Raw genomic sequence first — 72,089 nt, 5'->3', positions numbered from 1 at the left:
ATTCCGTGTAACGTGCACGATTTCCGCATGCATGTCACGCCTCTATACAAATTGAAATACTTCCTTTCCTGCGTCATTTTGCGTTCTCCGTCAAGAACAGTGCGCTCGCCATGCAAAATAGCTCTCACTAAATAAGTTTCGCATTGTCGCTGTAACAAGTTATATCCTGTATGCCGAATATTAGATCCAAAAACTAAAAACTAATAACACAGCGTTCATAGGCAATGTTCGCTACCTTGTGTTCTCTTCCGTTCCCTACAGTATAAACGATTCTTCTCATGTACAAGCGAATAGGAGTGAAATTTCTGCAAATGCTCATTCGCACCTGTTCACATCCATTCGCTCCATTGAAAAAATAAACCAGGTTTGAGATGCTTAAAATTAGTGCCTGTGAACTCTGGATAATTCCGATACACGGCGCTGCGTGAGTGATTCGCCGAGTCGCGCGCTAGGCGGGCAGGGCTTTACAAACCGCTGTTCAAAATGGCTCTGAGCACTATGGGACTTAAAAGCTGAGGTCATCAGTCCCCTAGAACTTAGAACTACTTAAACCTAACTAACCTAAGGACATCACACACATCCATGCCCGAGGCAGGATTCGAACCTGCGACCGTAGCGATCGCGCGGTTCCAGACTAAAGCGCCTAGAACCGCTCGGCCACCCCGGCCGGCACAAACCGCTGTTATAAACTTTTCTTAGCGGTAAAAATGTGTAACTTGAAATTTTTTTACAAAGTACTTGCAATGTCTGTTAGCAGCTAAAATTTTGGCAGTGCATTTCTTTCGTTGTCTTCTTCCTGTGAAAAAAAAATTCAGGGTAGGTTTCGACATGTCTTATTGGACCATTCCCTTGTGAGACGTAATCTCAGGATGGCTAGCCATGAAGGTCAACAAAATGGGGAGTTGAATATCGCGATCAACCGCTGCATTGTAAGTGTGCCGCGGATGACAACGGAATGGGTCCTATATGAAGTCTACACTGATTGTCAGCCGAGTAGCGTCGTCGTCTCGTAGCAACGTTTCGATGGAATGCGTCTCCATCATCTTCAGGCGAAGATGGGTCCTGAAATGGGTCCTGCTACGAAATGAAAACGCATCAGACCATAACTCCTGGCTATCGGACCGTATGGCGGATGACAGTCAATTTGGTGTCCAAGGCGTCACCAGACACCTCTTCGCTGGTCATCGTGGCTCAGTTCGTAGCGGGACTTATTACTGAAGACAGTTCTACCCCAGTTAGTGAAATTTCAGGTGGCAGACGTGTCTGGAGACGCCCTGGACCGCGTTGGGATACCAACATGCATCCAGGATTGATAGTCTGGGGTGCCATTTCATTTCACGGCAGGAGCCCTTCCGTTGTCGTCCGCGACACCGTTACAGCACAGCGGTACGTCGACGACATTCTACGTCCATTTTTGTTGCCCTTCATGACAAACCACGCTGGGGCATATTACAGCAAGATAATTCCCGCCCGCACATGGCGAGAGTTTCTACTGATTTCTTCGTACTTGTCAAAACCTACGTCGGCCAGCAAGGTCGCCCGATGTCTCGACAGTTGAGAACGTTTGAAGCATACTGTACAGGGCCCTGGAACCAGCTCGGGATTTCGACGATAACGCGCCAGTCGGACAGAATTTGGCACGATGGCTCTCAGGAAGACGTGCAACAACTCAATCAATGCCAAGTCGAATAACTGCTTCCATAAGGACCGGAGGTGGACCAACGCGTTATTCAGTTGCTCAACATACGAAGCTCTGTCTCTGGACTAGTTCATGCAATTTCTCTGAAATGGTACTCATAAGTTCGTCTGTACATTTGCGTCACATCTACCGATTTCCGACTTATTCGGGTGGTGCGTCTTTTTTTTGTCTTAGAATGTAATTCGGGAAGACATTCTACAGGGTATCCATACAAAATACTCCCTGATTCCCTCAAGCAATTAATAAAACTGTGAGACAAAAATCGTATTGATTCTTCACTTCCTCCCATCGTATTTCTTGCTCGAACAGTGAACGGGTGTACTGCCGGTCCATGGTGTCCAACGGGCCGTTGGACACTATGGACCGGCAGTACAACCGTGATACGTATTGTTTGCGCCAACATGTAAAGCAACTCAATAAGTTTTGTGTATATTTTTTTCGAAGAAGAACTATTTTTTCGTTGTTTTAGAGACCAAATAATTACCTGGAATGATTACATCTGCATCTACATGCACATGACTAATCTGCAATTCACAACTAAGTGCCCGGTAGAGGATTCCTCGAACCACCTTTATGCTATTTTTCCACCGTTCCACTGTCGAACAGCGCTCGGGAGAAACGAACACTTAAGTCTTTCCGTGCGAGCTATGATGTCTCTTATTTTATTACGATGATCACTTCTTCCAATGTAAGCTGGCTACAATAAGATATTTTCACAGTCAGAAGAGAAAGTTTATGACTGAATTTTCGTGGAAAGATGTCGCCACAAGAAAAAACGCCATTGTTTTAATGATTGCCACCACAATTCGCGTACCATATCCGTGACACTCTGTCCCTTATTTCGGCACACAGCTGCTCTCTTTGAACACTTCCACCCTCAGTCCGATCTGGTAAGGATCCCATAGCGCACAGCAGTACTTTACCAGTGGATGGGTAAGTGTAGTGTAGGCAGTGTCTTTAGTAGACCTCTCGCATCTTCTAAGTGTTCATCACCACCATCATCATCATCATCATCTTCTTCTTCTTTTCCAGGATTAGGCTGTTGCCTGTTCCAGGATCACAAACAGAATGATTCCCATCTTTTTTGAGGTCTTCCAATATCTCTTTTCCCATTTGGCTTGTAGTTCAAGATCTTTTGGGGAATTACTGTGGTCTAGCGTTCTCATGAGATGTTGTCTCCAGTTTTCACGATATTTTTAAATTTTTCATTCATGTTGAAAATACTTAATTCTGTTCTAATTTCTTCATTTCTAATCACGTATCATCTTGCGCAGCCTTTCGTTTTTCTTTTAAGGAACTTTATCTCTGCTATTTGAATTTTATTTTCTCGTTTTGTTTGTGGTAACCCAATTTTCGCTTCCATAGGAGATAGCACAGGAACCGCCATTACTTTCATGATGGTCTCTTTTTGTATTTCATGGCCAAATGTTCTGTTATGGTACCACAGACAGCTTGAAATTTGTGAATTTTATTTTCAGTATTAGAGTCAAAATCAAAACATTTAGCACAGCATAAATAAGAGATTTGAGACTTATTTTAAAACTGATTTATACAAGACAATTTTTGATGTGCCTGGACATTTTCCTCAGAATACCATTATTTTCGTTTTATTACTGGAAATTTTAATGTTTTACTTTTTGCAAATTTCGTTCAGCTGGTATAATGATATTTTGAGGTCATCATCATTCTTTTGAATAATTCCTAATTAGTTGTCTTAATTCTTTTATTTACTTTACATTTCCATTTGCGAAGAATGAAGTCAACGTAAATACGAGGGCTGTACGTAAAGCAAGGTCCGATCGGTACCGAAATGGAAATTGCAGTGAAAACCAAAAATGTTTCAGCCTCAACAGTTTGCTACATCTTCCCGTTATTTCTCTACACAGTCGACGCTCCGACTCAGACGATTGTTGTAGCGTTGTAGGGGCCACCAGCTTTGCAACATCCTCGTCACACAGGTGCCGGTGCTTTCCACCACTTCTCGGCGCTGGTCTGCAGCTCGTCGTTTGTGCCAAAATGTTTCCACAGCCAGCGGTACATGTGGTTGGAGATGAACATCAGAGGAAGGTGCTGTATGGGGTGATCAAACACTTCCCATCGAAACTGTCGCAGGAGCGTTCTCATTGCCCCTGCGGTGTGCGGCCGAGAATTGTCATGAAGAAGGAAATGCATGACAGTACTGTATGTGGGGTTGCATGAAATCAGGCGAAACCTCGCAGTGAGCACTCTTTCTTGGTGGTAGACACTACTGTTATAGACAATTTTACACGTTCGCTGTGTGCTTAGAACTAAAAAGAGCGACGTGACGCGATCGACAGGCATAGTCGAGACACTGTCCAAAACATCTGTGCGAGGTGCATCGAATTTTCATTGTCGTTTCCATTTCACGACCCATAAAAACCTTACTTTCCGAGTAGACCTCGTATTAAAAAGGGTAAGTAATAGTCCATACCCTTGTCGAACACCTTGGTTAATAATTATTCCTACCTGTTTATCACAATGTGTGTAGTTTTGTAAAGACCTGTCTCTACCTCTGTTAGCTGATTAGGGTATCCACATTCAGACATAATCTTCCATAGGATGCCCCAGCTCACATGGCCCAAACCCTTCTCAAGGTCAATAAACGCCTTATGGAATTCTATATTACATTCTCTGTGTTTTTCTATAATGTTTTTAATTACATACACGTCGTCTGTGCATGTACGATCTTATCTAAATCCATTTTGTTCTTCAGAAATAACAGGTTCTGTGATACTCTTCATGGAGTTATTTATTATCTTTGGGCATAGTTTGTAGCCAGTGTTTAGAAGACTGATGCCACGACAATCTTTACAGTCATTATGTTTCCCTGTCTTGAAACGAGAGATTACTTCTACCGTGTACCAAGGGATTGGGATCACGCAGTTGGTCCAATATTCATTTATTAATCACGAAAGTTTGTTATCTAATGGTAACCCTCCATATTTGTTCTGTGTTTATTCCATCATGGATTAGATAGAATCTTCTAAATATTCTGTCAATAAAACACAATCTTTGATTTGCCTTTCCCCCAACATTATCTATGTGGTAGTCCCAATTGATGTTGCTCTAATTGTAATTCCTAGGTAGTTAGTTGAGTTGACAACCATTAGATATGTCTGATTTATCGTGTAGCCGAAATTTGGCAGATTTCTTTTCGTACTCATGTGGATGATCTCACATTGCTCCTTATCCAGAGACAATTGACAATTTCCGCACAGAGCAGATAGCGTGTATAAGTCATTTTGCAATTTCATTTTGATCTTTTGATGAGTTTACTAGACGGTAAATGACAGCATCATGCCTAGAATGGCTGATCATCTTGTCTCCTAAATAGTTTATATAGTATAGAAACAGTGGGGGACCTATAATACTTCCTTGGGGAACGCCAGATATCACTCCTATTTTACTTGACGATTTTCCGTCGATTATTAAGCACTTTTGTGACCTTTCCGACAGGAAATCATGAATGCAGTCGCACAACTGAAGCGATACTTCATAGGCACGCAATTTGATTAGAAGTCTCTTGCGAAGAATGGTGTCAAAAGCTTTCTAGAAACATGGAATTAATTTGAGATCACCTGTCGATAACACTCATTATTTATGAGAATAAAGAGCTAGTCGTGTTTCAGAAAAACGATATTTTCTGAAATTGTGGTGACTTTGTGTCAACAGACCATTATCTTAGAGGTAATTCATAATGTTCGAAAAGAGAGTTCAGTGAGCAGTGTGGTATGCGGAAACGGAATGATCCGTTGGTGTCCAAAGAAATTTCTGATGTGAATTTCAAAGGGACGATTAATGCTGGCTATGGCAGGTTTCTGGTCGCTGGGAGTACAAACAGACAGCTTATGGCACAGTTGGTAAAATGCTAGAGGAGTTCAGAGAGACCTCCCTAAAAATACCGTAAAAGAAAGTTTGCCGAGCTTCACGAGAGTTAAACATCCCTCGCACAACATTTCACAAGGTGCTGTAAGAACGACTTCGCTTGGACTCCTACAAAGTTCAAATTGTGCAAGAATTCATGCGAGACGACTTGAAGCTTCGCCACGAATTCGCTATAGGGATGTTAGAGCGAATCGGGAAAACCCCAACTATCAAGAAAAATTTGAAATGATAAGACAGCTTTAGTTGTTAAGTCCTTTTTTTATAGATACTATCACTTTCGCAGTATTTTAGCTCCATCATCACGTGCAATAAAATCAAGTCATGTTCATAGGGAAAAAAGAGGCAGGGATGACACAGCGTTCATAATAGCCAAATTTTCGATAAGTAGTGAAGGTCAAAAAGAAAATCACATAGAACACACCCGTGATGCCATGAGTAACAGTATATGCTAAGCTAGTGGAGTCCTCACATGGCGAACTGGCGATCAAAGGACAGACCGCATATCATCGTCTACGAAATAACGTAAAAACTGCACAGCTAACGATCACCCACTTGCCAACAGTAAGGGCGGGAACGAGATTGTGTACTAGACAGGGCCGGATTTACAAACGACGGAGCCCAAGGCCAGGGACTTTTCGGCCCCCTCCCAGCTCTCATTTGTTTTTAGTTCCATTCATTTCTCGTTTCCCTACTAAATTAAGATTCCACATTATAAATATTTAATCAATAATGAAGTTACTTAAAAGAAACGCTTCATGAACTCCGCGCTTAAAAAGTTCCCTTTCTACTTACACCAATCCTTCGGCTACAATATTCCTGCTTACTGTTACGTATCTGCTATGAAAAGGAAAATCACAGCAGAACGACGGAAAGGAACAAGTACGACCTACGTGCGACGCATTTTAACCTGGAAGGGTGTACGTTGAAGGGAAACTTAATAGCCAACACACTGAATAACAACGATGCAAATTCGGCCGATACGACTTATTCACAGAAAACAAGGAAAAGTTGTAAATGTATGTTAACCTAGGAATTTTACTTTAAACCTAAAAATCTTTTCACCGAGATTGCTTTCCGGAAAAATTATAAATTATGTCATCACAATTAATTCACTTTACAGTTTCACTTTAAATTTCTAATATATGAGTTATTTATGAGTTAAATCTTCCTTGCGAAGCAGTAAACCAGAGACAATTTTTACTCCTTTTTAAAACATAAAACGAACCTCGAACTGAAAAATTAGCACCCTGAGCACAACCATGACGTTCGGACGTAACTTGTCACATTCTTTTTCTTGCGGGAGCAACAAAAAGCCTAAATGGAGCTGCCACAAATTTCACTGCTACCAACGCTTTCATTGACTTGTGTTAAAATTTCATTTTGTAAATGTTACTACAACCGATCGGGCGGTCCAAATATACTTTTTATGCGTTTTCACGCTTAGAGAAGCGTTCACCGAATCTTTTAGCCTGAACTGCATCTTCCTTTTTTCATTCACTAGTTGGTATCCCATTTAACAACCGCCCATCGTGATGGATAGGCTACTTTTTAAAACAGAATAGTAGTCTCGGAAAGGATGAAAAAATCATCCATGCAGTTACGTAACATAGGTTGACTTATGTTTCGATAGTTATAAAAATATATGTTCAGAAGGAAATTCTAGAACCTAGAAATTTCTTGGTTATAAAAGGTTCAAGTAAAGCAAATAGTAAATATAGATAAAATACTGTAAGGCAAGTGCACATACGTACTTGAAAAATAGCAAGTCATGGTAATCAGATAACATCGGTGTGAACTTCAAGGGTAAAGTTTGTCAACTGACTAGGCTCTTAAATGAAGGCAACTAACTATAGATACTTGTGTGTGCGTAGGAAATGCGGAAGTGAACATGCAAAGTTGTTTACATAAAATCAACTGACGAATAAAATTTGTGTGTGATTAGGCGCGCATAATTAAAGCTCTAATGGTGTAAAATGAAAACTTGAAGTCTCAAAATAATTGTGAAAATTGAATTTTCTTTCTTCCAGATGTCATATCGCAAGAAAGGAATTCAGTTTTCGCAACTGTTTTAGGACGTCACTTTCTTTTTACACCATCAGAGATTTAATTATGCGCTCCTAATCACGCACAGTTTTTATTCGTCAGTTGATTTTATTTAAGCAACTTAGCACGCTCATTTCCGCATTTCTTACGCACACACACTTAGCGCCCTTTATACGTAAGTTAGCTTAACTTAAGAACATGGCATGTTATTTCCCTTTTTGTTTTTTTACTCTTTTGACTCTCCACTCCTAGGAGTAGAGCAGGGTGTTCGAGATCCGACCCATTAAGAGTGGCGGCTCTATTCAGCCAGCTCGAGACAAGCTGATAGTGGGGCAAATGGGGATCCCAATTGGGAATAAATGGCAGTGGCTTACCAGTTCTGGCATATGCCTTACAACCGAAGGAAACCTCCAGAATACCTTGGTCGGAACCGGGGGACTGGCACAACATTACTTGCTTTCTGGGATGTTATCCTTCGTTGAGGATATTGTCCCAGCCAAAAATTAAAATGATATGTAGGCCTGTATGGGAGGACTGTAAGTGTTGGATAGCGTGCATGTGTTATTGAACAGAGTGAAGTGTTCACCCAATGCTTTAGTCAGTTGTCAAGTTTTATACGTGAAGTTCCCACTGATGTTACCTGATTACCATGACTTATTATTTTGTTGTTTCTCAGGTGAATTGTTACTTGACAAGAACGAAACGGCTACGAGGAACGTTTGAAAAGTCCGTGCAGAGTCCGAGAGATGGCACCACCGGTGCGTATCGAGGTCATGTTTAGTTTTAGTTCTTTGGAAAGAAGGCACACCAAGTTTCAGCCATATTGGTCTAGTTCTTTGTGTTTGGCATTCGTGTGAATCAAGGAAGTGGAGTGATTGTCAAAAAATGGACGAAAAAGAATTTAGTGTGGTAATTAAACATTACTCCATGAAAGGCAAAACGCCTCAGGAGACTAAAGACAAGCTTGATAAACATTACGATGATTCTGTACCTTCGATTAGAACAGTTTATAAATGGTTTCAATTTTCGGAGTAGGAATATGGGACCAAGTGATGATGAACGTTTTGGACGTCCTGTGGAGGTTACGACTCCAGAAATCATTGATAAAATCCATATATGGTGATGGATGACAGAAAGTTAAGGTGCGTGAGATTGCTAGTGCTTTGGGTATCTCGAATGAACGGGTACATAATATTTTGCATAAACATTTGGACATGAGAAAGCTATCCGCAAGATGGGTTCCGCGATTGCTCACGCTTGACCAAAACCGGAATCGTGTGAAGTGTTGCAAGGATGGTTTGCAGCCGTTCAAGAAGAATCCGCAGGACTTTAAATGTCGTTTCGTCACTGTCGATGAAACATGGATACATTACTGTATTCCTGAGACCAAACAACAATCTAAAAAATGGGTTACCAAGGGAGAATCTGCACCAAAAAAGGCGAAGACCATTCCTTCGGCTGGAAAGGTTTTGGCGACTGTCTTTTGGAATTCGCAAGGGATAATCCTCATCGACTATCTGGAAAAGGGTAAAACTATTACAGGTGCATATTATTCATCGTTATTGGACCGTTTGAAAACCGAGCTGCAAGCAAAACGCCGGTCACCGGACCGCAAAAAAGTCCTTTTCCATCACGACAATGCAGCAGCACACACCTCAGCAGTTGTGGTCGCAAAATTAATGGAAATAGGATTCCAACTCGTTTCACATCCCCCCTATTCTTCAGACTTGGCTACCTCGGACTACTATTTGTTCCCCAATTGGAAGAAATGACTGGCGGGGCAAAGATTTTATTCAAACAAGGAGGTGATTGCAGCAACTAATAGCTATTTTGCAGACGTGGACAATTCCTATTATTAGGAAGGGATCAATGAATCTAATCTGTTCCTGAATAATCTAATGAATAGCGTGTGACGAAATGTGTACGTCTAAAAGGAGACTATGTCGAAAAATAAAAAAAGGTTTACCCCAAACACGTCAGTAGTTTTTATTTTTGCACAGACTTTTCTAACGTACCACTTCAGCAAAATATGTAACAAGCAAGAGCATACTCTTCGCTCATGGTATTTCGTCCGCATTTGCTATTTCTGTTTTACACGGTTCTCTCACATCAATGTGACCACCGCCTAAGTTTGACGCCATCGGGGAGTAACCACTGACAGACGGTAGGTAGCAGACTAGCAGTGAAGGGTATGTAAAGCGTGTCGTTGGAAGGGGGGAGGATGGAAGGAAGGAAGTGGAAAACAGTCAGCTGTTGATGTATTTTGGAAACGGAGCGAATAATCTGCCGTCCAAAAGGACATGATCACACACATTCGGGCCAAGGGTGGTAGCATTTCCGAAACGGCTAAGTCTGTAAACGTTTCGCGTCTCCTTGCGGTTGAAGTATACGGTGCACTGGCGTTATCCAAAATCGGCGTCGAGGCAGGCGTGGTACTCCACAGATCGTAGATGATAGGGATGAACGACAGCTGCAGAGACAGACATGCAACTGTTGAGTAACTGACCACCCATATGAATCAAGGGGCTACCAACAGTGTATCCTCAACGGCCGTTCAGCGAACGTAGCTGCGTATGGGTCTCCGCAGCAGGTGTCGGGTTCATGCAACCTTGCTGACTGCTTTTCGTCGGCGACGAAGGCCGTAATTTGCACTCCACTACCTCAGCTGGACGTCCACCGAGTGACGACAGGTGGCCTCTCCAGATGAATCACGTTTTATGCTCCATCGGGCAGATGACCGTTGGCGTGTATGGCGTGAAACGTATGAATTCAAACACTCTGCGACAATCGTCGGAAGGGTCGAGGCCGGAGGAGGAAGTGTTCTGGTCCGAATAATGTTTTCGCGGGATTCCTTGTATGGTTTCATCATTTTGGAAGTCACAGTGGATCAATACAGGTATGCGTCCATCGTTGGGGACCATGTCATACCCTATATGCAATTCGTTTCTCCTCTACACTGTGGCATCTGCCAGTGTCCTAATGTAACGTGTCACACAGCTCGCAGTGTAAGTGCGTGGTTCAAATGTTTCGAATGGCCCTGACACTATCGGACTTAACATCTGAGGCCATCAGTCCCCTAGAACTTAGAACTACTTAAACCTAACTAACCTAAGGACATCACACACATCCATACCCGAGGCAGGATTCGAACCTGCGACCGTAGTGGTCTCGCGGTTGTTGACTGAAGCGCCTAGAACCGCTCGTCAACATCGACCGACCGTGCGTGGTTCGAAGAGCATCAGGATGCTCAGGCTGTTCAGGCTTTTAACAGGCGGTTTTTGATTGGACAGTGTAGTATTTGGGCCTCATTTGCTATTTCCGTTTTACTTGAACCTTTTGCAATCGATATGTAATTTCTAGGTCTTTCAATTTCCTTCTGAAGAAAATAATTTTATAATTACTGAAATGTAGTAGAGAAAGAGTCCTAATAAACCTGTGTTACACAACTGGTTGGCTGATTTTTTTTTTCATTTTTTCCAAGACTACCGATTCACAGTTGCTGTTAACAGCCATGTTCAAGATTTTAATTGAACAATAGCTAACACGCGAAATGATGACAATTGATAACCAAACCAAAGCCAACATGTATACGAATTGATGCGAAACATAACTAGCCAGCAGTTGGGAATAGCGACATTAACGATCGCCATCAAACTGAGTCCAACGAATCAATCGCTACAGTAGAGACGGAGCTTCTGACGGCTGGCTTCTCTTCCACGTTTTAAAAATGCATGAAACTACTTTTTTAACCAAGTTTACGGAATGGCCTCTTTCTTGTCATCCAACGCCGGCCGGCATTCCTTCCGAAAACATTGATCGAAGGAAACATAACTCACACTTTTCTTATGGATCAAGGCAGTCAACCAGATGCGATATTTCTTGACTTACGAAAAGCCTTAACCCTAGAGAGTGCATTCCTAGATGGAAAATTGAAGAATGTTCGCCAGCATCTCCTTGGAGTTATGAGGGAAATAAAGTATCTCCCACGGACAAAAGGACCAGTACTGGATAAAATGCATGCTTTCAAATGTGGAACTAGCCATGGAGACAATCCAGCTATTCCCAGTGAGTAAGATGTAGTACATTAAACACGTAGACACTGACAGGGAAGGTGTAAGTGGTGGACTTGATGAATTGGAGGAGACTGGATATTCTGGAATTGTCAGGAACCAAGCGGTTGAGTAACGTAAGTAGGCACTTGAGGAGTGAATATACACTATGTGATCAAAAGTATCCGGACACCTGGTTGAAACTGGCTTACAAGTTCGTGGAGCCCTCGGTCGGTAATGCTGCAATTCAATGTGGTGTTGGCCCACTCTTAGCTTTGATGACGGCTTCCACTGTTGGAGGCATACGTTCAGTCATTCTTGGGGAGTGGGAGCTCGTTCTCTACCGAGTACTTCACTGAGGAGAGGTATAGATGTCGGTCGGTGAGGCCTGTCACGAAGTCTTCGTTCCAAAACATCCCAAAGGTTTCCTGTAGGATTCAGGTCAGGACCCTGTGCAGGCCAGTCCATTACAGGAATGTTACTGTCTTGTACCCACTCCGTCACCGGCCGTGCATTATGAACAGGTGCTCGATCGTGTTGAAAGTTGCAATCGCTATCTCCGCATTGTTCTTCAACAGTGGGAAGCAAGAAGGCTCTTAAAACATCAGTGTAGGCCTGTACTGTGATAGTGCCACGCAAAACAACGAGGGTTGCAAGCCCCCTCCATGAAAAACACGACCACACCATAACACCACAACCTCCGAATTTTACTGTTGGCACTACACATGCTGGTAGATGACGTTCACCGGGCATTCGCCATACCCACTCCCTGCCATTGGATCACCACACTGTGTACCGTGATTCGACACTCCACACAACGTTTTTCCACTGTTCAATCGTCCAATTTCACTATCCTTACACCAAGCGAAGCATCGTGTGGCATTTACTGGCGTGAAGTGTGGCTTATGAGCAGCCGCTCGACCATGAAATCCCAGTTTTCTCACCTCCCGCCTAACTGTCATAGTACTTGCAGTGGATCCTGATGCAGTTTGGAATTCATGTGTGATGGTCTGGATAGATGTCTGCCTATTACACATTACGATCCTCTTCAACTTTCGGTGGTCTCTGTCAGTCAATAGACGAGGTCCGCCTGTACGCTTTCATGCAGTACATGTCCTTTCACGTTTCCACTTCACTATCACATCGGAAACAGTGCACATAGGGAAGTTTAGGACTGTGGAAATCTCGCGTACAGACGTATGACGCAAGTGACACCCAATCACCTGACCACGATGGAAGTCCATGAGTTCCGCGGAGCGCCCCATTCTCTTCTCTCACGATGTCTAATGACTACTGAGGTCGGTGATATGGAGTATCTGGTAATAGGTGGCATCACAATCCACCTAATATGAAAAACGTATGTTTTGGGGGTGTCCGGATACTTTTGATCACACAGTATACGTTTCACTGGAGTGGGGACGCGGAAGAAGGAAGACATGGAGTGGCAGAAGTTATGAGAAAGGGCTGAAAGAGGAGGTGATGAGAATATACGACAGGATGATGAAGGTCAGAGTAACACTGAAAGGGAAGGATATGGAAATTCTGCACGTATATGCATCACAAGTTAAATGTTCTGCGGAAGAGAAGGAGAACTTTAAAGGGGGAATGAAGAGACGACTAACTGGACAGAAGGTTAGGATACTGGGAGAATTAAATTCACACATGGGCAAGGGAAAAGGAGGGCATGAGGAAGTATTGGGATTGGAAGGATGGGGAAGGAGAAACGACAAAGGACAAAAATTGTTAAGAGTTCTATAAAAGGAACTGATTAACAGCCGGCAGCACCTGGGTGAAGAAGAAGGAAAGCCGTAAGGTTACATGGCACAGCCACGATTTGTCGAGAGAAATCTGTGATGGATTACAAGTTATTTGACCAAGACACGAAGATAACAGTCATAGATTTCAGGGTAATAGCTCCTGAAGCCCTGGATCACTATCCCTTGTATTAGTAACAGTTTGAGGCAATAACGACGAAAAGAGGCAGAAAGACGAGAAAGAAGAATAAGAGTGTGGAAGTTGAAAGAAGAGAAATACAAAGAAGAATTTTAGAAAATAATAAAGAGCAGTGACACAGGGGATGAAATACAGTCAGTAGGGGAAGAATGGGAAAGCCTTGAAATAGCGATGGTGGACAAAGCAGAAGTGTGTAGAAGAACCAGTGATAAGCAAAGGTGGAAAGATACATCCAAGTCGAATGATAAAGGGAGGGAGTTGCGAAGAAAAACAAGGCTTTCCGTATGTGAGTTCAAGAGAGAACAGAGGACGCAAGCACAGAATACACTGAGAAGAAGAAGGGGGCTAAGAGAGTGGAACCAGGACAGAAGAGGGAATGGATGTCAGAACAGTGAGGGGGTTAAGAAGGTCCCCTGTGGAATGGTTACAGCTAAGACGAGGGGCGAGACGGAAAATGTCAGGATGATAAAAAGAAAGCTGAGAATGTGCAGAAAAATGGTTCAAAAGGCTCTGAGCATCTGAGGTCATCAGTCCCCTAGAACTTAGAACTACTTAAACCTAACTAACCTAAGGACATCACACACATCCATGCCCGAGGCAGGATTCGACCCTGCGAACGTAGCAGTCGCGCGGTCCCGCAATGAAGCGCCTAGAACCGCTCGGCCACCGCGGCCGGCTTGTACAGAAAATCAAGGAGATGTGAAAGCAATATTTTGATAAGTTACTAAACCCCATGGAAATGCAGAGGAGGAAAGCGAGGAGTCAGGGAATGTAGAGGATGACGAGATGATTCTAACCTCGAGAGGAGGAGAGAAAGCGACGAAGATCATGAAAGTAGGAAAATAACCTGTGCCGCATGAAGTAAACGTGGAGATTATAAGAGCGCCTGTCATTGTTGGAGTGCAGCGGCTTTATTTGGTCACGAGTACAGCGTGGAAAGTAAGAGGAGACCTGAAGATTGTAAAAACAGTATCATAGTGCCATTTTTTAAAGAAGTGTTGCATGAAAATATGTCTCTATTACAGGGGAATTATTTTGATGTGTCATGTTGCCAAAATATTGGAGAATATTGTAGAAAAGAGAGTATGTAAGATAGTAGGAGGAGGACCGAGACAGCAACAACATGGGTTTAGACCACGAAGGTCGACAGTGGATCTGAATTTTAGTGTAAGATAGCCCCAAAATCGGCACTACGAATACGGAAAAGATTTAGTAATGACGTATTTGGACAATGAGAAGGCGTGCGACAGTCTGAAAAGAAGCAAGGTTTGGGAAACCCGTCAGAAAAGAGGAATTCGAAGGTTGCCTATGAGAAGAATAAAGGAAATGCATGAAGGAAGTGTGAGCTACGGATGAATTAATGACAGGTGTGGTAGCGCTAATAGCAGACAATAATATCAAAGGAGTGGTGTTTGCAGATGATTTAACGGGTAAGTTAGAAGGACAGGTACAACAAAGGTTGAATATATGGGAGGAACTAATGAGACAGTATAGACTGAAATTTAATGCAAAGAAGTGTGGAGTGAACGTGACAATGATGAATAAGAGGAAAGTAGCAACGTATATAAATATTAGAAGGGAAGTACTAGAAAAAGTGAATAATTTCAAGTACATCGAGAGCAAAATAGAGGAAATGGGAGGAATGGTAAAGAGGTAAGTGAAAAGTTAGCTGTCGGCTGGAGTGGCCGAGTGGTTCTAGGCGCTACAGTCTGAAACTGCGCGACCCCTATGGACGCAGGTTCGAACCTGCCTTGGGCATGGATGTGTGTGATGTCCTTAGGTTAGTTAGGTTTAAGTAGTTCTAAGTCCTAGGGGCTGATGACCTCAGAAGTCAAGTCCCTAGTGCTCAGAGCCATTTGAAAAGTCAGCTAGTCAGTACTTTCCTACAGAGTGGAAGAAGCCTGGTTTGAAGCACGGATGCGCCGCCAAAAAGAAAGCAAGTGTTATACAAGGTGTTTTACGCTCCAGTAATCACGTGTGTATCAGAAACGTGCATAATGGAGAAGACACAGGTGAGCAGGATAGAGGCTAGTGGCCAGAATAGGAGTTAGTAGAATGTATGAAGAGAGGAATGAGATAGGGAGAGAACTACGGAAAGATAAACCATACAAGAGACCGTAGAAAAGACAAAATTAAGATGGTATGGACATGTTAAAAGAATGGGAGTTGCCGGGATACCTAGACAGGCTCTTGAAATGACCATAAGAAGTAATAGACCTAGAGGAATAGAAGAATACTGAGAGACAGGTGGGTCACTGGAGTGATGGAATGTGTGGTGAAGAGAGAAGAAGACTGGGGCAGAGTGGTGAGATAAACGTGGTGGAAGGACAGGGAAAGATGGAGAGGCTCACGCTCTGAACAGAGCCAGTCAGGAGCTGCGATCTGTAGAAGACGATGATGACGAGAACGTTTGACTAAGTAACGCACGTACGCAAGCGAAGTTGTGACTGGACTGAGGATTTGTTGGTATGAAGAGCACGTTGTCATGGACGGGGAATGATCAACAGATGTAGAAATAACTTCCGGTGTGCCCCAGGGAAGTGTGTTAGGACCCTTACTGTTCATATTGTAAATTAATGATCTTTTAGGCCAGTCGTCCACAGCCTTTTTGAGACCATTGCCCCAGTGTGCAATCAAATATTAGCTAATACAGCCCCCCCTTCCCCCCTCCCCCCACCATTATCAACATCAGCGCCTAACTGAAGTTTAGAATGAAAAAGAATTCTCTTTCATCACTTTCTTTTTTTAAATGACAAAAGATAGATGATATTTAGTTGTTATTAGTGTTTTATTAAACCACTGTCTAACGAACCAATGAGACAATCCGTGCTCCTTATTTGTAACAACCTTCTTTCATGGAATGATGAAGCAATTCTCAGAGCATTCCGAGTGCTGCCTATAACTGACTCTCTGAAAAAAAAAAAAAAGCACATTGAGGGTAGAAACTTGTTACAAAACATGGTTCCTCTGGATCACTCCTCTCCATAGTGGCACTTGTTTTACCCACATTCTGCAGATCTATTTAAAATCTGTTATTACCTGACGAAACTAACATCGTCCGGTCATAGTTGTGGGTTCTTTGATCGCTCTGCGAAATGGTTGATCGTACCTGCAACACACGAACATTAGTTCAATTTATTACAAGAATGATAAAAAGTTCTACTTAACTCTGTACAATCCATTGTCACCGGAAGGTGCTGAATATTTACAACTGTCTTTTAACAGTAATGCGTCACTTGTTCCACCAAGTACAAACTCTTCTCTCGAAATATAAGTTCAACATTTACAAAAGTACAGTGCCATCTGAGACTTGAATAGCACTGGTGTCCTAACTAGATGACGTTGACCGCTTCAACGAGGCTCACAAACTAGGGGCAGACTGAGTCCATGCTCGCCTCTATATCGACCTCTGTGTGATGGCGCTGCAATGCTGAGGGAGAGGGTGTGTCTTCAGGAGCCCCACCCATTCGTCGCTGCGGATTGCAGCGAGACTTAACTAATGTCCTATTTTATCGATGTGCCTTGCCTCCTTTCTTGTGGCACCGCGATCTTTGGGTGATACAACAATATCAGTCAAGTTACAATATGTCCACTGTACTTTGTTTGTAAATGATTTGATTGCTGGACTCCTTACTTTTGAACTGGCAGAAATTAGAAGGCTTCAGGCTGTCAATGTTTTGATTCTGATTACTTCCACTAATAAAGATAATAATAACACAGTGTGGGGCCTACAGCAGTGCAGTAGCCATTACATAGTTCCTGTTGTGTAGTGCTGTCAATTAAATAGTTTTTGTTCCAAAGTGAATAGTGAAGTAATATCTGATCTATTTCGGAACTACCAACAACTCGGAGAAGGCATTTTCATGAGATATTAAGGCATATGTGACGTACGTGCGTCGGTTTTACTCTCACACATGGATGGTACCAGGGCTTAATTCGGCCGGAACGGTGCCACGGGTAATTTTTTTTTTCAGTTCAACTGGAACAAGTCGGCGACGGAGATTTAATATAGTATACGTGTATTAAATCGCAAACATTGAAGCCCCAAAGAAACTGGTATAGGCACGCGTAATCAAATACAGTCATGTAAACAGGCAGAATATGGCGCTGTGGTCGACAACGCCTATATAAGACAACAAGTGTCTGGTGCAGTTGTTGGATCGGTTACTGCTGCTAAAGTAGCAGGTTATCATGATTTAAGTGAATTTGAACGTGGTATTATAGTCGGCGCACGAGCGATGGGACACAGCATCTCCGAGGTAGCAATGAAGTGGGGATTTTCCATACGACCATTTCCAAGTGTACCTATTATATCAGGAATCAGGTAAAACAACAAATCTCCGACATCGATGCGGCTGGAAAAAAGAACCTGCAAGAACGGGACCAACGACTACTGAAGAGAAGTGCAACCCTTGCGCAAATTTCTGGAGATTTCAATACTGGGCCATCAACAAGTGTCAGCGTGCGAACAAGTCAACGAAACATCATCGATATGGGTTTTCGGAGCCAAAGACGCGACACTGACATTGGAATGCTGATTGCTGGAAACATGTTGCCTGGTCGGACGAGGCTCGTTTCAGTTGTATCGAGCGAATGGATGTGTACGGGTATGAAGACAATCTCATGAATCCATGGACCCTGCATGCCAGCAGGGGACTGTTCAAGCTGGTGGAGGCTCTGTAATGGTGTGGAGTGTGTGCAGTTGGTGTGATGTGGGACCCCTGATACGTCTACCGTCTAGAAACGACTCTGACAGGTGACACGTACGTAAGCATCCTGTCTGATCATCTGCAACCATTCATGTCCATTGTGCATTTCGATAGACTTGGCCAATTCCAGCAGGACAATGCGACCCCCCCCCCCACACGTCCAGATTTGCTACAGAGTAGCTCCAGGAACATTCTTCTGAGTTTAAACACTTCCGTTGGCTACCAAACTCCACAGACATGAACATTATTGAGCATATCTGGAATGCTTTGCAATTGATGTTCAGAAGAGATCTCCACCCCTCGTACTCTTAAGGATTTATGGACAGCCTGAAACACGTATGTAACGCAGCAGCGATGGCGAGGCATTGTAGCATCTGTGACCAGAGAGTATGCGCTTGACCGCGCGAGTGTTGCGAGCGGTTCTCAGTCTGTCAGTCAGTCGTTGCGAGTCGGTCAGTAGTCGTTGCGAGTCTGTAGCTCTGTCTAGTTGAGAGCTGTACTCTGTCAGTAGTCGTCGCGTGCAGTACGCTAATAGTCGTCATGCAGAGCGGTCGGTCAGTAGTAGCAGCCCAGCGCGGTTGTGTGATGTAGGCGGTCGGCAACACTGGTCAAGATAGTGAATAAGGTCAGAACAAATCAAAAAAAATGTCTTTAGTATTTTTGCAATAATGGCAAAAAAAAATCATGTCCAAAGTGCGCACACACTGGAGAAATGTCTTTAGCATTTTCACAACAAATAAACATAATGGCAAAAAATCATGTCGACCAGTGACATAAGTGTACTCGCACTGGAGTTCAGCGAATCGAAAAAAATGTATAACCTACGAACAGAAATGATGTTACCAAAAAATGATTTTCATTATGTGACAAGAATTAGGATAGGAAAGGGAAGGATTGCATCATAGTTGTAGCACTTTAGATTGCACACAGCTGTTCTGAAAGTCCATATCTTTCCACAGAAGTACAACACCAAGTGACACAACTTGAAGTTCTTTTCTCATCAGAATTTATCAGTGTAGCCAAGACACTGAACTGTCGTAGTAATGTTCCATATTTTCATTTTGGCAGTACATTAGGTACACCAAACAGTGGGACCATAATAATGTCTTCATCGCTCATGGTGGTGGACAGCATGTCGTGTCAACACCACGCTCTTACAAGGCACACCAACGTAGAATTAGTGCAAAACCAAAGATAGTGCTCCATGATCACTAGGATAAACAGGACAAATGGACATTGCAATAATTCAGGGTAGTCAGCTTATGAGGTGAAGGACATCAAGTCACATAATATTGACAATTAGAGACTTAATTAGTTTGTGGCATCCATAGCCCAGTTATTGAACATTTCTGTACCAAGTATGTAGTATTACAGAAAAATGTTCATTAATTGTTTTACATGGAATCAGTAGCCTTCTTTTCCTGGTTACAAAGCATTATTAAATAATCGCATTCTTTTCAGTTACAGAGTGTAATTAAGAATCATTAACCTTCTCCTAATTACAGTTAATTAATCATTTGTCATTCCAATAATAATCATTAGCCTTTTCCTAATTACAGTTAATTAATCATTTGTCGTTAATTAATCATTTGTCTAATTACAGTTAATTAATCATTTGTCGTTAATTAATCATTTGTCATTCCAATAGTAAGAATTATTAGTCTTCTCCTAATTACAAAGCATTATTAAACAGTACCATAGTTAATTAATTATGTGTCATTCCAATCTATTAAGAATCACTAGCTGGCATCATGGGTAATCGTATTACAATAAACAGTGGCGGTCCTTGGCCAGTTACAAAGTATATTTAGTATGACAGAATAATGTTCATCAGAAGTCTTAGTTGAAAAGGAGAGTCAATTATTGGCCTAGCATTAACATAATACATTGAGTGATACAAATTATTGGCACTCATTGGCCATTAACCAAAACATGAAAACTCAACATGGAAAAAAAAGGGCTAATTAATGGCATAATTAATAACAATTCTTCAAGTGACATTAATTATTGGCACTCAGTGGCCAGCAAGTATTGAATAGAATCATCATTCAGTATTATTCAGATTATTACGAAGTCATTATTAAAAATCAGTTAATTACAGTCATAGCATTAATAATCACAGGCATTATAAGTAGTCTCATTACAATAAACAGTGTTTCTCCTTCAGTAGTATTCAGATCATTACAAAGTCATTATTAAAATCAGTTAATTAGTCATAGCATTAGTAATCATAGGCATTATAAGTAGTCTCATTACAATAAACAGTGGCAGTTATTAACTAGTGACAAAGCATTATTTTAAATATATACTTTTTTTTGTCTCATTAAGAAGTCATTACTCAAGCGACATACTATTCAGAGCTAATCAGTATTATTCAGAATTATCATAAACTAGTGACATTATGTGGGACTGGTAATACATTTTTTTTTTTTTTTTTGTTAGCAATGCATTGCGTTGGGATCGATAATTGATTGCTGAGGCATAACACTATTTGTTTTTGACCTATTGCTGCAAATGAGGATAGGTAACGTCATTCGTCATGAGTCAGCTGTAGCAAGATCATGGAACAAGGCAGTATATGTGATCACATTTATAAATGATAGACACAAATGGGTAAAAAATAAAAATGCAAGTACTAGAACAGGTATAATAACTAACAGGTTTAGTAAGTATCATGAAAAGCTTCTCCTGGAAAAAATACAAAAAGGATTATTGACCTGAAAGAAGAAACGCACACTATGCTGAAAAGTAGTGAACTTCGAATTAACAGGTAGTGAAATGTGTTAAAATGTGTTCCATAGCTGTCCTTTCCAAAACTTTCTGTCATCCTACTATGCAATGTAACACCTGCTGTCAAAACAAACTGCAACAAATACTTAAATAACTACATAGCATAAATACACAACTTCAACATTATCCTCATCTGTAAAGAAAACTTCATTATCCATATCATCATATCTTCATTATCATCATCACCTGTAAAGAAAAACTTCATTATTCATAACACCATATCCTTCATCATTATTCATCAGTATTCATTATCATCTGCAAAAAAAATCACTTCATTACTCATTATACAACTGTTCCTTATCTCTAGCATATTTCATCACTAAAACTAAGATGTGTAGTTCTGTCTGAGAGCCTGCATCAATTACCTTGTATTCTGAAAGAAAAAATTAGTTAAGACTGCTATTCTATGATGAGTATTGTATATTCTTGTTAATGCTTGTTAATCCTGATCCATTTACTCTTCCTCATAAAGTTATTGCATCTCCTTTCGTTTATTCCGTAGGTGAAATTCCCATTTCTGTTGAATTTATTTCTTACATGCATCATTTCTTTCTGAAATTCATGAACAAAGATTAATGTCCTGCATTTAAATCATATACCCACTAAATAATGACTGGTTTATGGTAACATACTTAAGCATACAGCATAACATGACAGAAAACGTAATATGTCAAAGACATTGACAGTGTTCAGATGCGAAAATGTACAGAGAATATCACAAAGCAGCAGCAAAAAATGTAAAACAGTCACGATGTTGAGATATCATAGGGCAAAAAAAATCTCAAAGTCAACTGGTGTGTTATATCTTAACTATTTCACAGTGCATACAAACAAAACTGGAGTGCAATCATATACACAAAAAAATGGAAAATATGCACGGTCTGATGTGTAACGACAAGAAAAGCGACCTGCTAACCTTACCTTGTCGGCCACTTGCCAAGAAAAAATACGATAATCATCAGTAATTAGTCAGGTGAATATAATTGCATTAGTAAATGGCATCATAGTGTGTTGAATCATAAAGTGTCTTCATTCAATAAACGGTTTAATGTTTGAGATATGGTGATTGCCTTTCGATTTTCTGGTTCTCAAAGTTTCGACGTGTACAACATTGGGGTGAGGGATGCTGCGAATCCGATATGGACCTGCGTATAGAAGTTCAAATTTACTGCACTTACCTTTTAATTTGCTGGATAAATAGTGTGTACGTACTAATATCTTCTGTCCAACGTGAAAGTCTCGGCGTCTACAAACCTGTTTTTGCTGTCTTCTCCGGCGCTCTGCGGCACGTTTGATGTTGTTCAGCGCAATGTCAATTATTTCGTGGTGTCGTAATCGACGAGATGTAGGAAATGTTATCAATTCTTTAATTTTGTTAGGTGGTTCAGCATTTTTCAGTATAACAGACGGAGATAGCATAGTGGATTCATTTGGAATGGAATTAATTACATCTTGGAATGAGAATATGTGTGTGTCCCAATCAATATGTCTTTTGTGGCAGTATATTCGGCACAGTTTACCAATTTCTTTCATTAATCGTTCACAGGGGTTCGAAGAAGCGTGGTACTTGGATATATAGATCGGAGAAATGTTTCTGGCTCGTAACATGCGTGTCCATACGCTACTACGAAATTGTGATCCATTGTCAGAAATTACTTTCATCACATGCCCTACATGAGATAGAAAATGTTTTACAAATGCTTTCGAAACAGTTTTAGCAGTAGCTTTGCGTAACGGAGTGAAAGTAACAAATTTTGAAGTGAGCTCAACAGCGACAAAGATGTAGCAAAAACCTCTGTTAGTTCTGGGAATCGGACCAAAAATATCTACTGCGGCCATGTGTCTTAATTTAACAGGTATAATGGGATATAATGGAGGAATGTGTGAAGTGGTGTCTGATTTAGCTTTCTGGCAAATTTTACAAGACGCTAAAACTCGTCGTATACGTTTCTCCATGTTGGTAAAATAACAGTTCTGTCTCAGTATAAGAAAACATTTTCTTGCTCCGTAATGTGCGTAACTTAAATGAGTGTACCAGATTAATTTGTTGACCAGTTCGTCAGGTATGCATAATAACCAATTGTTGCTGTCAGGATGAGAGCGGCGAAACAGAATGTCATTGCGTACAGTGTAGTGGTTTCTAATCGTAACATTATTCCTATCTTGCCAAAGGTGTTTAATTTCTTTCCACACATTGTCTTTATTCTGTTCTCGTGCTATGTCCTGTAATGACGATGAAATAAAATTTTCAAATGCAACTTGCTGAATGTACATGACACTGAAATTTGTTTTGCAGAAGTTGGTTGCTACGTCTTGCTGATTGTTGCCGAGAGAACGCGATAGTGCGTCTGCTATAACATTTTGCGTGCCGGGAATGTGAACTATTGTAAAATTAAATTCCTGTAAATATAGTTTCCATCTGCTTAATCTATCGTGCGTGAATTTGGCCGAAAGTAAAAATTGTATCGCTCTGTGGTCTGTGTACACGGTGGTATGTCTGCCATAAAGAAAATGCCTAAATCTCGTAAAAGCCCATACAACACATAATGTTTCCAATTCTGTAACAGAGTAATTTCGTTCAGCGGGTGACAAAATGCGACTTGCAAATGCGATGTTTTTAATTACTGTTGAACCATGTTCTTCTATTTCCTGGAAAATATGTACACCTAAAGCGGTGTTGGAACTGTCGGTGGCAATGGAAAAATTTCTGGTAAGATCTGGGTGCGATAAAAGTGGAGCATTCAACAAAGCATGTTTCAAATAACATTCTCGTGAACAAAATTCTGCGTGTCAAAAGTAATGTTTGCGTTACTGTAATACGCAATCTGTACTGTGTCTGGTCAAATTCTGTCGTACGTGCTATTATTTACGGGAGAATGTTGTGGCATATCCACTATATGAACTGTTCTGTTATTTCTTACTGACCTATTACGCTATCGATGACACCTATTGTCTGTTTCATTCATCATTATTCGTTGTTGCTGATGTTGTTGCTGCTTATAAGACCGACTGTTATTAAATGTACGCTGAAAATTGTGCTCGTTATTTTTACGTCTGTCGTAATAGTCATTCCTATACGGTGTATTGCGATGGGAATTGAAATACTGTCTTCTTTGTACATAGTTGTTTCCTTGCTGCCGTGCATTACTATTTGTTGGACCAGGGACTATACGTCCACGCGGCGAAACATTAAAGCCTGGTTGACCTTGTAGACTGCATTGTTGGTTACGTATGCTAAGCGGCTTACTTTCATGCTGTTGTGGTGAAAAACATCTATTGTTACAAAAATATGGTTCCTATTGCTGATAATTTTACACATACTGATGATTACGATTTTATCCGTTATTAAAATTACGCTGGTTCTGGAGTGCCTAATGAAAATTGTCACATTCGGAAAAAAATTGTCATATCGGGTTTTCTTTAGTCATTTTTCTTAATTCTAGGTAGAGCAATAGTTAAAGAGCAGTTTGGATAGATATAAAGGATAGTAGAAGAAAAGGCAGCAGTGCAGAAAACTAAAGATGAAACAGCACTACTACAGCTCGGGGCCCTATGCTCGCTACGGCACATATTCATTAAAGCGTAATGAATCCCCTGAGGTCAATTACGCACTGCAAATAAATTTTAGCTTTTGCGTTACAGGCAATTGCGGTATAAATTCAAAAGCAAATAGTTGTATCCAAGTTAAATCTAGTTTCTTCATTATAGGCAATGCTGTTGTAAATACAAAAATAAATTGTCGCATCTGGTTCAAAGCTAGTTTCTGCATTACAGGCAATAGTGGTGAAAGCAAAAAAATAAATTGTCGCATACAGTGCAAATCGTGTGTCTGTGCTCTGTCATTATTAAATTCTTTACATTTTCTTACAAATGCAAACTGCTTATTATCAACGTTCTCGTCACTGAATTTGTGAACACGTTCGGGTTTGTGTGAGAATTTGTTCGTCTGTGTCATTTCGGATTTCAAGTTGCATAGCTTTTCAGATTTTAAGTCGCGTAGTTGCTGTAAATTTTTCACATTATACACGTTGCGTGAGTCAGTCACATGTTCGCAACGTGGCGGGTTCTGTGACGTATTGGTGACTGAAATAATTGTTAATTCTGTTACTTTACTACTTTCGTCAATTTGGTTGTTCTGACGTTCAAATTTCTCGTCAGCTTCCGTGTTCGGAGTGTGTGATACTTCCACTGACTCTAAATTAATTTCGTTGCGAATCTGTACTTCGTTTCTAGGGCATTCTTCAGTGACTGCATTAATTTCGTGTATCTCTGTTGCGTTTGCTGAACATTGTTCAGTGACTGCAATAACTTCGTCTTTATGTAATTCTGTTGTGCCTACACGTGTGCTACTTGATTCTTGTGCAACAGTGCCAACTTTTTCATTACTGTTATTAGCACAAGTCTTAGTGTTCACACGTAATTGTCCTCTACCATCATAATTTTGCGCGGCAATGGCTTTAACCTGTTCCTCAAGCTGTTCATTCCGTTCACTAAGTTGTTTGATTTTTTTTATTAATGTTGTCTTGTTCTTCATTCGATTGTTTATACCTTTCATTAATTAATTCACGTTGTTTGCGATCGTTTTTCTGTATTTCAGTCATTAGTTGTAACATTGCCAAAATTTGATCCAATGCAACATCCTCTACTCTATTATCTGTGCTGATTGATTGCGTACCTACAATTGTCACGTTTTGTGCGACCATTTGGTCATTCTGTAATTTACAAAAACGTTTGTCACTCGAGTGTACATTGTCAGTCACCATTTCGGAATTAAATAAATCCGTCCTACTTTGAGTATCCTGATCACTTTCATTAGAAAAATTTGTCTGTACATCACTTGAATTTTCCGAACCGGGTGTGTTAAGCTGGGGAGCGCTCATTACAATAGCGTGTCCCGCGTCATCAATTGTCGTCAAATTAACAGAAGAGACAATTGAGTTCGTTTGTTCATCATTAAGATAAAAGTCATCATTAATGGTTGTAATGCACTGATTGTTAGTGAACGCAGGATTGTCATCATCACACTGCGTGTCACAATTACTATCGGTCACGCTGTTTAAGTCGGTAATTTCATTCAAAATACCTCGCGATACACTATTCATAGTCTTTCGCGGCATTTTCACAATAGTCACAAATATTCACAAAACAAATAAGCACAATGCAAAAACAACACACAAATACAACAGAGCAAACGAATTGTCGTTGATCTGTGGAAAGAAAGTCACAAGTTAATAAAAGCGTTGCGCCAAATCCTAATTATATCTAAGCAAATAAGAGCAGATATCTGACTGTTGTTCAAAAGATTCTCAACGACATACGATCCTGGACCCAGGGTCGCCAAGTGTAACCTCCCCACCGAAATTTAAAAGAAATAAAGAGACAATACTTAATAGAAATGGGAGCCGAGTGTAACCTCCCCACAAAAAATTTAAAAAGGGCAATATTATTTAGAAATGATAATGGCCATTGCTCTATGTGTAACTTTCCCACAATGGAATGTACTGACAATGGCAACAAAAATGTGAAATACGCAATCTGACTCGAATGTAAATCCTTCAAAAAAAAAAAAATTAAAGTCCGTTCAGTGACAAGAAAATTCAATTAAACCGAAATATCGGTCTTTGGCCCTGTGCAAAACAATCAGAATTAAAGTCTTACCTCAGAATAAATGGATGTCACATTTCTGCTCTTGTTGTTGCGCACCGCTTGGAGGAACTGCATTGCAAATAATAATATTCTCTTTTTTTGTGCTTCTAGTGAAATTTTTCTTCAAAAGAAGTAGAATGAAATGGGAAGTGCAACGAAATCTTTAGTTCAATAAAAAATTAAATTTTTAAAAAAATGCTTTTGAAATAAAAATTATTATTGGGGAACTTGTTGGAGAATAATTACAATAAATAAAATTTTTCATTAATTAATGATTATATTAATTAACAGTATACCTTATTCACTATCTTGACCAGTGTTGCCGACCGCCTACATCACACAACCGCGCTGGGCTGCTACTACTGACCGACCGCTCTGCTTGACGACTATTAGCGTACTGCACGCGACGACTACCGACAGAGTACAGCTCTCAACTAGACAGAGCTACAGACTCGCAACGACTACTGACCGACTCGCAACGACTGACTGACAGACTGAGAACCGCTCGCAACACTCGCGCGGTCAAGCGCATACTCTCTGGTCACAGATGCTACAATGCCTCGCCATCGCTGCTGCGTTACATACGTGTTTCAAGCCCTGCAGGATTCATGTGTCAGTTCCCTCCAGCACTACTTCAGACATTAGCCGAGTCCATGCCACGTCTTGTTGTGACACTTTTGCATGCTCGCGGGGGCTCTAAACGATATTAGGCAGGTGTACCGGTTTTTTGGCTCTTCAGTGAATAATCTGCGGCTGTGTCGGCACCAGTGAACATGACAGTGGGTGACCAATATGTTGCAATGGGCCATGGGGCGAGGTACTGTGTGTGTGTGTGTGTGTGTGTGTGTGTGTGTGTGTGTGTGTGGCACACCCAAGATAAGATGAGCTTTGTTCGGAAGTTGTGATAGTTACACATCGCCTTTTGTTTGCGACTACTAGCAACCTCAGCCATCTATTGGCATTGCGACGTCTCGTGTTATGTATGTCAATGAGAAATAAATAACGTAAGGAGTATATTAACATGACATCTGTATAACATGTATTCACAAAATCTTGTTTCTTCCATATCGTAATTTATGCTGTAGCTGCTGATCAGTTGCGTGCACGAGGCACGCATGGCTAAAAATGTGCAGCCTTTCGAGCCGATACAATTAAGATCTTCTCCTCTGTCCCAATCCTGCATCCTTGCTAGAATACAAGTAGACGCTCAACTTATCTTGGATTACCTATGCAGCAGAGGGGAGCTCACGAGGGGGATATTTTCAACAGCGGGGTTGAATTGTGGTTGAAGAGACGCGTTCCGGCACCTACATTTTAGAAATTAAGCACTGTATGGTACAAAGCACAAAGTATGTATGTTGTGGGTGGACTATGTGAGGAAGACATTGCTCATGCCCTCGTTTCACAAGCTTAACCTTGATAACTTATGTAGTCAGTATTGCTGTCTTATGAAATAATGATAATAATAATGATCTTTTAAATAGCAATTTAGTTTCGTGACCAAAATATAATCGAACCCTTTTGTTTTTATTCCTCCGTATTTCTGGAGTTCCGGAAGGCTTTTGATACTGTAACACACAAGCGGCTTGTAGTAAAATTGCGTACTTATGGAATATCGTCTCAGTTATGTGACTGGATTTGTGATTTCCTGTCAGAGAGGTCACAGTTCGTAGTAATTGACGGAAAGTCATCGAGTAAAACAGAAGTGTTTTCTGGCGATCCCCAAGGTAGTGTAGTAGGCCCTTTGCTGTTCCTTATCTATATAAACGATTTCGGAGACAATCTCAGCAGCCGTCTTCGGTTGTTTGCAGATGTCGCTGTCGTTTATCGACTCATAAAGTCATCAGAAGATCAAAACAAATTGCAAAACGATTTAGGAAGGATATCTGAATGGTGCGAAAATTGGCAGTTGACCCTAAATAACGAAAAGTGTGAACCATCCACATGAGTGCTAAAAGGAATTTGTTAAACTTCGGTTACACGATAAATCAGTCTAATCTAAAAGCCGTAAATTCAACTAAATAGCTAGTTATTACAATTACGAACAACTTAAATTGGAAGGAACACATAAAAAATGTTGTGGGGAAGGCTAACCAAAGACTGCAAAAAATAGCTCTGAGCACTATGGGACTTAACTTCTGAGGTCATCAGTCCCCTAGAACTTAGAACTACTTAAACCTATTTAACCTAAGGACATCACACACATCCATGCCCGAGGCAGGATTCGAACCTGCGACCGTAGAGGTCGCGCGATTCCAGACTGTAGCGCCTAGAACCGCCCCGTCACCCCGGCCGGCCCAAAGACTGCGTTTCATTTGCAGGACACTTGGAAAATGTAACAGATCTACTAAGGAGACTGCGTACACTACGCTTGTCCGTCCTCTTTTAGAATACTGCTGTGTGGTGTGGGATCCTTACCAGGTAGGACTGACGGAGTACATCGAAAACGTTCAAAGAAGGGCAGCACGTTCTGTATTATCGTAAAATGTGGGAGAGAGTGTCACAGAAATGATACAGGATTTGGGCTGGACATCATTAAAAGAAAGGCGTTTTTCGTTGAAAACGGAATCTTCTCACGAAATTCCAATCACCAACTTTCTCCTCCGAATGCGAAAATATTTTGTTGACACCGACCTACATAGGGAGAAACGGTCACCACGATGAAATAAGGGATATCAGAGCTCGTACGGAAAGATATAGGTGTTCGTTCTTTCGCTATACGAGATTGGAATAATAGAGAATTGAGAAGATGGTGCGATGAACCCCCTGCCAGGCACTTAAATGTGATTTGCAGAGTATCCATGTAGATGTAGATGTAGAATATTTCGATAATTACCCCGAACTTGGGAACCACTGTTTTAGACAATAACAACAATGGCGTCAAGAAGGACGTTAGGCCACCTACAGGCACTAGCATTGTCACAACCCACATAACAAAGCCGACACCATTGAGAAACGGTAACAGTCAGCGAAGAAGAAGAAGAAAAGGAAGGAGAAAACAATATTAATAATGGCCCCAGGCTTTTCACAGATACAGCAGTTATCCAAATCTCAACACCAAAAAATAATTAATATAGAGTAATTATTGCAGGTACTAGTAGATGGGAACAATGGCAGGAGGGTGTCCACAATGAGGAAATCAAAGAAAAACTGGGAATGAACTCTATAGATGTAGCAGTCAGGGCGAATAGGCTTAGGTGGTGGGGTCATGTTACACGCATGGGAGAAGCAAGGTTACCCAAGAGACTCATGGGTTCAGCAGTAGAGGGTAGGAGGAGTCGGGGCAGACCAAGGAGAAGGTACCTGGATTCGGTTAAGAATGATTTTGAAGTAATAGGCTTAACATCAGAAGAGGCACCAATGTTAGCACTGAATAGGGGATCATGGAGGAATTTTATAAGGGGGGCTATACTCCAGACTGAACGCTGAAAGGCATAATCAGTCTTAAATGATGATGATGAATGAAATTTCGGAAATATATTTGACTAGATAATATATTTAAGCGATTAACTTTGCAAGACCACAGGTTAATGTAAGCGCGAGGTAAGCCATTGCAAATGTGAAATTCTGGTACATTAATAATATGTGTTAACAGCCAGAATGTTGAATGCATTGCGCTCTATAGGTGCCGGATGTTAGTTTGTGTGGCGGTGTTTGACGCCTGCTGCACTTGATCGATCGGTACAGGGATGGTTAATGTTGATAGTGGATGACGCTTGAGCTGTCGTCCGATGATGTCCCACAGGTGCTCGCCTGTGGACGGATCTCGTGATTGAACAGGCCAAGGCAACATGTCGACACTCTACGGAGCATGTTGGATTACAACAGCGGTGTATGGGCGAGTCTTATCCTCTTCCAAAACACCCCCTGCAACGCTCTTCGTGAATGGCAGCATAACAGGTCGAAGCACCAGTCAACGCATAAATTTGCAGTCAAGGTGCGTGGAATAACCACAAGAGTGCTCCTGCTGTCATACGAAATCCCAGACCGTAACTCTAGATGTAGGTCAATTGCGTATAGCACGCAGATAGGGTGGTTGCTGGCCCTCAGCTGGCATCCTTCCAACCAGCAGACGGCCATCACTGGCACCGAGTCATGGCCAGCTTTCATCAGAAAACACAACAGACCTCCACCCCGCCCTCCAGTGAGCTCTCACTTGACACTACTGAAGACGCAAATGGCGGTTTGGGGTCTGTGGATTGCACACTACAGGGAGTCTGGCTCGGAGATGTCCTCGAAGTAACCGACTTGTAACAGTTCGTTGTGTCACTGTGGTGCCAACTACTGCTCAAATTGCTGCCGCAGATGCAGCACGATGCACCATAGCCATACACCGAACACGATGGTCTTCCCTCTCGGTGGTGCCAGGTGGCTGTCTGGAGCCCGGTCTTCTTACGAGCGTACTTCCCCGTGACCACGTCTGCAAGCAGTCATATGCAGTGGCTACATTCTTGCCAAATATCTCCGAAATATCGCAGAAGGAACATCCAGCTTCTCGTAGCCCCGTAAACCTCATTCAAACTACGCTACTGGCCATTAAAATTGCTACACCAAGAAGAAATGCAGATGATGGGTATTCATTGGACAAATATATTATACTAGAACTGACATGTGATTACATTTTCACTCAATTTGGGTGCATAGATCCTGAGAAATCAGTACGCAGAACAACCACCTCTGGCCGTAATAACGGCCTTGATAGTCTGGGCATTGAGTCAAACAGAGCTGCCCATGCAGCTTCAACACGATACCACAGTTCATCAAGAGTTGTGACTGGCGTATTGTGACGAGCCAGTTGCTCGGCCACCATTGACCAGACGTTTTCAATTGGTGAGAGATCTGGAGAATGTGCTGGCCAGGGCAGCAGTCGAACATTTTCTGTATCCCGAAAGGCCCGTACAGGACCTACAACATGCGGTCGTGCATTATCCTCCTGAAATTTAGGCTTTCGCATGGATCGAATGAAGGGTAGAGCCACGGGTTGTAGCACATCTGAAATGTAACGTCCACTGTCCAAAGTGCCGTCAATGCGAACAAGAGGTGACCGAGACGTGTAACCAATGGCACCCCATACCATCACACCGGGTGATACGCCAGTATGGCGATGACGAAAACACGCTTCCAATGCGCGTTCACCGCGATGTCGCCAAACACGGATGCGACCATCATGATGCTGTAAACAGAACCTGGATTCATCCGAAAAAACGACGTTTTGCCATTCGTGCACCCAGGTTCGTCGTTGAGTACACCATCGCAGGCGCTCCTGTCTGTGATGCAGCGTAAGGGTAACCGCAGCCATGGTCTCCGAGCTGATAGTCCATGCTGCTGCAAACGTCGTCGAACTGTTCGTGCAGATGGTTGTTGTCTTGCAAACGTCCCCATCTGTTGACTCAGGGATCGAGACGTGGCTTCACGATCCGTTACAGCCATGCAGATAAGATGCCTGTCATCTCGACTGCTAGTGATAGGAGGCCATTGGGATCCAGCACGGCGTTCCGTATTACCCTCCAGAACCCACCGATTCTATATTCTGCTAACAGTCATTAGATCTCGACCAACGCGAGCAGCAATGTCGCGATACGATAAACCGCAATCGCGATGGGGTACAATACGACCTGTATCAAAGTCGGAAACGTGATGGTACGCATTTCTCCTCCTTACACGAGGTATCACAACAACGTTTCACCAGGCAACGCCGGTCAACTGCTGTTTGTGTATGAGAAATCGGTTGGAAACCTTCCACATGTCAGCACGTTGTAGGTGTCGCCACAGGCGCCAACCTTGTGTACTGTAACCTACTTCCTTTGTTTTCGGATTGCATTTCCTTAGGATTCTTCCAATGAATCTCAGTCTGGCATCTGCTTTAACGACGATCAATATATTTTAAATCACTCCTAATGCCTACTCCCAGGTAATTTATGGAATTAACTGCTTCCTGTTGCTGACTTGTTATATTGTAGCTAAATGATAAAGGATCTTTCTTTCTATGTATCCGCAGCACATTACACTTGTCTACATTGAGATTCAATTGCCATACCCTGCACCATTTATCAATTCGTTGCACATCCTCCTGCATTTCAGTACAATTTTCCACTGTTACAACCTCTCGATGTATTACAGTATCATCTGCAAAAAGCCTCAGTAAACTTCCCATGTTATCCACACGTACGTGGAATGGGATGAGGCCTGATAACTGGTGCAATGGAAAGTACCCTCTGCCATGTATTCCACAGTGGTTTTGCAGAGTATGGCTGTAGATGAGGAGCAGTGGACCTGACAGTCAATTGGAGTCACGTCTTCGAAGGAATCACTTGAGAATTCACGACATCCAGTAACAGATGGCCCTAGTATGACTATATCGATTATTTTGGAGAGGTACATATGTGGCCTGAAGATGGTATATTGAAATGCCGAAACTGCTAGCGAAAATAAAACAAATAACTTCGTTATTCGCACGGCTGTTTGGCGAATTTCTTTGTTAAATATTTGACCGACCGCTGTCCCACGTCCACAACAGATCGATAGGGACTGAAGTCCTCAGGGTGTGCCCGTCCCGGAAGAGTGAGATAGGATCTGGTCTGGCGGCAGCCGGCAATCTGCGTGCGTCGCACGCCACGCGACGCTACGCAACGCGTGCCGGCTGGACCAGCGAGCGCCACCTGCCCCACACCTGCGAAGAAAGTTGCCCCGGCGTGTCGGCCAATGAGGTGCGCGCTATTGACACGCCGGCGACAAGTCCCCGTTCTCTCTGTACCGCCGCCGCTGCAGCAGCCGCCGCCTGGGCCGTCCCACCCCACCGGTCCTCGCCAGCTCGTTCTCGCCGTAATTGCTATTTACCCAGAGACGCCGTTCCCCTCATTAAACTTGATTCGGTGCAATTAGGCCCTCGCCGGCTGCCGCGGACACCAATTTGAATAATAATCGCGCGCAATACCAATCTACCGCTTCCTCTACTTTCACGCCGCGGCTGATTAGCTTCCCCGTGCCGGCTAATGGCGTCCGTTTTGTTTCGGTCTGTGCCTCGCGGGACACGCTCCTTTGGCAGGATATCCCTCTTTACGTACACTCTCCTTCTGTTATTTGTTTTCGGCTGCGGCGCGACCGGCAGGAAATTGGGTAATCGCTGCCTTCTGGATTCGCGGCCGTTTCACTACCGTCCCTGTTTACTCCTGGATCGTTTTGATTAATGAATGCCTTTAATCTGCAGCTGTATTACATCTGCTGCTGTCTTGCTCTTATCGTCATAGCCTTGTTTACACCGACTGTAGCTGCTACTCGTTTGACTAACGGTGCAATTACTACGGAATTCGTAACCTGTGTCCATGCTTCCTTCTTGATAACAGCAACAATAGGTAAGACGCTCGAGCAAAAGTGTAGGCCATGCTCAGTTTTGCTTTTTTCGAGTAATGAATTCTTGCTTGTTTCCTAGACGGATACCTGAGGTGTGCATAACTCTCCACCGTCTGTTGACCTTTTGAGTCTAGCAATATAAAGAATTACTGAAATTTAAAATTTCTCTCAAAATTGGCCTCTGTCATAGTAGTCAGGCCGGTATTACACAATCATACTTCTTTGACAAAGAAATATGCTCAAATATTCGTCAAATTTCTTTGACAAAGACATTTGACGTGACGCTAAAAAGGGGTATTACACTGTCGTCATATTTTACATCAAATTTCGAGATGGCGGACAACAACTTATTATTATGCACTACAGTTCCTGGTACAACGATTGCACTGCGTGTGTATTTGGAAGAAAAGTGACGGAAAATAGGGAAACATACTTGGATGAGGCAATTGGTATTACGTCGAGGTAGTGAACGCATTCAGCAAAATTTGATCAAAATGGCTCTGAGCACTATGAGACTTAACTTCTGAGGTCATCAGTCCGCTAGAACTTAGAACTACTTAAACCTAACTAACCTAAGGACATCACACACATCACACACATCCAGGATTCGAACCTGCGACCGTAGCGGTCGCGCGGTTCCAGACTGTAGCGCCTTGAACCGCTCGGCCACTCTGGCCGGCAGCAAAATTTGTTACGAGAGCTGCTAGTGGAGTACGTCAAGCCTTAAACATACATCACTTACGAATCGATGAGAGTGTATTTCACTATTTGCTCAGTAAAGTGGCTTCTCATATTACAGAACAGAGTACTCTCTTGAGAAATGCTGTATGTGCAGAAGACAGGCCAAATGTGACTCTGGGATTTCTTCATATAGGAGAGAGCGACTCTAGTTTACAACACAGCACTGGAATATCACATTGCACATTACCCAAAATAGTTCCAGAACCGAGTGAAGCGATTTATAAAGCACTGAAGGGGGATATGTTAAGGTAAACAAATGTTTAGTACACTATATGGGCAATAAGAACTATTTTTATTTTTGAATACTTTAATTAATGGTATTAGTGTTCCAACAACTACAAAATTATTAAAAAGTACGAAACAGATGAAGCACTTTTTAACTTGTGGCATCCAGAGTTCAAAAATAAAGTAGAACGGAAAGCCAAGAAAGAATTTTTTATTTTAGAGTGTGACCACATCCTCTGTTCCGGATTGCTGAAAATCTACCTCGATGTTACCAGGAGTAGAGGTGGATGGCTGTAGCTGTGATTGTGGACATGAAGTCGCCTGCACCACATTCCACCAGCCCATCAACACACAATTAATAGCATGCACTGTGCTCCTTGCTCACCTCCCACCCTAGTCGAATTATTTTTTTTTTTCAAGCGGTTACACCATATTACACTGAACAGAAGACGCACGACTTTTATGATCAAATCTACGGCTAGGCCCTAGATTTGATCATATTTATTTGACGACAGGCGAGATTTGATGAAGTTCCCTATTACGCCATCAAAATTTTTTTGACATAATCATTTGACATATCAACTTTGACAAAGAAATATAATACTGTAATACCAGCCTAAGCGATGAATACAAGAAGAAATTGGCAGAAAGTAAACAATCTATTACTTTAAGGAAGTGATTAACTTTGGAACATAATTTTACAGTTTTTCACAGAACTAATTCATTATTACAGAAAGCAACGAATACTAGAAGACGTGACAAAAAGTAAACAATCAGATGTTTTAAGGTGTTCGTTTCGCTTTGGAACTACTAGTTTTCAACCACCCGTCAATTTCATGAAACGTATTTGAAAGCAATTTCGTATTTTTCCTAGACACAGTTTCACATTTCGAAACTTTCATGAACTCATAATGCGTAAAACAAGTTACAGTCCTCAATAATAAGTAGAATGGGCCTAACATTTAATAAATGTATATCAAAAGTGCATACTGGCCCATTAGTTTCATTCCGAAATCACTCATAAAACATAACTACAAACTCAGTATCACGCTATAGGAACTTTAGATATTTAGTATAAGAAAACAAAGTGTCACTATTTCAAAATGGCTCTGAGCACCATGGGACTTAAAATCTGAGGTCTTCAGTCCGTCACTATTTCCTACAATCATGTAGCACCATTTTCGCTGCGGCTGTCGCTGTGAATGCTGTGACTGTTAGGATACAATGCATTCGTATGAGTCCCTCAGTACCACTAGATGTCTCTGTCTTCCAAGAAAATTCGTGGTTTGATGCGAAAGGCACTGGTACTACAAAAAATAGTGATGATAAAACGATGGATTCAGGCAGAAACGACTGGTAAGCAAATGAGTTAACAGATCTGTGAGATCCTTTGGTCAGTAATACATACTGGATCATGTCCATCGATTGTTGGCACTACAGTGCATTGTGTATTTGTAGCCTGTATTCCAACTTTTCAAGTTAAAATTTGTATATAGGGGTATAGGATCGTAACTTCAGGACAACGTTTCATACTGAAATGTTCTGTATATAGGGATTTTGCCGGGATAAAAGAATCGCAGTCCATTACAAAACTGCCCTTTTTCATGAAGATTTTAACCTGTCTTTCCATATTTCAAAGAAAAGGCGCTTTCCAAATGTGAATCAAATTTAAAATTGGTAACCAGACTGCGAAAGAAGGACGAAGGGACGCAATGAAAAATGGTGGTAAGCAGCTAGAGAGGAAGGTAGAGCCGCTTCTGTACCTTTTCTGATGATCTCTTTCTGCCACGAGAGAGAGAGAGAGAGAGAGAGAGAGAGAGAGAGAGAGAGAGAGAGAGAGAGAGAGCAAGCATTAGCGAAAGTAAAGAACGTCAATAAACTTCTTACATAGCCAGTGTGTACAATTCTGTCTACCTGAATCTGATCTCATAGAAAGGCGTTAATGAAGAAGATAAGAGATACCATTGCTGAAAATGAAGATGAGTAAACTAGCAGCTTAAGTGCTGGTAACGAGGAAAACACTATGCTTTCGTTAATGTTTATGTACGCTTTCCACTGAAGGTATTTTCTTAAAAAATTCTCTCAATGAAAATATACAATGCGGTCGTGATCCAGCTGTCCTGAAAATCCGAGCTACTGTACAATAATAGCCAGATTTTTTTTTGCCAAGGTAACTAGATGAAGACAAAATTCATAGTAACTGTGATTTTCTTATTGTTGATGATAGTCTAACAAATGTAATAAAACAGTGTTTTCATCTATATTACTAAAGGGCTAAAACACAGACATCCACTTGTCTATCTAACGGCTTCCAGTGGCAACAAAAATTAGATTTTGAGTGTTTCGTATAATTTTTGATTGAATTTAAAAATTGAAATTGCTATCATAATCTACTCATAAGAGGTATACGTTAGATGTATGACACAATAAGTATTGAAGTTAGAAATCGCCGGACTGGGTGTTGTGTGATGTCCTCAGGTTAGTTGGGTTTAAGTCGTTCTAAGTTCTAGGGGACTGATGACCATAGATGTTAAGTCCCATAGTGCTCAGAGCCATTTGAACCATTTAGAAATCGTCATGAGACAGCGTAATTTATAGCCCAGAAATTAACGAGTCTACTACATCCACCATTTGAGAATGAGAGCACTTAGCGGACTGCCTACAAACTTTACACATAACTTCAAACTTTTTCTCGCTGACGCCTCACAAAATTATGAAAGCAAAAGAAAGACTATCGCTTACTGCATTTTTGCTGCTCATGCAGTAAAACTTCAGCAACTGGCATAATGTTTGCATTTGTTGTTTCTTTACTACTAACTCCATCCCCAACATATTTCGCAGGCGGTATCCGCATATACCACTGAGTGCACCTGCAAAATTACAGAGTGATTGTAATTAAAGTTAAACTTTCAAAACGCTGTAGAAATAATACCATTGGTCAGAATGACACCAAATTGCAACGGAATATTATCGGAGAAGGGGGGAAATGTATGGCAGAAGAAAAAAAATTATGTGATAATTGATCAATAGATGGCGCTGTATGTATCAGAACATGTAAATGAAAACACGCGTCATGCACACGACCCATTGAAGCTGGTATACTCCGGGTACACGGCTTTTCCTCCTTTTCGCGTCTGCGACTTTCGTTATGACTGTCTCAATGTACGATCGCGCTCTGCTTGTAAAGCTATATTACAAGAATGATGACTGCACACGTCGCTCTGCAGAAGTTCCAGACAATGAAGGATTTGAAAAAAAGCGTTGGTCCGATGACTGAGGTGGGTCTGGAAAAAATGATTCGGAAATTCTAAAAGACGGGCTCTTTTGGTGTGCAACCTGGTAGGGGGAGGAAAGGAATTGATTCGTCAGTGGAAGCAGTGGCTACTGCAATACAGGAGGAGACGAGTGGTGGTGTGCAAACGTGTAGTGCACGGAGAATTGCCCGAACGTTGGACATACCCGTGAGCACGGTGCGTAAAATTCTACGAAACATCCTTCTTTGTTATCCATTCAAAATTACCTATGTGCACGAGTTGCTTCCTGTTGACCTGCCAGCAGGAGAGACCTTTGCTATAGAATTTCTTGCTTGCATGGAAGTGGTCAATAATTGCCCATGGAAGATTTTGTGGACAGACGAAGCCCACTTCCATCTGACAGGATATGTCAATACGCAGAATTGTCGAATAGGGGCAAAGGAAAATCCACAACCAAATCAACCAGTACCACTTCATCCTGAAAAGTTTACTGTGTTGTGCGGGTTTACGACATTTATCTGGTGCACCTCCGCACATTGCAAATTCAGTTAAGCAGCTGCTGAAGCACCATTTCGGAAATGCTAGAATTACCAGCTGACATTTCCTTACAGCCTGGCTGTCCCGATCACCCGATCTTATTCCGTGCGACTTCTGGCTGTGGGGCTGTCAGAAAAATAGTGTGTTCAGTGTTCCGATTGCAAACTTCTCTGCATTGAAGGCACGCATTGCGCAACACATTCTGAGCGTGACCCCGGAAACATTTCGATTAGTTGTGGAACATGCTGTTTCTCAGTGTCAACTTCTTGCAGAAAACGGTGGACAGCATGTTGAACATGTTTTGCGCCAGTCACAGGGAAAGTAATAATCCGATTTGATTTTGATTGATGCTTTTTATGCGGTTTTTGGTCTCAGCACAATTAAAAACCGATGTGATAGATGCTTTTTATGCTGTTTTTGGCCTCAGGACAATTAAAAAACGATTTTTCCCAAACGATGTCATATGACTTTGCAGTGGTGGACGGGCTTACACCCATGCACACTGAGTTGTACAGTTCGATTAACTACCAAGGTACACGTTTGGCATTGCTGTATGATTCATTTGTCATTGTAGTCGGCCACTATTAAAGTATGATGCTTACAGCGGCGTGTACTACTACATTTTGTAACTATTTATTTTTCTTCTGCCATGTGTTTCCCACTTCTCCGATAATATTCCGTTGCAATTTGACGTCATTTTGACCAGTCGTGTTACTTCTACAGTGGTTTGTAAGTTTAACTTCAATTAGAAGCACCCTGTATATCATTGTCAACACACAGTCTAGGAAACATGACATCATAAACAATGATATTCGTGAAAAACACTTTTCCTTGAAACGGTGCGCAGTTCACCCAGACTATTCTCATCCAGTGTCTGGTTTTGACTTTTTCAGTAGACTACGGGCGAATGATCCTAAATTAATGAAACAAACATCATTAAGTCTTACACGCTTAACGTCAAACATTTAATACATTAACTCACGTGTAATGTAATAAAACATTTGCAGCTATTTTATACACGGCATTCGATTCAGTAAAGAATCAGGTGCAGGAGTAGGAGTTATTGGTGTATGTTATTTGATTATTTGCGATAATCAAAGAAAAGTATATGCAGAGTAAGGACGTGATCCATTTTTTAAATTCAAGTACCCATTTACTAATCGGAACGTGCGGGGTTCCAGTTTCCGCATATCTATTCTCATTAGTTTAAGAAATTTTATTAGGAACATTGAAACAATGGCCTAAAATGAGTGTGTCATCGGATGCCTAAGGAAGCATTAGTGTCAAGTTCATGGGGTCGAAAAATAATGCAGAATCAATTCAATTGGAACACTTTTAATGTGTTGCTACGGTACATCATACCATTATATACTAGTAGCATTACTGTTACAAAAGGGGCTCAATATTGCGCCAATCAGTGTTCAAAAGAGTCTGCAAGCGCAGGATTGCATTCTACACAGCAGAACGAACCATGTCCGTAGGTATGCTGGCTACCTCTGTTGATACGCTGCGCATCAGATCAGCACATGTGTGAATGTTCCGCTGGTAAAAAGTATCCTTCAGGTAGCCCAACAACCAAATCGTAGGGAGTGAGAACAGGTGCAAACGTTGTGTTGATAATTCGATCTTTTCCAAATGTGTTTCGGAGAAGCAGGGGAACTTCACGAGCGATGTACGGTGGGGCCCCATCTTGCATGAAAACTGTTGAGATCAATGCGTCTCTCTCCTGTAGGGCAGGTATGACATGCTGGCGAATCATATAGCAGTAACGCTGGCCAGTCACACCTCACGTCTTTGGTCCTTGAGTGCCAACCTGTTCAAAAACGAATGGGCCAGTGATGGACGTAGCCCTGAAGTCACACCATACGGTGACACGTTCACCATACAGAGGAAATTCATGCGCAGTGACTGGAGGTGAAGATACCCACACTCGGCAGTTCTGTGTGTTCACCTCACCCGTCAGAGAAAAATGAACTTAATCTGTCCATAGGATGGTCCAGGGTCAGCCCTCGTCAATCCTTGCGAGAAAGTGGAGAGCGATGTCAACAAGTCGTTGCGCGTCCTATGGTTCTAGTTGCTGTACGATATGAATCTTGTACGGATACCATTTGACAATGGTTCGAAGTACCTTCTGCACAGTGGAGCATGGGATGTTCAATTGTCGTGGCAAGGCTCGCGCGCTGCCTGACGATCGGGAACTGCACGTAGCGTTGTCTATCATAACAACACCGATTTCATGAGCCACCTGTGGTGCAACCGGTCGTCGGTCTCTTCCCAGAGCGATGCCCAGTTCTCCAGTTCATTCGAACTTCTTCATCATGCTTCGCACAGCAGGTGGAGAAAGAGAACCCTTCCGTAATCCTTTCAGCAGGAGGAATTTTCGAAATGCAGCTGCAGCATTACTATTGTTTTGATGATAGAGCTTCACCAATAATGCCCTGCTCCTTTTGTCCAAGCTCATGTTGACACGTCAAAAAGTGCACTGCAACGGGTCAGGTGTGTGAGACTACGAACCACGATGACCGATGACGGCACCTGCTGGCCATAGTTGGACGGTGGCGCTGTGACGCATGGAAATCATGCACCCCGTACTCTGGACATTAATGGTAGCAAGTCTGGTACTCGTACGGTAATTAGTTTCCGTGTTATAACGTGTCAAACAGGGAAAGTTTAATTATAACCACCCAGTATAGACTGGTATGCAAAATTTAAGGACAACAGTAACTTTCGCATGACATATTACTTCCAAGTAACATAGCTAGATGAAACTTGGGCCGTACGTGGTAAGAACTGCTACACTATAGTACAATCTTCCTGCTACAGGGTGGGGTGACTTGCGTGCCACAACGACACAAATATCCCTAATGTACGTTGAACCACAGTGGAGGGGTATCTGCGGAGAGGAAAGTCTAATCAGATTCTCCTGAGGAGGGGAAGCAGGATTTTCAGATATGACACCTCTGAACACTATCCAACTCAGATCTGCAGGCAGTATCACACGAAATCTTAATGCTGCTCTTGATGATCTTAGCTGAGAAATGGTTCGATCTACCTGCTGTGTGTGCAGTAGTATTTGCGAATGTTTCAGTATTATGAAATATACAAGATAAAAAAAAATGGTTCAAATGGCTCTAAGCACCATGGGACTTAACATCTGAGGTCATCAGTCCCCTAGACTTAGAACTACTTAAACCTAATAACCTAAGGACATCACACACATCCATGCCCGAGGCAGGATTCGAACCTGCGACCGTAGCAACAGCACGGTTCCGGACTCATACTAGACATTCAAAGTAGGAAATGAGATATCAGTTACGACGTCCACTGCGGAAAGTGGCCAGAATCTGTTCCCGCGGCCACCGTAATTGCGATGCTGTTGCAGGGACAGAGAATGACTGCAGCATTCGTACATTCTTGTAAGCCAGCTGACACACATTGTTGCCGCAGCTGCAGCATAAACAGCATTAAGCTATTGTGTGCAGTACCACCCCCTAACTACAATTCTCGTTAGCAGTAGATCTTCCGAGCATCCACTTCGTAGACCATTCCAGTGGGGCCACGATTCAGCGTCACGAATAGTAGGGCGAGAGACAGCGCGACGACATTGCTGGCCAAGTGCTATTCTTTTAAGGCAAGTCCTAGGCAATCAGAAGAAGACTTTCGCACGATCTATTTTATAATTTTCAGCAGGATTAGAATATTTATACAAAATAAATAAGCACCATAATCTGAAACTTACCCTTCACTAACAGACCCGTACCCAAAGACTGGAAAGTTGCATAAGTCACACCAATACTCAAGAAAGGCGATAGCAGTAATGCATTAAATTATAGTCCCATATCATTAACGTCGATATGCAGAAGGATTTTGGAACATATATTGTGTTCGAACATTATGAATCAGACCGAAGAGAACGGTCTATTCACATATAGTCAACATGGATTTAGCAGAGATCGTTCTTGTCAAACACAGCTGGCTCCAGATTGTACCTCACAAGCTGATTGTAATCAAACTGCGTGCTTATGGAATATAGCCTCAGTTATGCGACTGGTTCGTGATTTCCTATCAGAGAGGTCACAGGTCGTAGCAATTGATGGAAGGTCATTTAGTAAAACAGAAGTGATTTCTGCTGTTCCCCAAGGTAGCGTTATAGGCCCTCTGCTGCTCCTTTTCTATATAAATGATTTAGGAGACGATCTGAGAAACCGTCTTAGATTGTTTGCAGATGATGCTGTCGTTTATCGTCCAGTAGTCATCAGAAGATCAAAACCAATTGCAAAACGATTTAAATAAGATATATCTGTATGGTGCAAAAATCGGCAATTGACCCTAGATAATGAAAAGTATGAGTGGATCCACATGAATGCTAAAAGGAATCCATTAAACTTTGGTTACTCGATAAGTTAATCAAATCTAAAGGCAGTAAATTCAATGAAATACCTAGGAATTACAATTACGAACAGCTTAAATTATAGAGACCACATAGAAAATGTTTTGAGGAAGGCAGATCAAAGATTGCGTTTTACTGGTAGAACACTTAGAAGATGCAACAGATCTAGTAAACAGATTACCTACATTACGCTTGTCCGCCCTTTTTTGGAGTAGTGCTGCGATGTGTGCCATCTTTACCGGATAGGATTAACGGAGTACATCGGGAAAACTCAAAGAACGGCTGCACGTTTTGTATTATCGAGGAATAGGGGAGAGAGTGTCATGGACATGATACAGAAAAAGAGGTGGACATAATTTAAACAAAGGCGCTTGCCTTTGCGGCGGGATCTTCTCGCGAAATTTCAATCACCAACTTTCTCCTCTGAATGAAAAAATAATTTGTTGACCCCGACCTACATACGGAGAAACAATCATCATAGTAAAATAAAGGAAATCAGAGCTCGCACGGAAAGATGTAGGTGTTCGTTTCTTCCGCGAGCTGTTGCAGAGTGGAATAATAGAGAATTAGTGTGAAAGTGGTTCGGTAAACCCTTTGCCAGGCACTTAATTGTGATTTGTAGAGCGGCTATCTAGATGTAGATGTAGATAACTCAGTCCCTGTGCTACATTCAGTGTCACATTCACGCTTTCAACGTCTCACGTAGTCTCGAAGCTGGATCATAGATTACCTGTGACGTCATTAGTCTTCCAGCCAGGCCTGTGCCAAGAAGAACCTGTGCCAAGAAGAACAGTTACCATCTGAAATCGTTTTCGAAGCTTCCAGATCACGCATCGCTAACTGCAGGTGGTCTAACGTTCGAACTTCTAATGGACTAACTGGTACGAATCTTGAGCTAGTAGCTATGCCACCATATTGCCCAGACTGGCCTTCTAATATTCCCTTCGTGATCAAGAGCATCAGTAAAGCGTTGTAACTTATTCATCTGAAATCGTTTTCGAAGCTTCCAGATCACGCACCGCTAACTGCAGGTGGTCTAACGTTCGAACTTCTAATGGACTAGCTGCTACGAATCTTGATCTAGAAGCTATGCCACCATATTGCCCAGACTGACCTTCTAATATTCCCTTCGAGATCAAGAGCATCAGCAAAGCGTTGTAACTTATTAGTATTCCCACTCTCATTGATGGTAGTCCTATAAAACCGTTTGTTTTCTGTACCGCAAGATACATCCAAACCCTTGTAGTTACATGCCCAAGTGAGAGTCCCGTGAAGTGGTGTTTGGGTTCGATTCCACAACCACTAAACACTGATGGATTAGGTGGATAATCTGTAGGTTATATTCAGAGTTCATACCTGCTCAAAGACGACGGCGAGTGACTTCATACGAGATGTTGCGAGCCAGCCGTTCTGTTGTTCGTCATCAGGAGAGCATGAGCTGTCCAAAGAGATTTGCAAGAACATAGCGAGGTAGTCAACAATGGGCTAGTATGGCATGTTCTGACCAGCTTCATATGGCGGAGTGGTCTACTGTGGTGCTCACAGCGGCGGACTTCGTACTTCACCTGACGTTACTTTGCCATCCAATGAGATGTCCTACGTTGGTCATATCGACACCCTCAAACGTTGGTGCATGTAACAGCTCTGTCTTCGCCGCTGTTGGATGATGATGCAGTGTTGGACGAGTGAGACCTTACAAAATGTTTGGAAGTGTTGAGTGCATCACCTATTGCGCGATCGTGATAGATGCGTATTTAAAGAGCTGCGTAGGAGCGGTGGACAATTAAAATCGTCATCTGTAAGCGAAATAATCTTTGCACAAACCATCACGTCCTCGTGAACAACGGAACTGGTTGACGTGGAGGTGGCTTGCATGCCTCAACGATACAGATAGCGTCCCGCAGGTGCAGCCACAACAGCGGAGTATTTGTGGAGAGACCAAACTAACCTGTGCTTCCTGAGGAGAGACAGTAACTGCATAGACAGCTGTCGGGATAATTTTCTGACGTGGCCCTGTAACTTTTAGCCAACGTAGCCTTGCTATGTTCGTGTTACGAACGGCTGAAAGCAAGGGAAACATGCAGTCGCTATTTTTTCGAAGACATGCAGATCTACTGTATAACTTCACAATGATGTCATTCCCTTGGATAAAATATTGGCGAGATAAAATAGCCCCCCACTATTCAAACGGTTCAAATGGCTCTGAGCACTATGGGATTTAACTTATGAGGTCATCAGTCTCCTAGACTTAGAACTACTTAAACCTAACTAACCTAAGGACATCACACACATCCATGCCCGAGGCAGGATTCGAACCTGCGACCGTAGCGGGGCTAATTAGTGGATGTTGCCATCAGGAGACAAAACTGGCATTCTACGGGTCGGAACGTGGAATGTTAGATCCCTTGATCGGGAAGATGGGTTACAGAATTTAAAAACAGAAATGGGTAAGCTGAAGTTTAATAAAGTGCGAATTATTGAATTGCGGTCGCAGGAACAACAGAATTTCTGGTCAGGTGAATACAGGGCTATAAAGACAAGATTACAGATAATGGCAAATGCAGTGAATGAGGAATCAGGAGTTGAGAGGGTTCTGAGTGGCCAAACCGTGAAAAATTAATTTTGTTCCAGTATCTCCCTTTTAAATACAGGGCGTCCAGGAGGAATGGTCAATATGCAGTGATATAATAGGAACAATCCTTCGAAGCAAAAGCGTCTAGTAAACTTGGGCGCTAAAATGTATACCTTAAGAGCTATGGGCACTTGTTCATCTTAAGATACTGCGAAACAAATTTCTTCTCCTGCAAGACCTATGATTCCCATATTTTGAGAGATGGTAGTATGGACCCCACGTAGCGTTCTTCCGACGAGATTGTGTTTGTGTTTCAGTATGCGTCTTCTGTCCCCTGCTGCAGCACAGGCAAGTATCACGCGCGGACATTTCCTTTATTGTCAATAGCAGGCGCTCCGTCGGAAGTACTGCAGAACGAAATGTGACACTGTATTTTCCCAATGCATTTCTGGAGCAACATGATTATCTACAAAAAGTCACAACATTCCAAATTCACTATCCCTCCCCTGCCTTCCACTTCACTTGGATGGGTTGTTCAGAAGGGGTTTCAAAGATATGTGGCACTGGACTTTAATATGACTGGTGGAAAAAGGTTGAAAGAGCGATAAAGACATGGCAACGCACGGTTGAACCGGAATTACTAGAAAAAGGGAAATACACTACTGGCCATTAAAACTGCTACACCAAGAAGAAATGCAGATGATAAACGGGTTTCATTGGACAAATATATTATACTAGAACTGACATGTGATTACATTTTCACGCAATTTGGGTGCATAGATCCTGAGAAATCAGTACCCGGAACAACCACCTCTGGCCGTAATAGCGGCCTTGATACGCCTGGACACTGAGTCAAACAGAGCTTGGATGGCTTGTACAGGTACAGCTGCCCATGCAGCTTCAACACGATACCACAGTTCATCAATAGTGACTGGCGTATTGTGACGAGCCAGTTGCTCGGCCACCACTGACCAGACATTTTCAGTTGGTGAGAGAGCTGGAGAATGTGCTGGCCAGGGCAGCAGTTGAACATTTTCTGTATCCAGAAAGGTCCGTACAGGACCTGCAACATGCGCTCGTGCATTATCCTGCTGAAATGTAGGGTTTCGCAGGAATGGAATGAAGGGTAGAGCCACGGGTCGTAACACATCTGAAATGTAACGTCCACTGTCCAAAGTGCCGTCAATGCGAACAAGAGGTGACGGAGACGTGTAACCAATGGCATCCCATACCATCACTCCGGGTGATGCGCCAGTATGGCGATGACGAATACACGCTTCCAATGTGCGTTCACCGCGATGTCGCCAAACAAGGATGCGACCATCATGATGTTGTAAACAGAACCTAGATTCATCCGAAAAAAATGTCGTTCTGCCATTAGTGCACCCAGGTTCGTCGTTGAGTACACCATCGCAGGCGCACCTGTCTGTGATGCAGCGTCAAGGGTAACCGCAGCCATGGTCTCCGAGCTGATAGTCCATGCTGCTGCAAACGTCGTCGAACTGTTCGTGCAGATGGTTGTTGTCTTTCAAACGTCCTCATCTGCTGACTCAGGGAACGAGACGTGGCTGCACGATCCGTTACAGCCATGCGGATAAGATGCCTGTCATCTCGACTGCTAGTGATACGAGGCCATTGGGATCCAGCACAGCGTTCCGTATTACCCTCCAGAACCCACCGATTCCATATTCTGCTAACAGTCATTGGATCTCGACCAACGCGAGCAGCAATGTCGCGATGCAATAAAACGCGATACACAATAAATCGCGATACAATCCGACCTTTATCAAAGTCGTAAACGTGATGGTACGCATTTCTCCTCCTTACACGAGGCATCACAACAACGCCGGTCAACTGCTGATTGTGTATGAGAAATCGGTTGGAAACTTTCCTCATGTCAGGTCCCGGCGGAGATTCGAGTCCTCCGTCGGGCATGGGTGTGTGTGTTTGTCCTTAGGATTATTTAGGTTAAGTAGTGTGTAAGCTTAGGGACTGATGACCTTAGCAGTTAAGTCCCATAATATTTCACACACATTTGTACATTTTCCTCATGTCAGCATGTGGAAGGTGTCGCCATCGGCGCCAACCTTGTGTGACTTATCTGGAAAGCTAATCATTTGCATATCACAGTATCTTCTTCCTGTCGGTTAAATTTCGCGTCTGTAGCACGTCATCTTCGTGGTGTAGCAATTTTAATGGGCAGTAGTGTAGTAGAAGTAGATAAGGAACTTGGCTAAAAATGGAATTATTTGGAGGCAAGTCGGGAACATCCAAGGCTCCCAGGCGCTGCAGATACTGATGATAATGATTATTATCGTCATTAGCAGTGAAGGTGGAATGTGGTACTACATCTACATCTACACAGACACTCAGCGAACCACGAACAGCGCGTACTGAGGTACCCCCTACTATTACCGGTCATTTCCTTTCCAGTTCCACTCGCAAATAGAGTGAGAGAAAAAACACCATCTATATGCCTCCATATGAGTCCTACTTTCTCGTATCTTATATTTGTGGACCTTCCACGAAATATATGTTGGCTGCTGTAGAATCGTTCTGTAGTCAGTTTCAAATGCCGGCTCTCTAAATTTTCTCAATAGTGTTCCTCGAAGATAGCGTCTTCTTCCCTCCAGGAATTCCCATTTGAGTTCCCGAAGCATCTCCGTAACACTGGCATGTTGTTCGAATCTGCCAGTAACAAATCTAGCAGCTCGCCTCTGAACTGGTTCGAGTTCTTCCTTTAATCCGATCTGGTACGGATCCCAAACACTCGAGTAGTACTCAAGAATAGGTCTCAGTATTGTGCTATAAGCTGTCTCCTTTACAGATGAACGACACTTTTCTAGAAGTCTCCCAGTAAACCGAAGTCGACCGTTCACCTTTCCTACCACTGTCCTCACTTGCTCGTTCCATTTCATATCGCTTTGCAACGTTGCGCCCAGACATCTGCACGACGTGGCTGTGACAATCAGGACACTACTAATGCCGCATACGAACATTACGGGTTTGTTTTTTCTACTCTTGTATCCTCCTACAGTCTCTCAACTTCAACACCTCACCGTACACCACAGTACGATTAGCAAACAACAGCAGATTGCTGCTCACCTTGTCCGCCAAATAATTTACGTATTTACAGAATAATAGTGGTCCTATCACACTTCCCTGGGGCACTACTGACGGTACCTTTGTCTCTCATCAACACTCGCCGTCGAGGACAACATGCTGAGATCTATAACTTAAGAAGTCTTCGAGTAACTCATTTATCTTGAACCTATTCCATATGGTCATTGCTTCTTTAAAAGAATGCAAAGGGATATCGTGTCATATGCTTCTCGGAAGTCTAGAAATTTGGAAACTGGCTGTTGCCCTCATCCATAGTTCGCAGTATATCATGTGAGGAAAGGGAAACCTAAGCGACGCTTTCTGTAACCTTGATGATACGTGTACATAAGTTTATTGGTATCAAGGAATTTTATAACATTCCAGCTGGGAATGTGTCCAAGGATTCTGCAGCAAAGCGATGTTAAGAATATTGGTCTATAATTTTGCGTGTCTGTTCTTTTGCCCTTCTTGTAGACAGGAGTCACTGCGCTTTTTTCCAGCCGCATGGGACTTGCGCTGGACGAGAGATTCGCGATATATGCAAGGTAGGTAAGGGGCAAATGCTGTAGAGTACTCTTTGAAAAACTTCCCTCTTTGAAAAACTGTCCATTACACACTAACCAGTTTCAGTTTCTGTTCTTCTGCCTATTGCTCCAGTCAGACAATACGACATATCAAACTTATTATGCAATGATTTGCCACTTCTATGTTCGTACATTATTTGGTAATGTAAGTACATTGTTTTTCTGGGAATCTGGTGTTACTCCGATATTTCGTACGTCAAGGGGTCTGGCTTATTGATGTTCCGATTTTAGTGAACCAAATGTAAACGTGAACGTCATCGTTAGTTTATGTTGCATTTTAGTTGATGACTGTTGAAAGAAATAAATATAAGCTGAAAATTTACTTTCCACAAAATGTTGCAGTCCGGTTGCGAGTCCAATAGTGACTCATAGTTCTGTCCTGAATTCACAGTGACAATTATACTTTGAGTCCTGTAGTTTCCTCTTTAGAATTAGGATTCGTAGCCTACGTCTGCATCAGTACACATACCCCAGCAGTCGGAAAAGTGACGAGACTGAATTGATAAGAAAAATAGAGGAAGTTAAGATAATGGTTTCTATGCTTAGGTGTTCTACATCGTCTCCATCCACTTGAGTATAAAGCACAGAACGTTCATAGAGCCGTAAGTAACTGCCAGAGAAGTCCTTTTCTGGGATGTTGTTCAAGTTGCACGTAACAGTGGTCTGAAAGTGGGTTGTGTCGCCAAAGCGTTGAACTTTCACGTGGATTTGTACACTTTGTCGTTTTGTCATTGGTTCGTATAGATAACACCAGATCTCATCACCCGTGACGATTTTTTCCAGAAAAGAGTCGTCTGTGTTCTACGTTTCAATCAGGTCGTGGCAGGCGTACACGCGGCGTCGTTGTTGTTGTTCGGGAGTCAAGGTATGCGGGACAAACTTTGCGCACACTTTTCTGTTCTTCAGAACGTTCTGGAGATTGTGGTATAGGCTCGATTTAGAGATGTAGCTGCATTTAGATTTCCTGCAAAACAATATGTGACGCACTAAGTCTGCACTTCCTGGACACAACTGGCTGGTTGAACGCACATCTGTTGTTCACAGTTATTAGTTCACGCTGCGTCCATAGTGACTGCGCTGACGACGCTTACACTCCGGGACAACAATTAGTCTTGGTACTTTTTGCATGGACTGTGAACTCTTCAAATCACTGACCACTGTTAAGTGCCTGTTAATGGTTCTTCCCGTTCGATTTGCAGTGTGCTGAATTACAGGGTTTCCACAATTAAAGGTCCTGTTTCAAAACGCTGTAGAAAGAGAACCGCTGCTCAGAATGGCGCCAAATTTGAACAACGTATTATTGACGCAGGGAGAAACGTCATGGAACAAAAAACATTTAACGAAAGTTTTACCAATAGATGGCGCTGTAACCGTCTTAACGTAAAAAGCGCTTGACTACAAATGATCAATGTATTGCAATACGAACGTCTGTGGTTTGAACTTCAGATTACACGATCTGTACGGTTCACAGTGGTGGCACTTGGTTGGGTAAGGCCATCCACGACGGTGATGTACCACATCGGACGAGAAATACCGGTGTCGAGAATTGTGGTATGAAAGGCGAATGGTCGACTTCGGTTTATTGGGAGAATTTATTAAAGAGCGGTTCATCTGTAAAGAAGGCCACAAATAGGACGCTGATGCTATCTATTCGTGAATACTACTCGAGCGTTTGGGACCTGTACCAGGTCGGATTGAAGGAAGACATAGAAGCAATTTAGAGGCGGGCTGCTAGATTTGTTACCGGTAGCTTCGAACAACACGTAAGTTTTACGGAGATGTTTAGGGAACTCAGACAGGAATCCCTGGAGGGAAGGCAACGATCTTTTCGAGAAATGCTGTTGAGAACATTTAGAGAACCGGCATTTGAAGCTGATTACCGAACGATTCTACTGCCGCTACCTTGCGCGTAAGAACCAGGAAATTAGGGCTCTTACGGAGGCATACAGACAGTCGTTTTGTAACCTCCCCACAAAATTTCATTCACATTTTAGTATAACCTCAAAACAGAAAAATTCCTAAACTTCTCAACAGTAAAAATTATAATTATGTCGTTCACATTCTGTGTAACGTCCCAATACAAAATAAATTCAGTAACCTGGTAATAATAGAATGTAACTAACCTCTCAATTAAATTGTCGCTCACTTAGAACTTTTCAATAATTGACTGTGAATTTAACCTGGTAAATTTTGGACGTCAGCAGTGCTGCGTCATGGCCCTGAAAGATCATTCTGAATGAAAAAAAGAAAAATTCTTACCTCAATGAAGTCGCCGGATAACGCATATATGTCTGCTCTTACAATAAATTTTTCTGGCACAGCCCTGTGCAATGCTGGCCGATAGATTTGTCATTTATGAAAGGAAACAACTGATTTTTCTTTTGCAATAATCGGGATGATCATGGATTGGAGAAATTAGTAAATTCTTTAAATTGAAATGAATCGTTGTTAAAAGTTATTTTTTATGAGAAAGATTATTATTAGGACATTTTTTAAAACATTTACATGGGACTTGAGATAACAATACTACATATGCGCGAGGCTACTTTTTACCTTATACAATAATGCTCAGGCTCCGGCATCGCTGCACCACGACCGGCCCAGCCAACACGATACACCAGACCAGACTGCTAGCAACAACTTACTGCTACAGGTACACAGTTCCTACTGCAGTCAACGCTGCTCTCTGGTCTGAGATTCTCTTATACCTTACATATCGCAGGCAGCTCGTGAGCAATACATCGAAATTACATCTGCTCGGACCTCTTACATAAATAACCCTTCACTGGGGGGGCAAGAATTTGGCAGTGATGGTGAGTCAATTGGACTTGCCATGAGCAACAAATTTTTCTAAAATCTATTTAGTTACTAAGTCTACAGTCACAGAGTATATACATTATTGATAAGTGCAGAACATATTAAGTAATGAAATAGAGTGCACGCGCACTGAGTACAGAATATATCAAAAAATGACAAAAAGTATACGCAATGAGTACAAAAGATATTAACAAATAACAAAGTGCACACGCACTGTATAAGTCTTTAGCATTTTTACATAACATATCATGAAGTGAAATAAAGTACACACGCACTGAATACAAAATATATTAACAAATGACATAAAGTGCACATGCACTGTATAAATCTTTAGTATTTTTATGACAACTGATCTTATTAACAAATGAAATAAAGTGCACATGCACTGTATATATCTTTAGTATTTTTATGACAACTGATCTTATTAACAAATGAAATAAAGTGCACACGCACTGTAAAAATCTTTAGCATTTTACAAGAACTGATTACCCTAAAAATGAAATAAAGTGCGCACGCACTGTAGAAGTCTTTAGCATATTTACAACATGTCATGGAGTGAAATAAAGTGCACACGCACTGTAGAACTCTTTAGCATATTTAGGACGACTGATCATATTAACAAATGAAATGAAGTGCACACGCACTGTAAAAGTCTTTAGCATATTTCAAGAACTAGGAAAGGAATGGGAAGGATTGCATCATGGTTGTAGCACAGTAGGTTGCATGTAGCTGCACTGGAAGTCCATATCTTTCTACAGAAGCACAACACCTAGTGAGACAATCTGAAGTTCTCTTCCCTGAAGTATTTATCAGTGTAGCCAAGACACTGAAATGTTGTATTAATATTGTATGTTATCATTTTGGTAGTACATTAGGTACACCAGACAGTAGGACCATAATGACATCTCCATCGTTCAAGGTGGTGGACAGCTTGATATGTCAACACCACATTCTTGTAGAATCCATACTCTCACATCAACGTAGAATTAGTGCAAAAACCAAATATAGCGCTCCATGATCATGACGATGGACAGGACAAATAACAAATTTCTGGTAATTAGGTCAGAAGGTGAAGGACATTAAGTCTTATGCTAGTCATCATTGAGAATTACACTAGTCTATCAACCGATTTGAGTAATTATTGGCATTCATTGGCTATTTACACAGTATTTAAGTAGTATGTATGGAGTTTTACAGAACATTATTCATAAGTCATCTCAATATAGCAATTATTGGCACTCATTGGCCAGTTACAAAGCATTGTTTTATGCATTATTCAAAAGTCATCATTCAAAATGAGTTAATTATTGGCATAGCATTTATACATAATTCATCTAATTATAGTAATCACTGGCATTCATTGGCCAGTTACTAAACATGTAGCAAGTGTTGAATATTACAAAACACTATTCTTAACTCATCTGTCATGATAGTCATTTCTATATGGTGCGTTGCGATACGAGTTGAAATGTTGTGTCTTATGTACGTAGTTATTTCCTTGTTGCTGTGCGTTACTATTTGGTGGAGCCGACGCTATACGTGTAGGCGGCGAAACATTAAAGCTTGGTTGACCTTGCACATTATATTGTTGGTTAGGTATGCTAACCGGCTCGTTTTGATGCTGTTGCGGTGAAAAGCCTCTATTGTTACCAAAATGTGTTTGCGATTGCTGAAAATTTTGTACATACTGATGATTAAAAATTTGTCTTATTAAAATTATGCTGGTATTTCTTTTTATTTCGCGAGTGTCGAATGAAAACTGTCACTTTCGGTAAAACTTGTCATATCAGGTTTTCTTTACTCATCCTTAATCCTAGATAGATCGATAGTTGAAGAGCTGTTTTGATAGATATAAAGGATAGTAGAAGAGAAGGCAGCAGTGCAGAAAACTAAAGATGAAATAGCACTACTACGGCTCGGGGCCCTGTGCACGCTACGGCACATATTCATCGAAGTGTAATGAATCCCCTGAGGTCAATTACGCGCTGCAAATAAATTTTAGTTTCTGCATTACAGGCAATGCCGGTGAAAATTCAAAAACAAATTGTTGTATCCAGTCCAATTCTAGTTTCTACATTACAGGCCAAGCTGGTGAAAGTACAAAAACAAATTGTTGTATCCAGTCCAAAGGATGTATTTGTGCTCTGTCATTTTTAAATACCTTAGATTTTTTTACGGATAAAAATTGCTTGTAATCAACGTTATCGACTCTGAATGTGTGAACTGGTTCAGGATTGTATGATAATCTGTTTGTCTGTGACAGTTCTGAATCTATGTCACGTACTCTCTGTAAATTATCTAAATTATACTGACTGTGTGAGTGTGAGAAATGTTCGGAATGTGGCGTATGCTGTGTCGTGTTAGAGGCTGAAACATTTTTCATCTCCGTCAATTCGTGCTGTAAAGATGACAATTTTCTACGTAATGTATTATTGGACGAACCTATCTCTCTGATCGTCTGCTGTAAATTTTGGAATTCGGGTGTTTGATTAAGCGAAACTAGTGACGTATCGTCTGATTTGGTGTCATTATTATTTTCGATAACATCAATACGACTGGCCAATTCATCATATTTTTCAGTCAGTGCTTTTAACTGATCATCGTTTTTAGTATCAAAAACATTAATTTGTTTTCGTATTTTACGTGTGGTTTTGTTTAATTTTTTAACGTCTGCTTTGATGGCATCGGAATCCTGTATTAGTTCCAACTTTTCAAGTCTGTTGGTCATTGTCTGAAAGTCTATTGTGTGTGTGTCTGTTTTTGTTTTAAGATCGGAGATTTCATCATGCAATTCGGTGTTCAACTGTTTGATTTCGTCTGATACTGTAGCAATATTGTTGTCTACGTATGTTTTTGCTTTCGTAAACAATTTACGCTTATCTTACTGTCTCTGTGCAGTAATTGTTTCCATGACTTGTTGCTTTACTTTATTCTGTTCCTGTATAAATTTACGGTAACGCGTTTCACTGTTTTGTAGGTGGTGATTAAAACGTTCGTCAATTTGGCTGTTCTGTTGGTCAAATTTCGCGTCTACTTTCGCATCCAGTGTGCGTGAAAGTTCTGCTGACATTAATTTAAACTCGTCGCGTAACTGTGTTGCGTTTTCAGAACATTGTTTAGCAACTGCACTAATTTCATCTATAAGTAATTTAGTTGTGGCTGCATGTGTAGTACTTAATTCTTGTGCCACAGATATAATTTCTTCACTACTGTTCCTAGCACAAGCCTTAATTTCCTCACGTAATTGTTCTTTAGTATCATGACATTGCACGGCAACGGCCGTGATCTGTTCACTAAGTTGTTTGAAATTGGTGTCTTGTTTATCATTCGACTGTTTGGAATTGCTGTCTAGTTTTTCATTAAGTTGTTGTTTGAGATTTTCATTACGTTGTTTGTTCGATTCAATGAGTCGTTTGTAATTGTTGTCTTGTTTTTCACTGAATTGTAGTAATAATGCTACATCTTGATCCAAGCCAAAATTACCGACTCTATTCTCTGTGCTGTTTAATGGCGTACCTGCAATTGTCACGTTTTGTGTAACCATTTGGTCATTCTCTGATTCTTGAAAAGGTTCGCCAATTGGATGTGCACTGTGGGTGACTACCTCGGAATCAAATAAATCTGACGTATTCTGTCTACATTGTTCATCTTCGTGGAAGAAATTTATCTGTTCACAATGCAAATTTTGCAAACCGGGTATGTCAAACTGGTCAGCGTTCATTGTATCAGAACGTGCCGCGTCATCAATTGTTACATTTACTGTGGACATAATTGAATTTGTTTGTTCATCATTAGAATTAAAATCATTACTAGTGGTCGGTACGCACTGATTATCAGTAATTAGAGGATTATCGCTATTACACTGAGTGTCGCAAGTATTATCGGTCAAATTATTCGAGTCGGCTATTTCACTCATTGCACATCGCGATGTACTGTTAACAGTTTTTCGCGGCATTTTTCACAAATCAAAATTAAGCATAAAAATGGAACAAAGACGAAGCAAAAATGGAACAAACACAATTACAACAAAGAGCAATAAATTGCCGATGATCTATGAAAGAAAGAGTGACAAATTAGTAAATGCGTTGCGCCAGATGCAAACTACATTTAAGTAAATAAGAGCAGATATATAATTGAGTACTTCTCAGAAATTCACAAAGAAATACGATCCTGGCCGGTTGTCGCCAAGTGTAACCACCCCACAAAATTTCATTCACATTTTAGTATAACCTCAAAACAGAAAAATTCCTAAACTTCTCAACAGTAAAAATTATAATTATGTCGTTCACATTCTGTGTAACGTCCCAACACAAAATAAATTCAGTAACCTGGTAATAATAGAATGTAACTAACTTCTCAATTAAATTGTCGCTCACTTAGAACTTTTCAATAATTGACTGTGAATTTAACCTGGTAAATTTTGGACGTCAGCAGTGCTGCGTCATGGCCCTGAAAGATCATTCTGAATAAAAAAAGAAAAATTCTTACCTCAATGAAGTCGCCGGATAACGCATATATGTCTGCTCTTACAATAAATTTTTCTGGCACAGCCCTGTGCAATGCTGGCCGATAGATTTGTCATTTATGAAAGGAAACAACTGATTTTTCTTATGCGATAATCGGGATGATCATGGATTGGAGAAATTAGTAAATTCTTTAAATTGAAATGAATCGTTGTTAAAAGTTATTTTTTATGAGAAAGATTATTATTAGGACATTTTTTAAAACATTTACATGGGACTTGAGATAACAATACTACATATGCGCGAGGCTGCTTTTTACCTTATACAATAATGCTCAGGCTCCGGCATCGGTGCACCGCGACCGGCCCAGCCAACACGACACACCAGACCAGACTGTTAGCAACAACTTACTGCTACAGGTACACAGTTCCTACTGCAGTCAACACTGCTCTCTGGTCTGAGATTCTCTTATACCTTACATATCGCAGGCAGCTCGTGAGCAATACATCGAAATTACATCTGCTCGGACCTCTTACAGTTTCTCCCTCGCTCTGTTTGCAAGTGGAACGGGAAAGGAAATGACAGGTGGTAGTACAGTGTACCCTGCATCAGCCGTACGGAGCATCTATGTAGATGTAGACATAATTGTCCTGATGCCAAAATTCGCATAAAAGCGAACTGACATCTGTTGTTAATTGTCCTGGGGACAGAAAGCGCATAAAAAGCAAAATGACATCGGTTTTTAACTGTCCTGGGGACAAAAACCGCATAAAAAACAAATTGATTTCTAATTGTTGCGAGACTGCTGCAAGACATATGTTCAGTATGCTGTCCACCGATTTCTACCGCAAGCTGAACTCGAGAAATAGCATGTTCCACAACAGATTGGAGTCTCTCAGGGTCACGTTCAGAATGCGATGCTCAGTGTGTGCCTTCAGTCCAGCTACTTTCGTAACTGGAGCACTGTAACATGGATTAAGGTCAGGTGATCTGGACGGCCAGGCTGTAGGGAAATGACGGCTTATAATTCTAGCATTTCCGAAATGCCTCTGCAACAGCCGCTTCACTGGCTTTGCAACGTGCGAAGGAGCACCATCTTGCATAAAAACGATCTTACCAACACATGCACGGTGTTGAAGGGTCGGAATGTTACTGATGCACAGAAGACTCTCATATCGTTTACCAGTGACGGTACAGGTAACAGGACCCGCAGGACTCATCTCTTCGAAAAAATACTGTCCTACGATAACACGCTATTACTGTTGCAGAAAGTAGTACCTGATGATGTGAGTGTGGGTTTTCCGTTGCCCATATTCCGCAATTCTGATTATTGACAAGTCTTTGAAGATTGAAATGGGCTTCATCTGTCCACAGATTGTTCCACGGCCGTTCATTGTCCACTTCCATGCGAGCAAGAAATTCCAGAGCGAACGTTTCTCTAGCTGGCAGGTCAGCAAGAAGCGACTCCTGAACATGGGTAATTTTGTATGGATAGCAATATAGGATGTTTCGTAGGATTTTAGGCCCCGTGCTCGCAGGCATGTCCAGCGTTCAGGCAGTTTCCCGTGCACTGTATGTTTGCAATCCAACGCTTGATGCCTCCTGCAATGCTATGGCTACATCTTCGACAGATGTCGAATCAACTGCTTTCCTCCCCCAGCTACATTGTATTTCAAAAGAGCTTGTCTTTTCGAATTTTGTAATTATTTTCTCCAGACCCTTAGCAGATATCGGACCAATGCCTTTCTTCACAGCCTTGAGTGTCCGGAACTTCTGCAGGGCTACTCACACACATCACCATTATAAAAGAACTTAACCAGCAGTGCTCGATCCTTCATGGAGACAGTTATACAGGGCGTCTCGTATACAAACTGAGGAACAGCCGAATGCCGCGCGTCTGTTTGTGTGCATATTCTGACATTTACAGCACTATCGATTGTTCAAAGTTTCATTAATCTTTTTGTTCCATGACGGTTCCACCTGCGTCAATAATATGGTGCGCCGAGCGGTTCTAGGGGCTCCAGTCTGGAACCGCGCTACCGCTAAGGTCGCAGGTTCGAATCCTGCCTCGGGCATGGATGTGTGTGATGTCCTGAGGTTAGTTAGGTTTAAGTAGTTCTATGTTCTAGGGGACTGATGACCTCAGAAGTTAAGTACCATAGTACTCAGAGCCATTTGAACCAGTAATATGGTGCACAAATCTGATGTCATTCTGAACAGTGATTCTTTATCTACAGTGTTTTGAATCCGAGCGAGGTGGCGCAGTGGCTAACACACTGGACTCTCATTCGGGAGGACGACGGTTCAATCCCGTGTCCGGCCATCCTGATTTAGGTTTCCCGTGATTTCCTTAAATCGCTTCAGGCAAATGCCGGGATGGTTCCTTCGAAAGGGCACGGTCGACTTCCTTTCCTAATCCGATGAGACTGATGACCTCGCTGTCTGGTCTCCTCCCCCAAAACAATCCCAACCCAAGTGTTTTGAAACTGGAACTTTAATTATAGACAACCCGTACTTATATATTCCTAGATTCTTCACGTAATACAGATTCTTGACACTTGTTTGTGTATGCTCAATATCCTTGTATGTGCTATACGGTAGAAGATCCACAGACTTAAGAAACATTCTGAGTTGAGAGGCAGAAATGCTTTGTAAACACTCTCCATTGTAGACTGAATACGTTTTCCCGGTACGCTGCCAATGAACTGAAGTCTGCCACATGCAGTTACCTTCGACTGAATTTATATGATCGTTCCATTCTTTATACCTACTACTTATTACGCAAGATATTTGTGTGAATGATTTCATTTGTGACTTTACGAAGCGTGGCCATAGGAAACTACTTCTTTACTTTTAGTGAGACGCACAATTTTACAGTTTTATACATTCTAAAGCGAATTGCCAGTCTTTGCACCTCTTTCAAATCTTATCAAGACCTACCTAGTTATCTGTGTAACTTCTTTCAGATTCTACTTCATTACAGATAACTGCACCTCTGAAGAAAGTCGGAGCTTATTATTATACTGCAACTGATAAAAAATGTGAGGCACCCAGAAGGAGAGAAAGACGCGAAATAAAAATTTGGGTTCATAAAAAGGTTATACGATGTTGTTACAGTGATTACAAAATCGCTTAGCGGGTCTAAAGTTCCATCCAGGCACTCGTTGGCCATTCTGAGTTGGCAGTTGAAGACAGCAAAACGAAAGCGGAAGTTTTAAATTTCACATTTAAGAAACCTTTCAGGTAAGAGAATGTTACAAATGTACCGCCGTTTGAACATCGGACAGAATACCGTGTGGACGACATAGTAGTAGGCATCTCTGGCATAGAGAAACAGCTGAAAGAGTTGAAAATAAATAATTCTCAGCGTCCGGATGGATCCACAGTTCGGTTTAACAGAATGTATTCTACGGCATTGGCCCCTTAATTAGCACGCATTTATCGCGTATCTGTCGCCCAGCGCGAAGTCCCAAGCGACTGCAAAAAAGCGCAGGTGATTCCTGTCTGTAAGAAGGATAGAAGAACGGAACCATAAAATTACAGACCAACATCGTTAACATATGTCTGCTACGGAATCTCTGAATATATTCTCAGTTCGAATATAACAAATTTTCTTCAGACAGGGAAGCTTATGTACACGAATCAGCACGGTTTTAGGAAGCATCGCTTGTGCGAAACTCAGCTTGCTCTTTTCTCACATAATATACTGCGAACTATGGTTGAAGGGCAATAGGCAGATTCCATATTTCCTGACTCCTGGAAATCATTTGGCACTGTGCTCGACTGCAAAAAATGGTTCAAATGGCTCTGAGCACTATGCGACTTAACTTCTGAGGTCATCAGTCGCCTAGAACTTAGAACTAATTAAACCTAACTAACCTAAGGACATCACAGACATCCATGCCCGAGGCAGGATTCGAACCTGCGACCGTAGCGGTCACGCGGTTCCAGACTGAAGCGCCTTTAACAGCACAGCCACACCGGCCGGCCGCTCGACTGCAGACTATTAACGAAAGTACGAGCATATGGAATAGGTTCCCAGAGATGTGAATGTCTCGAAGTCTTCTCAAGTAATAGAACCCAGTATGTTGTCCTCGACGGCATGTATACATTACAGACAAGGGAGTCGTCAGGAGTGCCCCAGCGGAGTGGTACAGGACCGCTGTTGTTTGCTGTGTACATAAATGATCTGGCGGACAGGATGAGCAGCAGTCTGAGATCGTTTGATGATGATGCTGTGGTGTACAGGAAAGCGTCGAAGATTGACTGTAGAATGATGCAAGGTGACTTAGATAAAATTTCTGTTTGGTGTGATGAATGACACCTAGCTCTAAATGTAGAAAAATGTAAGTTAATGAGGATGAGTATGAAAAACAAACCCGTAATGTTCGGATACATCATTAGTAGTGTCGTGCTTGACGCAGTCACGTCGTTTAAATGTCTGGACGTAACGTTGCAAAGTGATGGAAGCATATGAGGATTGTGGTAGGGAAGGCGAATGGTCGACTTTGGTTTATTGGCAGAATTTTAGGAAAGTGTGTTTCATCTGTAAAGGAGACCGCATATAGCACGCTAAGGCGACTTATTTTTGAGTACTGCTCGAGTGTTTGGGATCAGTGCCAGGTCGGATTAAAGGAACACATCGAAGCCATTCAAAGGCGGACTGCTAGATTTGTTACTCGTTGGTTCGAACAACACGCAAGCCTTGCGGAGATGTTTCGCGAACTCAAATGGGAATCCCTGGAGGGAAGGAGACGTTCTCTTCGAGGAACACTACTGAGGTCATTTAGGGAACCGGCATTTGAAGCTGACTGCAGAACGATTCTACTGCAGCCAAAATACATTTCGCTTAAGTTCCACGACTATATGATAGGAGAAGTAAAGGCTTGTAGCGACCACAATTAGCAGTGCAGCGCAGTGCAGTTCGGTACATGAGTGCATCACCCGAGTGTCGCGTCGCAAGTGTTTCATTTTGCGCGGATAAATTAGTTCCGTGCCGGCCGCCAGGAGTGCTGGGTTGTGTCCGTTACTCCGTGCCGTTTATTCTTATTATATAGTTATTATATAGTTTTTCCGTGTTCTTGTTTTCTCCATGTTAATTCTTAAGAACCTTTTTTATACTTAGCTCCTTAGTAACCAGCCAACAAGTCACTCATTCGTTTTCGCGCTAGTTTTGCCTTGACGTATACTGCGTCTAAAAGACGTCCTGTATTAATTGCCGAACGAACGAATAAACATCTTGTCATCTCAGCATTGGATATATCGTTGTGCGTTATTTTGTTGCAAACTAGCAGGCTAACCGGTCGGACGGGCCAGAACCTAGCCTACGGCCAAAGGCTCATGCGGAAGCATGTAGATAGTCCTTTCTCACTCACTCTGTTTTTGAATGGAACAGAAAAAGAAACGTCTGGTGGTGGTATATCGTTCCCTCCGTCGCACACAGTACGGTGGCTTGTAGAGTATGTGTGTACATGCAGATGTACAAAAAACTCAGCTGTATGAGACACTTTGAAGAAAGATGTTGCACTTCATCTGGTTTGAATGTATGCACTAAATCTGTTGGGATGGGTGTCTTAAAGGCGTTGTAGCCTCTCCTGTGGCACACTGGCCCACAAGTGTTGTAACTGGTTCTCGGTATCCTGGACACTGGCCAACACGTTTTTTATCCGGGGTAGACCTGGGGAACGGGAGGACGCCAACATCAGGCAGACTGTTCATAAAGTCACATGCCGTATGTGACCGAGCAGTATCCTTTTGAAAGAACGCTGAGCCGTAGTGAAGTTAGCTTTGAAAAACGCGCCGCAGCGCGTAGCGTGAAGCAGTCGCCCTCCGTTTTCTGGCGGTGACGCCGATGTCGCAATTGAAGGCTTCGGTGTCTCCCTCCAGCGGGTAAGGGGAAAAGTGGGCTAGTCGCGTGGGTTTAAGAAGTGGCTGGATGGACTCTCGGGGAGGGTTGACAGTCGGGGCATCAAGAAGCGACTTCTCTGCTGGTGCTAGAGGGACAGCACGCAGACCGCGGCATCAGCGTAAGCTACGCTAGCAGCGGCTCCGTGGTATGGGGCGTTAGCTGCTCGTCGCGAAAGGAATCTTCCTGAGCGTGGGTCCGCGAGGGGCCTAGTTTGCAGTTAGGCCGTTTGCTGTCGACCGGCGAGGAGGTTCTGAAAATCGGCGCGCCTTCCTGCGTCCGTTGGAACGGCTGGCAGCGAGCGGCTGTGTTGGTTCAGTCCTGGGAGTCGTAATGCACCATAAGTTGAGTATTGATTGTTAACAGATCTTACGAAGTTTAATTGAATTCAATTTACTTATTCTTGTTAATTATACCAGCCGTATATTTTGGAGGGTTTCCCGACATTCATTCTCGTCTGCCCACCCGCGGGAAGGTGGTAATATTAGAAAGGGTGGCCGTTTGTTCCCTTTTGAGGACGAAAAGGGGGGGAGGGGATATTGCTTCTTTCCCCTCCTAGCTTACCTACGGGTTTATTCGACTGTTAGCCTCTGCCATGTCTGTGAAAGTCTAAGGCACCAATGGCTGTAGTGTTTAAAATGCAAGGCACTAAGACCTGATCCATTCTCTCGCCTGCCATAACTAGTATTACTAGACTCACGAGTAAAAGGTACTCTAAGAAAGAAGAAGATTCCTTTTGCCTCGTGGTAAGAACTAGTCAATTGCATAACGAATTCCTGCTCATCTGGAAGCTGTAACTTACGTAAAATTGTGTTTATGTATATTTGGCTATGATCAAGCAAGGTTGTTAATGTACACCGTAGTGGATTTTTTTAAATATTGTTTCTAGTCAGCAAAAACTGTTGTGTGTTTTTGCAATTCAATACCTTTTAAGGCTTTTACTCAACGTGCTTATGTGTTTTATACAGGTAGTTGTTATTAGTGTGTTTTCTTGCCATGCAAAAGTTTGCCATTTCATTACGGGTAGAAATTGTTGCCTTGAAAGGAGAATGTTGTAAAGGTTCGCAAGCGCTACCTTGCGAGCGTTTATGTTTGCCGTAAGTTAACTGGCAGAAATTTGTAAATTTTTTTTCTTTTTTGGAAATCTTAATGTTATTAACTGTGAGTGTCCCCCCGTGTGCATGATTCATGCGTTTTGGTTTTTCTTTTTTAGAACTTTTGTAAACAGGATTGTCTTTATATGTTGCAGACAAGTTAGATTCTGCGCCATTTAATGAGCCTGAGTGAGGCTGTTGTGGGCGGCCGTAGCTACAGCTGTTGTAACCAAATAGGAAATTTTGTCTGCCCAAAAGTGAAGCCATATATTCAAATTGTATTCATTTATTAATGGAGTGAAATTCACCTCTAATTTAGCTGAGCTTGAAACATTATACAGCGTCGCGTCGTATACGTTAAATTGCTTGCCTGTACTTGCCTTTTACTGGTGTGAAATTTTTTATAATAATTTAATGATTTAAAAGTCCTTTCCTATGTAAATTGTGACTTATTCTTTAAGTGATTGTTGGTTGTTTCTTTTTTAAAATATCGTAAAGTCTTGCACCAAATTTGAATAAAGAGTGTTACTGAAAATTGTGAGTAACTTCACCAGTTATTCCTTAGCACCTACTTCCACTTTACATTTTGTGTATTAATTGTGATTAATGATCTTAGGTGAACCAGTAGTAATTTTACGGTTCAAACGTACCCCGATACTGTCACATGAGAGGTGACACAGGAGGACGCATGGTACTCGTTATGTACCGTTGCGCCGTCAGAGTTAATTAGTTATTGCCAGCCTTGATCTGAAGCCATACACGATGGTTTCTCACACTATGTCAGTAACACCACTGTGCCTCTAAAGATAACTGGAGGAACTGGATCTCTCCCCAGGTTTCTGCATACTTGCCAACAACAGTCATCCGGGGTAGTGCAGAACCGCGATTTATAGTTGAACACAATGAGGCCCCATTAATCAGCTGTCCATGCATCCCGGTGACTGTAACTCTCCAAACGCAACCGTTGGTGTTGTAGTATTAACGGCAGCCTACTCATGGGACGATAATTCCTCAGTCCAACTGTTGCAAGTCTCTGACCAGTGAGGAGCGATGGCAGAAACGATTGCAAAGAGACCATTACTTGTTCTCGGATGCCAAACGCAGATGTAATGCAGTTACGATATGCTTGGTGGACAATATGGTGATCATCCTTTGCGGTGATCGGCTCGCGTTCTCATGCACTCTGACATCGGGTCAGTTTCACATCCGAATACCCACAAAGCTGGATATTGCACGATTAGACGAATCGGCTAAATGGAGATCTACAATAAGACCCCTTACAAACTCTGTCATTTGCTGATAAAGCTGTCTCATACGAATACGCGGCATCTCCGTGTCATTTAAAGTGCTCACTCAACATCCTGCACTGTTCCTTATATACCGTACCAAGCCTGGCAAGAACACTAAACATGAACAACATTATTGCACTCTGGTGGGCGTCACAGAAAATTGCATCTCTGATCTTTTACATACCACACATGGTTCTCAAGATGTCATATAAAAGCGTCACACAGCTGTAAGAAAATACACGTAATCCAGAACTGAGGTCTAAGTAACTTGGTGGGTAAAAAAGCTGTTATACTTCTTAAAAAAAAAGTAAAAAATTTAGTGCTGTCACTAAGGCAGATTATTACCAGTGAGAATCACAAGACGGTAGTTCTGGGCGGTTGTGGCGGACTAATACGTATTTATGGCAAGCATTAGGCTAAACGGTGAAATTAACGTTGAGGAATGGCTACGCCACTGAATAGGAGCGAACCGAAGGGGCATTTGTGCGCTTGGAAATTGATGCGGCTGCGTAAGGAGATGAACATGTAGCTACAAAACCTCCGCCTCGGTTATTACAGTCCGTCGCAAATTGAAAGCAATGAAGACGAGGAGCGGCCCACGTATGATGGCTCCCCCCTCGAGTCGGGCCGTAACTGCTCTTCTGATTGGTTCTAAGTACCGCAAAGCATGCTGTTTACAACTTCATCGGGTCCGAAACTGCCGCCGACCTTTCCACGGAAGCATCGTGCGGGCTCCATTAAAATGCTCCGCCTTCTGTTACAAGCCAAGAAACAATAATGAAGTGTCCGAAGTAGCATTCATGTCAGAAGACTAACGGAGCCTCTGTTTGAGTTGTATCGGAAGAAAAGCTTAGGGATTTACACAGAAAATTATCGCGTTTGCAATTATCGTAGTACCAGTATTTGATTATTAACGGTTTTTTGGAATGTAATTCAACAGTTTCGGCATTAGGCAACATCTAAACATATAGATAGCCACGACCTCTCAGACGCAAGCTTAGTTGTTATGAATGGATGGCTTATATTGTTCGTCAATGCATCGTTCTGTTCTTCTCACACAAAATAAGATAAAAAATCCAAAGGTTAAAAATTGATGTGTTTTACCAAAATTTTAGGACGTTTTGAGATCGAATACTATTTATGTTAGAAAATAACTGAAATATATACAATACTCAGAGAACTCAAAATTAAACACCAAAAATTATGAAAACAATACCACTGGAATGTGAGAACATTAGTCGTTGCCGAATGTAGACCCAGTCCTACGTCGAGAAAAATAAATCGTTGCATTGCTACAATGAAGTAAACAATCACTTGTACGATAGTGTAAGGTACATTAGCGTGTTCCAGCAGACTGTAAATACTTTGAAGTACAAAAGTACTAGACAAACAGATTTTGATATAAATGTCATACAGCAGGCGTGATAAACGGATCACAAAAGCTACGTGAAATTTATGTAATTATTTCATCAGATTTCTGACGTGTGTGGTATATGGAACAGCGGATAAAATCGCATCACCGACTGCTCTAACAAAGCATTATTGAATGGGTTATAACATCCTGTAATGCTTGAGAATGACCACGCGTTGAAACTGCAGTCGCAATAAATATTGGTTTAACAGCCTAAGCGGCATGATTTCATCTAAAAACCTAATCGTTTGCACACCCGCCGATAGTGTACACGTACAGTGACATCCAACAACGTCTTCTGAGAGCTTCACTTTTGTTCAAAAAATGGTTCAAATGGCTCTGAGCACTATGGGACTTAACTTCTGAGGTCATCAGTCCCCTACAACTTAGAACTACTTAAACCTAACTAACCTTAGGACATCACACACATCCATGCCCGAGGCAGGTTTCGAATCTGCGACCGTAGCGGTCGCACGGTTCCAGCCTGTAGCGCCTAGAACCGCTCGGCCACATCGGCCGGCTCACTTTTGTTGTCGGGCAGTGTAGTTACAGGTCCAGTCAAATAATAGATGTACCTTACAAAAGATGGAATGTAAGATTTTATTTTTTAAATTCTTTCATAAGGTTGTAAAGATTGTTAAACGGAGTTTTGCCAACAAAATTTATGTTGGTTAGTCTTTCCGTAGCTAAAAAAAAGTGAAAATTTCGGACTGTTTTCAGTGTTTTCAAAAAAATAAAGTTTCTTGAGCGCCTAGCGCTTTGGCGCCTACTTCCTTTTTAAAAGCGCACAAAACATTTACAAATTTGCTAACTACAACTTTTTTCTGCAACCAGTACGAAGGACGTTACAGTTCGACAAATCTAATGGTATTTCAAACTTTGTCCAAAATGACAACATACCTAGGTTTTGAGCACTTTTATTTCAGTTTCTGTTTATGCTGTAGAAATAAATTATATATTGTGTTATATATTGGAACTGAACATCTCACTTTGTGGTATTCAATTACTCTGTGCATTTGATTCCTTTGCATCCATCTACTGTGATTCGTACATCACTAGTCGAAGTCAAACTCCAGGACACTTCAGCAGTGACTCGCGCACATTTATAAAACTGTATCATGTACTCTTTATGTTACATACAATGACGGAAACAAATAACAACACTAAAAAATAACAAATGTAGTGTAATTAAACTTTTTGTCGAGGTAACACATTTAAGTGATTGACGTTGCAAGATCACAGGTTAATGCGAGTGCGAGACAAGCGATTGTAAATGTGAAACGTAGGTACAGTAATAACCGTTGTAACTGCCAGAATGTTGAATGCATGCATGCAATAGTGCGTGCATTGTGTTGTACAGGTGCCGGATATCAGATTGTGGGTTGGAGTTCCACGCCTGTCGCACTTGGTCGACCAATAAAGGGACGTTTAATGCTGTTTGTGGATGACGCTGGAGTTGCGTCCTATGTTGTCCCATATGAGCTCGACTGGAGACAGATCTGGTGATGAAGCAGGCCAAGGTAACATGTCGACACTCTGTAGAGCAAGTTGGGTTACAAGAACGGTATGTGGGCAAGCGTTATCCTGTTGGAAAACACACTCTGGAATGCTGCTCATGAATGGCAGCACAACACCTCGAATCGCTAGATCGACGTACAGTTTTGCAGTCTTGATATAACTCCTGATATACGAAATCGCTTCCCAGTCCATAGCTCCAGGTGTAGTTACAGTCTTGCAAGCGTCTAGGTTGGCTGCAAACCCTCAACTCTCCTCCTTCTAACAAACACTCGGCCATCACTGGCACCGGGGCAGAACTTCATCTGATTTTAGCAGGGTCATTTGTCAGCGCATTTTATCGCTGTGGCATACCGATTGGGCTACACTTACTGACAACAAACTTCGGGCCTTGAAACCCCTCCCCACGGCTTGGACGACCACTTCACGCCCTTCTCGGCGGGAGAAGGTCGTTCCGGTCCGGTTACGAATTGGACACTGCCGGTTCAGCCATCGCCATCTGCTGACGGCTGCTCCGGCGCCCTTCTGCCCATGTGGGCAATTGCTGACGGTATGCCACATTTTAAAGTCCTGTCCGAATTTTAATACACTGCGCATTGATCTTGGCCTGCCATGTACTCTGTATACCATTTTAGCGGATGACCTGGGAGCAGCTGCTCGCGTTCTTCGTTTTATCCACTTGACAAACCTGTCCCAGGACATTTGATTATGCTGTTTTCTTTTCATCCCTTGCCTGTTAATCTGCCTTTTATAGTGTTGTCCTTTTTAGTTGCTGTTTTAACCTTGTGCCTCTCAGTGCATTCACAACTTAGTCTGGGCGCTAATGACCACTGTAGTTGTGCGCCCTAAAACCACAAAAAAAAGAACTAGTTTTCATCAGAAAACACAACAGACCTCCATCCTACCCGGCAATGAGCTCTCGCGTAACACCACTGATGTCGCAAATGGCGGTGGTTTGGGTCAGTGGTCGTGATGACTGGGTGTTGTATGATGTCCTTAGGTTAGTTAGATTTAAGTAGTTCTAAGTTCTAGAGGACTGATGACCATAGATGTTAAGTCCCATAGTGCTCAGAGCCATTTGAACCATTTGGGTCAGTGGAATGCACAGTGACACCTAGCTCGGAGCTGTCCTTGAAGTAACCGATTTGTCGCAGTTCGTTGAGTCACTGCGGTGCCAGCTGCTGATCATATTGCTGGTGAAAATGTAGTACGATGCGCCACAGCCATACCGGAACACTATGGTCTTCCCTCTCGGTAGTGAAGCGTGGCCGTCCAGAGCCCGGTTTCTTGCGACCGTACATTCTCATGACCACCGCTGCCAGCAATCATGACGAGTGGCTACGTTCCTGCCAAGTCTTTCTGCAATAGCGCAGAAGGACCATCCAGCTTCTCGTGGTCCTATTACACGAGCTCGTTCAAACTCAGTGAGCTGTTGATAATGGCGTCTTTATTGCCTTAAATGCACTCGTGGCTAACGTCAACTCACCACGCCAAATCTCAACGGTAACTAATACTAACGACCGTTACACCGTGTATTTAAAGCGAACCTGATCTGCATCCTGATAGTGGCGCTACTAGCGCCAGTCGTATGCGACTGGCCTGAAATCTGAACAGACATCATCTTTCAGATGTAGAAACACGCCTACCAATTTTCGTTTCTGTTGCACAACTCCTTCTTGGTGTTGCGGTTTTTTTCCGTCAGTGTGTATTAATCAGAGACAGTTAATTGAACAATTATTAGCTGAAATAGGCAAACGAAAACAGGTAGATCATGATACTCGAATAAAGAAACCATGCAATGCAAATGAAACATGGGTAGCTTTATTATAGTTAACAACGCATTCATATTTACCAACAATCATTTTTATCACTTGTGAATGCGTGATACATCTGACAGCGTACTTCAACCTTTGACACACTTGAGCTAGATATGTGGGTCACTTTCGACGTTGTACTGAGCCAAGTTCTTCGGTATCACGAGAAATGCCTTGACCAGTAGAATAAGGGCGGGTCAAATATCGACTTGTTCTTCCAACAGTGAGTCAGCGTATTCCGGTTAGTTGTTTTTGACGTTTGTTTTCTTAACAGTTTTCATTAAATTTACTTCTTTTTCACTTTTTTCATACAGAAAATAATACATGCAATATTGACAGCTAAATAAAAATTCCTACAAATTTACTCTTATAACTGATCTTTAACGTCATTCAACCGTAAAACATGTACGGCACCTGTATGCAGTTGGTATTATTCGTATATGTCACAGAAAAGAACCTTCACGCATTCTAACCTGTCTGTGCTAGTTGTTACTGAATGTAATGTCAGCGATGCTGTATAAGCTGGTCACGATGCGAATTTAGATGTTCAGTTCCAGCGTATAACATAAGATATGAGATACAGGGTGTTCGTATAGTCCCTTTACAACTTAAAAATTGTATTACAACGGCAGTTGTTGAAATATTTTAACAACATTTCTTTTATTGTAGCCAGTCTTTATAAAAGATTTTTTGACAGCGTTTAATAGACCTCTATCTGGGTGCCTTTATTGGAACGAAGCACATCAAGACGGTACTCGATTTCTTGCCGTGTTCACTGTAGCATGGCGTTATAAATGGTGGCAATGGCATTACGAATCCATTGCTTGAAGTCAGCAAAGTCCTGTACCTGTGTTTGACACACGATATCTTTTACATATCTCCATAAAAAAAGTCCAAGCGAGTGATACCCGGCGAACGCGGTGGTCAAGGAATTGGCCCATCCCTCTCAATCGATCTGCCTGGAAATGTTTCATTGAGGAACCCTCGAACAATCACTCCCCAATGTGGTGGTGCACCATCTTGCTGGCTGCCTCGGGCATGGGTGTGTGTGATGTCCTTAGGTTAGTTAGGTTTAAGTAGTTCTAAGTTCTAGGGGACTTATGACCTAGGATGTTGAGTCCCATAGTGCTCAGAGCCATTTGAACCATTTTTGAACCATCTTGCTGGAAAATGATAGTTGGTTGTAAGTCAATCAGTTGTGGTGCTGCATATTCTATCAGAAGGTCGAGATAAACATCTGCAGTAATTGGTAACTCGTTGAAGGAAAATGGACCAATTATTCGGTTGCACATGATTCCACACCACACATTCACTTTTGGACTTTCCCGGTGAAGCTCCCTAGTCACATGGAGTTGTTCAGATCCCCAGATTCTCACATTGTATCTGTTTAATGCCCCAGAAATATGAAATGTTGCCTCGTCACTGAAACAAACTCGCTTGAGAAATGCTTCATCCTGCAAAGGCATTCCAGCATGTTGAGTGCAAACTCTGTCCGTTTTGGCTCGTCATTTGGCTCAAGTGTCTGTAACGGTTGCACTTTGTAAGCGTACAACCGTAAGTTCTTGTGGAGGACCTTACGCACAGTTGAACGTGGTAGCTGCAATCGTCTGGCATCAGTGTGGATGGACTTCGTAGGTGAACGAGTAAAGAAGTTTAAAACGCGATCGATTTTTTCCTCGGATGTTCTTGGTCGCCCGCTCCTCCCTTTATCCAACACTGTCCCTGTCTCCATAAATTTTTTGTGCCATACACGGATTGAAGGGCGCGATGGTGGGTCTCTTCCATACCGAAGTTTTGTTGAGTCTGAACATCCGATTTTGTCTCAGTAAACCGGGACACACATTGTGCCTTCTCTTGAGGAGTTGTCATTTTATAGAGGATCAGTTCTTTCCATCAATAGAGTATCTGAAACACAAAATTTTAGTATATATAAAAAATTTAGTAAACAGTGATTACAATAAAAGAAATTTTGTTAAAATATTTCAACAACTACCGTTGTAATAAAATTTTGAAGTTGTAAAGGGACTTCATGGACACCCTGTATTTCTACTATATAAAAATAAACTGAACCAAAAGTGTTCAAAAAGTTGGTGTTTTGAATTTTGTACAACATTTGAAAAATCGTTGCCTTTCGACGAACTGTAGTACCCTTGGTAATGTGTGAAGATAAAAGTGGTATTAATGGAAATGTAGTACCCCTGATATTAAATGGAGATAAGAGTGGTACTAAT

The sequence above is a fragment of the Schistocerca piceifrons genome, chromosome 3 (genome assembly GCF_021461385.2).
Source record: "Schistocerca piceifrons isolate TAMUIC-IGC-003096 chromosome 3, iqSchPice1.1, whole genome shotgun sequence".
NCBI lineage: Eukaryota > Metazoa > Arthropoda > Insecta > Orthoptera > Acrididae > Schistocerca > Schistocerca piceifrons.
Note: the sequence above shows the minus strand (reverse complement) of the source record.